This window comes from Conger conger, chromosome 12 (assembly GCF_963514075.1).
Source record: "Conger conger chromosome 12, fConCon1.1, whole genome shotgun sequence".
Classification (NCBI taxonomy): Eukaryota; Metazoa; Chordata; class Actinopteri; order Anguilliformes; family Congridae; genus Conger; species Conger conger.
Genome location: NC_083771.1, coordinates 15,752,435 through 15,823,700, shown reverse-complemented (window position 1 = coordinate 15,823,700; position 71,266 = coordinate 15,752,435). Strand labels below are relative to the sequence as shown.

The 71,266-nt window shown below is 44.1% G+C and overlaps 3 protein-coding genes across 6 annotated transcripts; 2 read left to right on the top strand and 1 right to left on the bottom strand.

Moving 5' to 3' along the window:
- Positions 1 to 13,870: 13,870 nt before the first annotated feature.
- Positions 13,871 to 37,767, top strand: LOC133141814 (trichohyalin-like). 2 transcript variants are annotated; one of them, XM_061262577.1, is made up of 7 exons: positions 13,871 to 14,378; positions 22,557 to 22,993; positions 26,130 to 27,261; positions 27,414 to 28,787; positions 32,321 to 33,463; positions 35,188 to 35,302; positions 35,845 to 37,767. In XM_061262577.1, the coding sequence occupies exons 1-7, from the start codon at positions 14,029 to 14,031 to the stop codon at positions 36,055 to 36,057; spliced, it is 4,764 nt and encodes a 1,587-aa protein (XP_061118561.1). In that variant the 5' UTR covers positions 13,871 to 14,028; the 3' UTR covers positions 36,058 to 37,767. The 2 variants fall into 2 exon arrangements, with proteins under 2 accessions (XP_061118561.1, XP_061118562.1); XM_061262578.1 differs by lacking the exon at positions 32,321 to 33,463 and having other exon boundaries at positions 35,845 to 37,448.
- Positions 37,768 to 41,455: 3,688 nt separating this feature from the next.
- brf2 (BRF2 RNA polymerase III transcription initiation factor subunit) lies at positions 41,456 to 46,852 on the top strand. Of its 3 annotated transcripts, none has more exons than XM_061263315.1 (7): positions 41,456 to 41,743; positions 42,037 to 42,231; positions 42,588 to 42,647; positions 43,002 to 43,323; positions 45,185 to 45,606; positions 45,730 to 45,763; positions 45,974 to 46,850. In XM_061263315.1, the coding sequence occupies exons 2-7, from the start codon at positions 42,078 to 42,080 to the stop codon at positions 46,407 to 46,409; spliced, it is 1,428 nt and encodes a 475-aa protein (XP_061119299.1). In that variant the 5' UTR covers positions 41,456 to 41,743; positions 42,037 to 42,077; the 3' UTR covers positions 46,410 to 46,850. The 3 variants fall into 3 exon arrangements, with proteins under 3 accessions (XP_061119299.1, XP_061119298.1, XP_061119297.1); XM_061263314.1 differs by having other exon boundaries at positions 45,697 to 45,730; XM_061263313.1 differs by having other exon boundaries at positions 45,185 to 45,763; positions 45,974 to 46,852.
- Positions 46,853 to 50,236: 3,384 nt separating this feature from the next.
- Positions 50,237 to 69,139, bottom strand: LOC133141937 (annexin A4-like). The gene is made up of 13 exons (XM_061262769.1): positions 69,004 to 69,139; positions 66,770 to 66,820; positions 64,764 to 64,851; positions 63,478 to 63,572; positions 58,958 to 59,071; positions 58,694 to 58,784; positions 57,138 to 57,217; positions 55,988 to 56,044; positions 55,751 to 55,844; positions 54,426 to 54,521; positions 54,178 to 54,236; positions 53,406 to 53,528; positions 50,237 to 50,466 (listed from the first exon to the last, which is right to left on the bottom strand). The coding sequence occupies exons 2-13, from the start codon at positions 66,776 to 66,778 to the stop codon at positions 50,410 to 50,412; spliced, it is 963 nt and encodes a 320-aa protein (XP_061118753.1). The 5' UTR covers positions 66,779 to 66,820; positions 69,004 to 69,139; the 3' UTR covers positions 50,237 to 50,409.
- Between the last annotated feature and the right edge of the window lie 2,127 nt (positions 69,140 to 71,266).

Genomic DNA, 71,266 nt, shown 5'->3' with positions numbered 1-71,266 from the left:
CAGCACTCACGTGTGTCAGTGACACACTTCTGCAGCTGTTTTCAGTCCTTTGACGCACATAACACACCCAAGAGCGTGACACCGTAAAACAAGTAAGGCTCCTGCAACTACAAAACCGTAAGTGATTAAAATACACTTTTTTTATTAACAGAGCAACCATAAATAAGTTGCATTAACTTATATTGTGCTGTTCAGCTAACAAGGCTAACAAGACTAATAAATCCAGTAAAATATTTGTAGTTTTGCGAACTACATTTTCTCGCTCTATTCCAATACAAAAACAAAATTACCAAGTTTATTTAACTAAGAATTGTATACTGGTCCAGTGTACAAAACATAAAGGTGTTGGGGTGAAAAATAAACTAGACATGACAAAAATACTATGAATAATAGTAAATTATGATAAAAAGATGATCATAAAAAGCCATAATGAAAGAAATGCATAGCAGTCACAACACAGCACACAGGTTGAAAAGGGTAGGAATTTTTCTCAACATACCTGAGGCAGTTTTGTATATTTCCTTTATTTTGTCCATCCCTGTATCTAACCCTAACCCTAACCCTGTATGTTCTTAGGGGTAATTCAACACTCATTGCCTTTTATATACTAAAGAATCTAACTGTAAGCTGTAAAATGAATGACAGAAGTGGTATTTCAACATTACATTTTTGTCATGGGGCCGCACAGTGATGCAGTGAATAGATTGGTACCGTGTCCGAATCCCAGCCTATCACAGCACCCCGCGACCCCCAATACAAGATGGATGAAATTTCACCTTGCCATGATTGTTTTTACCCAACGATTAGCTACTATTCTTTTTTATGTATGCAAGTCACCAAGAAATTGATTCTCTCGATTATGGGATCAATAGGTTCCGTGGTTGCCTAGCAACAAGCATGTAAAATTGCCCTGCAGACCCAGTTGAGATGCAGACTTGAAATTTCTGTAAAGTGAAAGTGACAGTAACACAAATAACCACACAATCCAACAGTGGTATGCAGAAGAACATCTCTTAACACACAACGCATCATAACTCTAAGTGGATGGGCTACAGCAGTAGAATTCTAATAAATACCTAATAAAATGCTTACTGAGTGTATATACACACCACGGCACATGCAGACAATAACCTAAATTAACTAAACGCACAGAATCTTAATCTAATAATTAAGAGAAATGATGAACTCTAACGAGACAGGGAGACATGAGTGAAAAGCTAGAGGCCAGGGGCTGGAAAGGCCCAGGTGAACCCTTACACTTGCATGCATTCCATAACCTGTCGATGCTGTGTATGGCCAAAACATTCAATTTTCATCTCTTCTGACCATAGCACTCTCTTCCAATCATAATTCCAATGATGTTTGGCAAACTCAAAATGCTTGGTTTTTCAGTAAGGGCTGACTTTGTGCAACCCTAGCAAAGAGTTGGAGGTATGGAGGTGCCATTTTCTGGGGTTTTTTTACTCTGTGACCCCAAGACAATGTACAATTCTTAAACTGTGATCCATGGGGATAATATACACTTGCATCCTCTTCCTGGCAAGTTTGCAACTGTTCCATATGTTTTACACATTTTTATTATTTTGGTATGTTTAACTGTTTATTTATTTTTTCTACTCATTACCCAACTTGTGATGGTCAGTTACCATCTTTTTATTCTGAATTGACAGTTCTTTGGCTCTTCCCATGCTGACAGACCGGGTTGACAAAGGGATTTTGCATGTTACCTATTTTGTGTAACAGGAAGTGATGGAATGACAGAATGTAGCTTCTTTAGACTAAATTAAAGTAAATCTGAATTGCCAATTTCACTTTGTTTGATTTTATCTAGAATAATTGATAAGGGTGCCAATAGTTTAAATTTACATTTAAATTGAATTAATAAAGAAAATTCTATGTCAATGTCAGTAGCACTGCTCTTGGTTTTCTGATCCAGTTATGGTTATGGCTATTTAGTGAAGTAACACAGGGTAAGTACCATTGCTGAATCACAGTGCCCCCCACAGTGCCCAGCCATTATGCATTTAACTGCAGGCAGGAGAGACATAGAAGGAGATCTGGAAGGTGTTGGGTGTTGCCTCTCACTGATGGACAGCCGCTCATTGCACAATGTCACTCAGTCATTTTCTGCCTCCCTCTAGCTGCTGATCCCTGGGATTGAGGCAGTTGGAGTCAGGCGATGTCATTAACGTTGAACTTGATTGGACTGCCTCCTTGGGGCTTCAGACTGTCTGGAGGGAGGGACTTTAGAAAGGCCATAAGCGTTTCCAAGGTAACGGAATTCTGAATTCCCTCACTGTCAACCATATCTGTGGTTCGCACCTACAGTGGCTTCAGAAAGTATTCAGACCCCTTCACTTTTTGCTCACTTTATTGTATGGTAGATTTACTTTTAAATAGGTTAAATTGCCATTTTGGCCCATCAATCTTCACTCAATGACCCACAATGACAAAATGGGTCTTTATTTTATTTTTGCAAATTTATTAAAAATCAAAAAAACAAATCTCTCATTTACATAAGTATTCAGACCCTTAATTCAGTACTTTGTAGAAGCCCTTTTTGGAAGCAATTGCAGCTTCAAGTCTTCTTGGGTAAGTCTCAAGCTTTGCACACATGGATTGGGGCAGTTTATCCCATTCTTCTTGAAAGATCCTCTTATGCTCCATCAGATTGGATGAGAAGTGTCTGAACTGCCATATTCAGGTCTCTCCACAGATGTTCTATGGGGTTTAAGTCTGGGCTTTGGCTGGGCCACTCAAGGACAGTCAAGGAGACTAGTACCAAAGTCACTCCAGTTTTGGCTGTATGCTTCAGGTCATTGTTGTGCTGAAAGGTGAACCGTCACCCCATTCTGAGGTTGTGTGCATGCTGGAGCAGGTTTTCTTCAAGGACCTCTCCGTATTTGGCTGCATTCATCCTTCCCTCAATTCTGACCAGTCTCCCTGTCCCTGCTGCTGAGAAGCACCCCTATAGCATGATACTGCTACTGCCATGCTTTTGCTCACCTCCCTGACGAAGGTCCTTCTTGCCCGGTTACTCAGTTTGGCCAGACGGCCAACTCTAGGAAGAGTCCCGGTGGTTCCAAACTTCCATTCCACAATTACTGAGGCCACTGTGCTCCTGGGAACAGTCAAAGCTTTAGAAATGGTTTTATACCCTTTCCCTGATCTATGCCACCTCAATTCTATTGCACAGGTCTACAGAGAGTTCATGGGACTTCATGGCCTTTTTGTCCTGACATGCTGTGTGAATTGTGGGATACACAGGTGTGTGCCTTTCCTAACTATATCCAATCAAATCCATATGCCGCAGGTGGATGCCAATCAAGCTCTAGACACATCTAAAGGATAATTAAAGCAAACCACAATTTTGAGTGCCTCAGCAAAGGGTCTGAATACTAATGTAGATGACAGATTTCAAATTTACCGGGGCCCCCTTCTAGAGCCTGACCCAGGAGGGGAGCTTGTAGGCGAGCGTCTGGTGGCCGGGCCTTATCCCATGGGGCCCGGCCGGGCAGAGCCCGAATTGGTAACGTGGGGTCGCCGCCCTGTGGGCTCACCACCTGCAGGGGTCGGCATTGGAGTCAGGTGCTTTGCCCAACGGGCAGTGGGCGAAGGCGGGGATCCGGGCATGCTGATCCTCGGCGTCGCAGACTGGTTCTGGGGATGTGAAACGTCACCTCTCTGGTGGGGAAGGAACCGGAGCTAGTGCGGAACGAGAGGGTCGCCTCTCTGCGACTACGTGTCGCTGGGGGGAAAGCTCTGACTGTCGTTTGTGCTTATGCACCAAACGGCAGTTCAGAGTATCCGCCCTTCTTGGAGTCATTGGGCAGCATCCTGGAAAGGGTCGCTTGGCGACTTCAACGCTCACGTGGGCAACGACGGAGAAACCTGGAAGGGGGTGATTGGGAGGAATGGCCTGCCTGATCTTAACCTGAGCGGTGTCTTGTTATTGGACTTCTGTGCTGGTCATGGATTGTCCATAACAAACACCATGTTCGAGCATAGGGTAGCTCATAAGTGTACCAGAGCACCTTAGGCCAAAGATCGGTGATCGACTTTGTGGTCGTATCATCAGACCTGTAGCCGTATGTCTTGGACACTCGGGTGAAGAGAGGAGCAGAGCTGTCAACTGATCACCACCTGGTGGTGAGTTGGATCAAGTGGCCGGGGAGGCTGCTGGACAGACCTGGTAAACCCAAACGTGCAGTGAGGGTGAACTGGGAACGTCTGGCGGAGGCCCCCGTCTGCGTGGTCTTCAACTCCCACCTCCAGAGGAACTTCTCACGCATCCCGGGGGAGACTGGGGACATGGAGTCCGAGTGGGCCATGTTCAAAGCCTCCATTGCAGAGGCGGCAAGCAGGAGCTGTGGCCAGAAGGTCATCAGTGCCTGTCGGGGCAGCATCCCAAGAACCCGCTGGTGGACACCAGCGGTGAGGGAGGCTGTCAAACTGAAGAAGGAGGCCTTTCGGGCTTGGCTGGCCCGGGGGTCCCCTGAATCAGCAGACAGGTACCGGGTGACCAGAAGGGCTGCGGCTTCAGCAGTTGCTGCAGCAAAAACCGGGTTATGGGAGGAGTTTGGGGAGGCTATGGAGAAGGACCTTTGGTTGGCCTCGAGGAAGTTCTGGCAAACCATCCGGTGAGCAGGGCTTGTCTCAGGCTGTTTTCAGCAGGGGAGGAGAACTGCTGACCCGGACTGATGATGTTGTCGGGCGGTGGAAAGAGCACTTTGAGGAGCTCCTGAACCTGAACAACACGTCCTCTGTGGAAGAGGCAGAGCCCGAAGACTCGGGGGAATCTGCACCTATATCCCTGGCAGAAGTTGCTGAGGTAGTCAAAAAGCTCCGCAGCAGCAAGTTGCCAGGTGTAGATGAGATTCTCCCTGAGATGCTGAAGGCTCTGGACACTGTTGGGCTGCCTTCGCTGACACGCCTCTTCAGTGTCACATGGAGGTCAGTGACAGTACCTGCAGAGTGGCAGACCATTTTCAAGAAGGGGGACCAGAGGGCATGCTCCAATTATCGGGGTATCACACTCCTCAGCCTCCCCAGGAAAGTTTACTCTAGGGTGCTGGAAAGGATGCTCTGACTGACGGTCGAACCTCGGATTCAGGAGGAGCAATGTGGCTTCCGTCCTGGTCGTGGAACAGTGGACCAGCTCTTTACCTTGGCGGGGTTGCTGGCGGGGTCATAGGGGTTTGCCCATCCAGTCCACATGTGCTTTGTGGACTTGGAGAAGGCTTTCGACCGTGTCCCCCAGAGAACCCTGTGGGGGGTACTGCAGGAGTATGAGGTACCGGGGCCGTTGTTACGAGCCATCCAGTCCCTGTATAACAGAAGTGAGAGCTGTGTCCGCATCCTAGGCACAAAGTCAAGCACGTTTCCAGTGGGTGTGGGACTCCGCCAAGGTTGCCCCTTGTCACCGGTCCTGTTTGTGATATTCATGGACAGGATCTGAAGGCGCAGCCGAGGTGAGGAGAGTGTCCAGTTTGGTGACTGGCGTCTGCTGGCTTCATCGGATCGTGACCTTCAGCACACACTGGAGCAGTAATGCAGACGTTGCACCGGACCGGCGTGGTGAAGAGGGAGCTGAGCCGGAAGGCAAAGCTCTCGATTTACCGGTCGATCTATGTCCCAACCCTCACCTATGGTCACGAGCTTTGGGTAGTGACCGAAAGAACGAGATCGCATATACAAGCGGCCAAAATGAGCTTCCTCCGTAGGGTGGCTGGGCTCAGCCTTAGAGAGCTCAGACATCCGGAGGGAGTTCGGAGTAGAGCCGCTGCTCCTTCGCGTCGAAAGGAGCCAATTGAGGTGGTTCGGGCATCTGATCAGGATGCCTCCTGGGCACGTCCAACTGGGCGGAGACCCCGAGGTAGACCCAGAACCTGCTGGAGCGATTATATATCTCTCCTGGCCTGGGAATGCCTCGGGATCCCCCAGGAGGAGCTGGAATGCGTTGCTGGGGAGAGAAACACCTGGAATACCCAGCTTAGCCTACTGCCACCGGGACCCGACTCCGGATAAGCAGATAAAGATGGATGGATGGGTGGATGGAGATTTCAAATTTGCTAAACTTTCTAAAAACATGTTTTCACTCTGTCACTATAGGTTATTGTGTGTAGATTGGTGGGCAAAATAGCAATATCATCCATTTAAAATGAAATCTATAACACAATAAAGCGCAAAAAAATGAAGGGGTCTGAATACTTTCTGAAGCTACTGTATATACTTATGTCTCTTGGTTGATGTGCTTGAAGTTGTGTGCTTGGGTGTGTGTCTGTGTGTTGAGAGGAAGAGGAGGAAACGCTGTACAGCTCCTGGTCTGGGAACAAGCTGATATCTGCAAGTGCTCCCCCAGGTGGTCGGAGGTGGAAAGGCAGATATGGCTGACCTGCGAGTGGGGGATGTCATCCTCAAGATCAACGGGGAGAGCGCAGTCGCCATGTTGAACATGCAGGCACAGAGCGCGATTAGGAATTCCCAAGGACAGCTACAGCTGCAAGTGGAACGGTGTGTCTGTCCCAATGCTATTGGGTGTGCTGTGTTTGACACAGGAATTTATAGCAACTGCTTGTTAGTGGGTGTCAGCAGTGTGGCTTTGGAAAAGAGAACTCAAAGTCAGAGTGGTCTTATACACTCACTGAGTACTTTATTAGGGATACTTGTACACCTACTTATTAATGTGATTATCTAATCAACCAATCGAGTGGCAGCAGTGCAATGCATAAAATCATGCAGATAAGCGTCAGGAACTCAATTAATTTTCACATCAACCATCAGAATGGGGAAAAAAAAGTTGATATAAGTGACTTTGACCATGGAATGATTGACAGGGTGGTTTGAGTATCTCAAAAACTGGTGATCTCCTGGGATTTTCATGCACACTAGTCTCTAAACAAAGAACATCCAGTGAGCAGCAGTTCTGCAGAAGGAAATGCCTTGTTAATGAGAGAAGTGGAGAATGGTCAGACTGATCAAAGCTGATAGGACGGTGACAGTAACGCAAATAATCACATATTACAATATGGTATGCAGAAGAGCATCTCTAAACACACCACACATCATAACTCTAAATGGATAGGCTACAGCAGCAGAAGACTTAATAAATAAATAAAAAAGTTGAATAAATACGTAATAAAATGCTTACTGAGTCTACATATGAAAAGGGTCTGATGGTTTTCTTTGTTCCACTGTACTGAATTTATCTCTGAAAGCAGTGGACTACGCAGTTAATTCACCTTACATGGTTCTTTGGGTGGAAATTGATTGCGAAGGTGAAACCAAACTTGTAATGAACTTGTAATGAAAGCTTGCATAATTACAGGATACATGACACACTTCACAGCCTATACAGATATGTCTCCCAACATGAATGCTGGAAATACAATGAAGCCCTTGGGGTTGAAAACTATATTTAAAACAGCGGGCTAAAAAAATAATTCTACACAAAATAAAAATCCTGCGACATGATGAGTTGTAGTTGTGCAGTTTGGGGGCATGACCTGAGGGCAGGGTCCACCAAGCTGTCCATCTGATTGGTCCTCCTTCTTTGTCTCCATCTCCCAGCATGCCAGAACAGACCACCTTGTTGACACCTACCACGCGGCTATCTGGCCACTTCCAGGTGACCTTACCATTGTGTTGTACCTGTTAGCCTTTGTACAGAGATTGCAGGTCCCTTGCCATTGAAAGACTCACAGTGGAATGATAATTGGTGGCAAACCAATTTGTGAGATGTCTGTTGACAATTTGCTGCCCCTGCGCTGTAGTGGCCCTTACAGACAGTTCAGGAGGAAAAACAGAAATGCAATGAGCACCTGTTCCCCAGCCGCTCCTCCCCCTGGCCCGTCCCCTCTTCCCCAGAGCCACCCACCAACCGCAAAGGGACGCCAGAGGCATCCACCCCTTCCAGCAAACAGAGGTAACTCATCCAGTCATGTGTCAGAGGTAACTCATCCAGTCGTGTGTGAGATGTAACTCATCCAGTCCTGTGTGAGAGGTAACTCATCCAGTCGTGTGTCAGAGGTAACTCATCCAGTCCTGTGTCAGAGGTAACTCATCCAGTCGTGTGTGAGATGTAACTCATCCAGTCGTGTGTGAGAGGTAACCCATCCAGTCGTGTGTCAGAGGTAACTCATCCAGTCGTGTTTCAGAGGTAACTCATCCAGTCGTGTGTCAGAGGTAACTCATCCAGTCGTGTGTCAGAGGTAAGTCATCCAGTCGTGTGTCAGAGGTAACTCATCCAGTCATGTGTCAGAGGTAAGTCATCCAGTCGTGTGTCAGAGGTAACTCATCCAGTCGTGTGTCAGAGGTAACCCATCCAGTCCTGTGTCAGAGGTAACTCATCCAGTCGTGTGTCAGAGGTAACTCATCCAGTCGTGTGTCAGAGGTAACCCATCCAGTCCTGTGTCAGAGGTAACTCATCCAGTCCTGTGTCAGAGGTAACTCATCCAGTCGTGTGTCAGAGGTAACTCATCCAGTCATGCGTCAGAGGTAACTCATCCAGTCGTGTGTCAGAGGTAACTCATCCAGTCGTGTGTCAGAGGTAACTCATCCAGTCATGTGTCCAGCAGCTGGAGTTGGAGGAGGAGCAGCTGGAGTAGGAGGAGGAGCAGGGAGAGTAGGAGGAGGAGCAGGGAGAGTAGGTAGAGGAGCAGCTAGAGTAGGAGGAGGAGCAGCTAGAGTAGGAGGAGGAGCAGGGAGAGTGAAATGAGTGGACTGGAAGAAAGCAGTATGAACAGTGTGTAAGGTGATTGGAATCCAGTGACAGGCCCAACTCGGCTGATTCATCTTCATCTCTCATCTTCGCACTCCTGGCTGGATAGCGCCCAGGTGCAGCCCTGGACCCCTGCACAGACAGCCCTTCCCCGCCCACTGCCCCGCCTTTCTACTGAGGTGAGCAGCTGTCCCCCACCAATGCTCTATGTTCTGGGTAGAGAGAGGCAGTACACCCCCCAGTTGGGTTTAGCCTTGTAAGGTGTGAGATCACTGGAACTCTAGAACAGTTCTAGAACACTGACTTTGAATTTAGAAAAAACCTTCTGACTCTTGAAAGGGTTAATGCAGGGAACCTTGGGTACTGTGGCCCATTTCCAGTTACATGTGATTTGTACTGCATTTAATTTAAAAACAATCTGTTTGATTTCACCAAACACTCCACCATCAAAAAACACTTTTAAATAAGACCTGAATTATTGGGGGGAAAAGGCAAAAGAAATTATATGATATTTCAGCAACAGTGCATTTAATTTGTGGCATTTAAAATAATACATTTTGCAAAAAATACTAAACCATCAACATGTGTGCTACCATTTTTTTAAGGAGACCTCGCCCACAGACCACAGGGGCAGATCCATGACCAGCGGCACCCCCACCCCTCCAGGGTACTTCAACCCCAAACACCCATCATCAGAGAGCCATTTCTGCCCCCTGCACCAACATAAACCCTCCATGTACTTAAACTTAGTCTCCCATACATTAAGTGGCCATCCAATTGAGGAGTTTTAGTTGTATAATATCTATCTACACTTCACACTGTAAAGTAGATATCATGCAACTACATCACTTCAATCTAACGGACACTCTGTTAGTTATGATTCAATCCATAAACTATGTTTGAAAGAAGGGATAATGATTGGAAAAAGATGAAAAAAACAGGAAATTCACCATAGTACTGAGAACATTATCTTGACCTATGCACTGACAAGGCTTCCAACACACAATGCATTTATACCTCCTATGGGTACTATAACTATGGTGGTCTACTACAACCGTGCCTCTGTTAATGTAGGTTCTCCGCTCAGGAAGTACACACCGTAATGCAACAATAATGATGATAATTATGACAATGAACATGACAATTGCTCTCCTCAGATTTCTGCAGATCATACAGGAGTTCAGTAAGAGATCCCAGGTGATCCAGAATAACAGGGAGTTCAGCGCCACACCCCGGCAGTCCAAGAGCTTCCGTTTGCTCCAGGAGGCTATGGAGGCTAAGGAGAGAGGTGAGACTGAGCTGCCTACGGGAGTGACTTACTACCTCCTGCAGTGACAGTGTTCACTACTAGAGGCTGAGCATCGACTGTTTAGTTCAGCACCTCTCAGAACGGCTCCACTGGAGAAGGGCCAGAGGGTATGACTGGATACTGTCCTGTCTTGTTTACTTTGTCCCAGAGGTTGCGGTGAGGTTCAGGGGTCGAAGGTCACTCAGGCATCCCTTTGCCCGCCCCTCGCAGGCTGGGATGCAGAAGGACCATACCTGCGATAGGTGTGGCACCAGGATCCTGTAAGAGAGCAGCACCCTTCAGCTTAGTGTGTGTGTGTGTATCTGTATGTTTCTGCATGCACGTTTCTGTGTGTGTATGTGTGTATGCGTGTATATCTGTGTATGTGTGTGTTTGTGTGTATGAGTGTGTGTGTGTGTGTGTATGTGGGAGTGTGTTTGTGTGCGCGCATGCGTGTGTGCATGTTTGTGTGTACGAGAGTGTGTATGAGAGTATGTGTGTGTATGTATGTGTGTGTGTATATGTGTGTGTGCATTTTTGTGTGTATGTGGGAGTGTGTGTATGTGTTTGTGCATGTTTGTGAGTATGTGGGAGTGTGTGTGTGTACATGTGTGTATGTGAGTGTGCATGTTTGTGTGTATGTGGGAGTGTGTGTGTATATGTGTGTGTATGTGTGTGTGCATGTTTGTGTGTATGTGGGAGTGTGTGTATATGTGTGTGTGTGTGTGTGTGTGCATGTTTGTGTGCATGTTTGTGTGTATGTTGGAGTGTGTATATGTGTGTATGCATGTTTGTGTATATGTGTGTGTATGTGTGTATGCATGTTTGTGTGTATGTGGGAGTGTGTGTGTGTATATATGTGTGTATGAGAGTGTATCTGTGTGTGTGTATATATATGTGTGTGTATGTGTGTGTGTGTGTGTGCATGTTTGTGTGTGTGTGTGTGGGAGTGCATGTTTGTGTATATGTATGTGCATGTGTGTATGCATGTTTGTGTATATGTGGGAGTGTGTGTGTGTGTGTATATGTGTGTATGAGAGTGTATGTGTGTGTGTGTATATATATATATGTGTGTGTGTGTGTGTGTATATATGTGTGTGTATGTGTGTGTGTGTGTCCGTGTGTGTATATATATATATGTGTGTGTGTGTGTGTGTCTGTGTGTGTATATATATATATGTGTGTGTATATGTGTGTGTTTGTGTGTGTGTATGTTTGTGTGTATGTGGGAGTGTGTGTATATATGTGTGTGTGTGTGTGCATGTGTGTGTGTGTGTGTGTGTGGGAGTGCATGTTTGTGTGTGTGTGTGTGGGAGTATTTGGGATGCTGATACTGTCTCTGTACAGCACTCAGGCTGTGCAGCTCACAGGGAGCCGGTTCCGCCATCCCAGCTGCTTCATCTGCACAGACTGTGAGCTGAACCTGCAGCTGCACAGCCACTTCTGGATGGGCGATGACGTCTTCTGCCAGACACATGCCCAGGAAAGAGGCCGGAGACGGGCAAGCACCCACCTGCCTTCCCCCTTCCCTCCCCAATGCTGATCCAACCCCCTACTAACACACCAGCACCAGCACCAGCACCAGTTCTGACCCAACTCCCCATCAAAAAACCAACACCAGCTCTGACTCATGCACCCACCAAAACACCAGCACCCATTGGTGACCCAACCCCTCACCAAATCACCAGCACCAGTTCTGACCCAACTCCCCACCAAATCACCAGCACCAGTTCTGACCCAACTCCTGACCAAAACACCAGCACCAGTTCTAATCCAACTCCCCACCAAATTACCAGCACCAGTTCTGACCCAACTCCCCACCAAAACACCAGCACCAATTCTGACCCAACTCCCCACCAAAACACCAGCACCAGTTCTGACCAAACTCCCCACCAAAACACCAGCACCAGTTCTGACCAAACTCCGCTAATAAGGCTTAGGTTTAATTTAAATGTAGTTTTCCTTCAAGTGGAGGTAGGACTCTTCAGTACTTTGTAAACATGCACTGTGCTTGTTCTTTGTGTTGACTGGATTAAAGTAAAGTATAGTACACCCTGAACCCCTTGAGTATCGCCCCTTTTCTTAACAGAAGCATGAAAATGACATACCCCGATGGAAACGTAATGTCATTAATTAAAATGCTTTTCAGTCCTCACTTCAATAACACGCACGTAGTTGGTTCTTTGATGGACAGAAGTTATAGTTGATTGTGCAAGGAAGGGGAGAACGCCTATACTTAGCAACTGCATTACGGTTACTGGTCAGAGAAGCTTGTACATCAGCTCACAGTGTTCCACAGCACTTATAGAAAATGTAGATAATAGCAATTCTATGTTAAAGTACCTTTGTAGAAGTATGCAACAGCGAAATGGACAACAATTATAATTCCTCCAGAGAAATTCTAAGTAAACAATAGATATTCTACCTACGTTTATCTGAGTTTGCACATTTTTCTAATTAGAAACTATTATGCATTTGGATCGCTGGATCCTTGGACACTGGATCAAATGGACACAGACATTAAGGTATGTGGATTTCAAAAGTGTAGAGAGGGCGAGGTCCCCCCTCAAAATAAGGTACTGTTGTCACTAAAGCCATGGCATCTTAAAGCAGATTACACAGATGGAACCATGAGTTTTAAAGCTTTCAAACAGTATATGCTGTTACCATGGTGATTGAAAATTGCACTGTGAAAAAAAGAATGAATGCAAAACAAACCACACTGGTCCAGCCCTGTGACAATTAAGGGGTGAAAGTAAGGCAAGTAAAAATTAAAGTAAATAATGCTACATGTGTTTTATTTCTTTGTATGTGCCTATATTTCATGAGACAGCATCCATGACAAAGAGCTTCAAAGAAAAGGCTTCTTCCTTGACTCCATGAGACCAAGAGCAGTAAACTGTATTTTGCTGTCCAGTGACGATTAGTGCGATTTGAACATAGACCAGTAGAGGGCACATCTCTGCCATCAATTGGAAATTAGCAGGTACAGGATTAATTTTGTTACACTGCCCAGAAATCAGATGAGAAACACATTTTTAATTAGGGTTGGACTGAAATTGAACTGAATATTATATGCATTAACGTGCCACAGTACACTTTCTTTTTTTTTAAATTAATTTCATTTTGGCTTATTACACAACTGCTCTGTGAACAATAACAAGCCTCATTTCAAAGTAAAGCTAACTGCGTTTCTCTGTTTCATTGGTTTTCAAACTCTGACGCAGGGACCCACAGCCTGTGCTTGTTTTGTCACAGTATCTTGACCAAAACATGTTCAGGATATTACATACAGTAATTTTCTATGTAGTGAATCTAGAATCATGCAATCCCACACACAGCCACAAGGGGGTTACACTGCCATTATGAAGAGTATTGCAGATAACTTTCGCCACTTGTGGTGCACGACGCTCTTTCGACACCTGTTGCGACGGTAAAATAAATGGTTGATTGAATAACGTAACATCATACAATGTAATTATCTGTGCAAACGGTCGCAATGCATGTCTAATGGAATGAGCAAGAACATACAGAGGTGGCACATACAATGTGTGTGAATTGTATGTATTTAGGTAGGCATACATCCACAAACATAAATAATCCAACGTTAATGCAGTTAATGGCTATTCCGTGCAATGCTTACTTGGTGCACGTTCGGTAAATGAGCTATACAGTTTAGTTGAATTAGGCTAATTCAAATACAGCCTGTCAGAGGTATGATATGATACATTCCAGAGTACTGGGGAAAGTTGGTTTAAGTTTGCCAGCACGTAGCAACAGACTGCCTCCCTGCCCAAAGCCTCCCTCTTCCTGCTCACTGGCCCGGGGGAGGTGTCGGGTATTGTGAAATGCTTCTAATGTAACTGGGTGCGTCACATCAACCAGAGCTTCGCAAAACGCCCTTGCGGGTCATTTTAAGAACGCGCGAGTTGTGAGGGTTACATTCTGGTGCGTAGTCCGATTCTCCCCCTTTTCCTTTTCCTTTTGCCAAAGACGCATACCCCCCTCTCCACAGGTACCAATGTCTCTGGTTGACCAGAGTCAGCAGTGGTACCCCACGAGCGTGAAGGTAACGGTGTTCCAGGCGAAAAACCTGAGGATTAAGGGCAAACATGGCACCAACGACGCGTATGCCATCATGCAGGTGGCCAAGGAGAAGGTCTCCACCTCCGTGGCAGAGAAGTCCGTTTCACCCGTGTGGAAGGAGGAGGCCAGCTTCGACCTGCCGCTTTTCCACCACGGTAACGAAGAGCGCTGCACCCTGCGCGTTTCTGTAATGCACCGGGCCCTAGTGGGCATGGACAAGCAGCTGGGACAAGTTGCCGTCAACCTGCTGGATCTCAACGAGAACCAAAACCGCAACAAGACCGAGTGAGTGTTCTCACCGATAAGTATAATAATAAGTAGTTGCGTTTAGAATATAAAGTAGGCTATATTGTTGTATGCTATTAACGATATTCATAAGCGACAAAATATTTGTCTTATTTTCTTTCATCCATATTTATTATATATCTATTTATTTATTTATAATATATAATATATAATATATTTATATACCCTTCCCATTTCTGGCACATTGACCCCTTATTTTTGACTCAAGGCGGGTGTAATTAATGAATAGGGCGTTTTGGCTGCTGCGAAATCCTGAAATATGGAGTAATCCAGTTTGACAGATTTGTTGCTCAGAAATTTAGGGCAATCCATTCAGCTGATCTTGTGAGTTTGAGTTGCAAAGAACTCTCTCCAGACGGAACCATTGCGGAAGTGCAGGGGCAACATACACCGCCCCTTCCCCACCCGGTCTTGGGTGGGTCCTGATGTGTGTATGCTGGTTTTCGTTCTGACCACAATCGCAATTTTTCTAAATGAAGGAGATTATTTAGGTCTGAAATTGCTATCCATGCCGTGAAGAATAAAAGTCCCACGTTCGTATTGTGCTTTATTGCAAACGTTTACATTAAATGAGATAACATATATTTTTATAGTTTATGTAATGTGGTCAATGCAGTTGCTTATTTTTTCTTTCATATTTTTTCCCGTCAACTTATTGACTCAATTCAGGTTTGACTAACTGTCATTTTCTCAGTACTTGAATATTTGAACCTGTTTATTTACCTCACCTTAATTTATGCAGTTCAGTTACTCTCTTTAATTGTTTGAAATATGGCACAATATGAACATGGGACCTGTACTCTTCATGGCATGCATAGCTATTTCTGACATTTCTTTCTTACTGTTCTGTGGCTGCAACACTTGCCTTTCAAATGTTGCCAAAATTGTCATTGTAAAGTCCGAGTCTAACATGAGTAGGATATGTCCGCAATGATCTAGACTTAATTAAATGGGGCTGTGATGAAACCTGTGATGAAATCTTAACCGGTCAAATGCGACCAGTGTAACTGTCATAACAGGTAGGACTGTTCAGTCTCTCATCTAAGGTTGGATTGAAACCGTAGTTCAGGATGTGATTGATTGAGAAAAAAAATCATGCTCGGCAGTAACTGGGGTCCTCTGAGCCTTTTCGATAGTTTCAACGTGCTCTGGCAAGTGTCATTTTTCTGAAGGCTCTTTAATAAAACTGAAACGCAAAAATTTTAACTCAGTTCATGCATGGGTGAAGAGTAACAATTTTCTGCAAACAGTTTTGCGATCCCTGTTGTGGATAAAAAGTCTTTATTGCTTGCTGCTTGTATTGCTGCTTTATTGCTTGCCGGCAAAAGTTGAATGTTAAACGATACACGTTTCAGTGGAAGTTTCATTGGAAATTCTTTGTGCCCATAAAGGGATGTTAACGATGAGTTTTTTTAATGATTGAGTATTTTTTTAGTTTTGAGAGAGCCCGTTTGTGATCTGTTATTGATTGACACCAGTATTTTAGTCAAAGAACAACCATTAATCCCAACGTTGTGAGTTTCTTTCATATTACTTGTCAGCAGAAGTGGCTATAGTCCTCCCGGCAGCTTTCCAAGATCTTTTGCCTCATAGCGCTCATTTCACACTGTTTTAAATGAATTAGGCCTAGCCATACTTCCCTGAAGAATTTCATCTTTATCCATTTCTTATGCAGTGTGCTTTTATCCAAAGCACTTTACAATTGATACCTCTCATTCAGCTAGTCGCACGCACACTCACAAATGCAAGGCACCATCCAGCTCGTTGGGAGTAATTGGGGGTTGGGTGTCTTGCTCAGGGACACTTTGTCACACCCAGGGCGGGGGATCGAACCAGCAACCGTCCTACTGCCAACAGACCACTCTTACCCCCTGTTTTTTATTAATGTTAGCTGTAAGACATTATTATTATTATTATAAATATTATTATTGAAGCCTCCCATAAGTAGAGATACTGTATATTTATTATATTAATGATGTTGCTTTGTGGTCTGTGGCTGTCGCTCACACATCTCAGGGTAACACATTTATGTTCTTAAATTCTCGCTCCGGATAAATGTCTGTTAAATGAATGTGATGTGGATTTATATGGGTGTGTGCAGGTATGCGTGTTGTGTGTTTTATTCAGGAGTAAGTTGAACCTCCTTTGAAAAAGAATATGTCAGTGTCCTGTAAACAGATCCATCTCTGAGGGCTGAAAGCAACTTGGTGTCGATTTTGGATTGGTTTTGTTACCAAGCGGTCTCAGTTAGGCCGTGTTACAAGTTTCTGCTGACTGTGTTAGTCTGTGCATCACTTCTGTGTTCTGAGTGGTATAAACCTCTGAGTGATCCTGTTTATACGCTGTGAGTGGTGTAATCATTCTCTCTATTAGGGCTAAGTAACATTGCAGTGTGCTATAAAGGCTACTTAACATTGCAGTGTGATATACAGGCTAAGTAACATTGTGCCCTGCAGGTTGCAGAGGTAGGATAGTTTCATTGGTGGGAGTCTTGCCTCTTTTATTGTATTATTTTGCAATGTACTGTTTTAGTAAATTTCCACCTATATTAATGAATGTATAGAAAAATAAGTAAAACTGCTTGGCATGTGCTAAGCTAATACATGGCTTAATGACACACAATGCCACATCTCCTCATTCCGAGCACCAGTGTCATTCCATTGGTCTCTTTCTGTTGTCTTGAAGGCAGACAGTCTCTCACCATAATGATAATGACTTTCTGGCCCCCTCCCTGTTCTTTGTTGGTGCTGTCACTTTAATTGGTGCGGAAAGGTCACCTGGCAACTCAAGGTGTTCACTTTTCAGAGTCCATGTTATGGTTTATTTGTCAGATGCTTGCTGGCTTATTCATTAAAAGCTATGATTGTCTTGTTAGATGAAGAGTGCATATTAGTACTCAACTGGATGTGGTGACCTCCATGGGGTGATACAATTATTGTGGCCTGATAAAGGCCAGGTTGGGGCGGTTAAGCACTAAGGGTTAAGGGCAACCTGTAGCGTAGTGGTTAAGGTACATCACTGGGACATGCAAGGTCAGTGGTTCAACCTTGTGGGGATAGCCACAATAAAATCCACACAGCCGTTGGGCCCTTGAGCAAGGCCCTTTACCCTGCATTACTCCAGGGAAGGATTGTCTCCTGCTTAGTCTAATCAACTGTATGTCGCTCTGGATAAGGGCATCTGCCAAATGCCATTCATGTAATAATGGAGTCTTGGGTTAAGATACGCCTAAGGACATGTCTATACTGTCAGTTTATTATTATTTTTTCTAATCTTGAGCTGCCCAGAGTTTAATAATAGAGCTCTTGTGCTCCGTGGATGCAAATGAGACCTTTTTTGTGCTTTGATATCATAACATTAGCAGGTTGAGGGGCGCTTATTTTTCTGATACACACACACAAGCAGGGACACAGATATACAGTGGCGCACACATATGCATAAAATTCTGTACGCGGGCACACAGCTGCTGGTGCTGATAAGATAAGGTTGTCCTTCACAGGGCTTTGTTTATCTGCAGCTCTGGGTTATTTCCAGGATACAGGAAGTCAGCTGCTGTCAGAGAGAGTTTAAATAATTACCACGTGTGCCAATTCATCATTATTTAAACTTTTCTAACTCAGGCCTTTTTTTGTCTTTGGGTTCACAAGTCAAAACAAGAGCTGCTGAAATCATCCCTGAAAGGTCTCATTCACTCATACACTGGTGTAGCCAAGGACGGCACCCAGGCCCACAAAATCAGTACAGTTGCACAAGTCTTTTTTCCCCAACTAAACTCTGCCATGGCCATGCCCCATAGTGAATAAGCCTTCGGAGTTTAATGTAATGCAGAGCTAAATTCATGGTTTCAAAGATTCATAAGAAGGATGGCAAGCTAACAGAACTTGAAAGATTGAATTTGAAAGGCCGGAAAGGTGCCATTTTTAGTGTCCGGTGATTGAGCTCTCTTGCTGGCTAGCAAGATAAATATATTGCTAGCTAGCTAATGAGTTAGAGTGCTAGCTAGTGAGTGAGATAAAGATAGCTACGCAGGCATGCACACACACACACAGGTAGCTATTGGCTACTTCAGCAGCACTAGGTCCTCATTCAGTACAGCAGTGAATTGCTGACCTACTTCCAGCAAACACTTGAGACGTCAGTGTGGAGGGAGAGGCCTTTGTGTCGAGGCAAAAGGCTGCACTTTTCTCTGCTCTTGGGGTGACAATACAAGAGGGGATGCTTGGTGGCTCTGGTTGTTCTTTGACTAAAATATTGGTGTCAATCAATAACAGATCACAAACGGGCTCTCTCAAAACTAAAACTCTGGTATGTGGCAGTGTGGCACAGCAGCCAGATCTGAATTTGTGATTGGGCGGTTGCAAGTTCAAACATCAGCAGGGCCACTGAGTGTGTGATTCAAAAACTGGGAAAGCAAGTTATTCATGTGCTAAGCATTGTAAAAAAAACTCATAGTTTTTTATATCTGCGATTAACATGACAAGATGTCGTGTTCATTTAATTGCAGCTTTGAGTGTACCTGGATAATGTTGTTCCCTCTCCCTCATTATGTGTCCTCACAATGGGCTTTCTCTGTGGAACCACCAGTGCAGCTGTAGCTTGGCATGCCAGGGCATGTGGCATCTGGTGGGCAGTATTGGGGCATCTGGTGGGCAGTATTGGGGCAGCCTAGTGGCTAAGGTACATGACTGGGCCCCGGGAGGTTGGTGGCTCAAGCCCCGTGTAGCCATGATAAGAAGGTCAGCACAGCAGTCCCTTCAGATAAAAGTATAGGCTAAATAACACATTAATTCTCATATTTATTGGTGCATGTTCCGTTTTTTAAAATAACCTATGCATGTTTGTGTCTAGACAGGATACTCTATTCATATCAGTTTCAAACATCAAGATAAATGCAGATCAAATAGCATATGAATAGGCTGTGGGATACGGTTGTGCTGTTTTCATGTCTGAGGGATAGTGAAGTAAAATATATTAATAAGCCATGTTATTATTTATGATCTGAAGGAAAGTCATTCAATATCATTTTAGTGGATGAACCAGCTCAACAGGAACGATCAGCTGATTTAGAATTAGGGCTTTTTTCCTTGCACGCCTACTGCATTGTTCTTTGAAGGAACACGTACATTCGCTGTTCCCGTGTCCTTATATAATGCAAGCAGAAACTGACAGTACCCTTTTTGTGACCTAAACAAACTTCCTCGTTGTTCAACACTCAACGCATTCTTTCCACCTGCATGGGACCGAAGAGCCAGGATAATAAAATAGATTACAAGGAAGTGGTCAGGTTTATAAAATAGATTACAAGGCAGTTATCAGGTTAATACATTACATTACATTATTGGCATTTGGCAGACGCTCTTATGCAGAGCAACATACAGTTGATTAGATTAAGCAGGAGACAGCCTTGCCCAACGGCTGTGTGGAGGCAGTTATCAGGTTTATAGAATAGTTTACAAGGCAGTTATCAGGTTCATTAAATAGATTGCAAGGAAGTTATCAGGTTAATGAAATAGATTACAAGGCAGTTATCAGGTAAAGAAAATAGATTACAAGGCATCGATCAGGTTAATGGATTAGATTACCAGGCAGTTCACCTTTATAAAGCGTCTCCATCTCACACCCACCCCCAGATCTGGATTTGTGCAGCGCCAGCTTGCTTTTTCCGCCACTGTCCTAGGCCATTTTCCTGAATATTTTTGACAGCTGTTTGATTGTGCTGACCTCAGCGAGAACCGTGTAAGGACCTGGAGCTGACTGAACAAGAACAGGCAGGACAATAGGCGGAATGGGGGGAAATAGTGAAACGGCATGCTGACCGACCTGTGTTTGGCCTGTCGTTGTTCAGAACTCCTTTGTGTGTGCAGTTACATGTGGATGGTATGTTTTTCTGAAGGTGTAGGTATATATGTTTGCATTTGTGTGTATGAGCATGAACATATTTGTGTGTTTGGCTGAGGCATGGTTCCTATGGCACTACTTTATTGCCAGAAGTTAATGCAGTAGCATGCAATAAATTCATTTGAGCGCAGAATTCCTCTTGCTCGTGCATGGATTTGGCCTGCTTTGGCTGCAACATTACTGGCAAAATCCAGCCATTAAGAATTAGCCGGAAATTAAAGCCAAAACTAAGTGCTAGTTTAACCAATCACATCATTACTGATTTCCTTGGTTGGGTAGGTAAGAGGCATAGTACCATCTTGATGCATACCCTGCTTTGGTGGTGTTAGATTTACAGTGCATACAGAGTTTGCATCCCACCAGAAAGACCAAGGCATGTAGGGATTGCTAGCACTGCAGGGCTAGCCGGTGAAGCATCTCATCTTCGCTCCAAGTGCCTGGCTGCACCTCTGCCTGTTGTTTGATTCTGATTGTTGTTTTTTGTACCCTTGCTCTGTTCCCGGACTACCTACCTGTCATTGGACTCTGCCTGTTAATATTATTGCCCACCTGATGTTCCCTGTTGTATATGTTTGATGGAATCTGACCTCTGCCTGAATCCTCCCCTGGAGCAATGCTGGGTTAAGGGCCTTGCTCAAGGGCCCAACGGCTGTGCGGATCTTATTGTGGCTACACTGGGATTCGAGCCACCAACCTTGCCTGTCCCAGTCACTTACCTTAACCACTACGCTACAGGCCAAGTCCAAGTACAAGGCACGTTGGGTTGAGTATCCAGTGTATGCTGTTGGTAACATACCCCGCTGAACTTGGGTATGCTAGAGAACCTGTTTTTGTGCAGTGCAGTGGTGTGCCTGAGCATGCCTCTGCAGGCTGAGGACAGCTGGCGCATTGTTGGCCATACATTAGCACCACCTAGGGGATGCCCAAGGAGAGAGAGATTCAGGAATAGGGAGGGATATGAGCACTGATCAAGCGCAGTGTAGCATGCTAACTAACTAACTAGCTAACAAACCAAGCACGCAAAACTAGCATGCTGGCCAGTCTCACAAATGCCTCACATGATCAATTACTATTCTGAAATGGACATAAGGAGGGGAGAATGGGAGTAAGAGTGATCTGAGAGATCATTTAAAACCTTTTTGTTTTGAGAAAACCTACGACTGAGACTCAGATTGGAGTGGTAAAATTTTGTACCTTGCTTCCTCCATGCAGAACGTGTGTTGACATTTTCAACATTTTCCTTTTAGGCTGACGGATATTAACATGGCTAACTGTTCTTATCTGAGTCATCACATTGGGCCTGCCCAGCATATCAGTAGTAACATCCGCTCATCATTTTAAACATCATTTTGAGCCTGACGGTGCTGATAAGATGGCTGATATTTCATGGATCCCTGCCAGTATATAATGCCAAACCATAGAAATGTGTGACACAACACAGTGTGGTTGTGTCACAACCTTCTGGTCTTTAACCTTCCCAAACACTCTCATGTCACCCCCCTGCTTACTTCCCTCTACTGGCTGCCTGTCCTGGCTCGCATCAAATTCAAAACATTGGTGCTAGCCTTCCATGCAGTTAAGGAGTCAGCCCCAGCTTACCTCCAAAAAATCATCAGACCCTACATGCATGCCAGACCTCTTTGTTCGGCCACCACAGGCCGCTTGGCGCCTCCCCTGTCTGTTCTGGCTCCACGGTGGTGGAACAAACTCCCCATGAAGGTCAGAACAGCAGAATCTCTTGCCATCTTCAAGTGCAGACTGAAGACACACTTCTTCAAGCTGCACCTCTCCCTGTCCCTCCCTACCTCCCTGTAAACCTTTAGATGTTGTCTTTACCTGTGATATTTACTTGTGTATTAGGATGCTTTGTTTGGCTAGGTAAGCGGTTTGTTCATACATTTGCGTGTTGCAGGACTACGATTTCAAATAAATAAATAAATCCGATGATCAAATAGGCCCTGGTCCTTATCTTTGTTGTGCAGGTAGCAGTTGAATTTTACTTCCCTCTCGGGTCTTTCAGCGCACTTATCCCTGGTTATAGGTATGCACTTTGCACTTTGTTGTACGTCACTCTGGATAAGAGCTTCTGCCAAATGCCATTAATGCAATGTAATGTAATGTAATAACAGAAATGTATTAATAACATATTTGTTTATACATCACTATGGTAAGGTAGGAAAAAGCTCCCATATTGATTGCCAGTGCCCACTTTTGACAGTACTAATGCAGATCAATCTCCTCATCTGTCTCGCTTGACAGGTGGTTCAAGCTCCTGGACAAGCATGGAAAAGCGGACAAGGAGAGAGGGGAGGTTCTCCTGGACATCCAGTTCATGAGAAACAACATGACAGCCAGCATGTTTGACCTGTCGGGCCAGGGCAAGTCACGTTCCCGCATGGGGAAGCTGAAAGACAAGATCCGCGGGAAAAAGGCCGGCCTCTCGGACTCCGCTTCGGCCATCGTACCCTCCTCCTCCAGCAGCGCACAGGTGATGACAGACAGCGAGGACGAGGCCGAGGGTGTCGAGGGAGACAAAAAGAAGAAAAAGAAGAACAAGTTAAAGTCACTGTTCGGCCCCAAGTCCAACCTGCAGCGCAACATCTCCCAGTCCATGGTCACTCTGGGGTCCCTCTCTGAGAAGAACTCTGCACTCAGCGGCAGCCGGTCCTCAGGACTCAACGTGGACTCCCCCGAAGGTGAGGCCTGGCCCTGCTATTGGCTAACACTCCTCCACAGCCTGGCCCTCCTATTGGCTCCCACTCCCCAACCGACTGGCCCTGCTATTGGCTCCCACTCCCGCATAAACTGGCCCTGCTATTGGCTCCCACTCCCCCATAAACTGGCCCTGCTATTGGCTCCCACTCCCTCAAAGACTGGCATGCTATTGGCTCCCATTCCCCCAAAGACTGGCCCTGCTATTGGCTCCCACTCCCCCATAAACTGGCCCTCCTATTGGCTCCCACTCCCCAACCGACTGGCCCTGCTATTGGCTCCCACTCCCGCATAAACTGGCCCTGCTATTGGCTCCCACTCCCCCATAAACTGGCCCTGCTATTGGCTCCCACTCCCTCAAAGACTGGCATGCTATTGGCTCCCATTCCCCCAAAGACTGGCCCTGCTATTGGCTCCCACTCCCCCATAAACTGGCCCTGCTATTGGCTCCCACTGATTACTTTATTAGGTTGACCTGTACACCAGCTTGTTAATGCAAATATTTAATCAGCCAATCATGTGGCAGCAACTAAATGCATAAAAGCATGCAGACGTGGTCAAGAGGTTCAGTTGGTCTTCAGGCCAAGTGTCAGAATGGGGAAGAAATGTGATCTAAGTGACTTTGACCATGGAATGATTGTTGGTGCCATACAGGGGTGGTTTGAGCATCTCAGAAACTGCTGCTCTTTTGGGATTTTCACACACAACAGTCTCTAGAGTTTGCAGGGAACATCCAGTGAGCAGCAGTTCTGCAGACAGAAATGCCTTGTTAATGAGGGAGGTCAGAGGAGAATGGCCAGATTGGTCAAAGCTGACTGGAAAGTGACAGTAACACAAATAACCACACATTACAACAGTGGTATGCAGAAGAGCACCTCTGAACACACAACACATCAAACCTCTAAGTGGATAAACGACAGCAGCAGAAGACTAATAAGCCAAAAAAATAAGTCTGAACTGCTGCTTACTGGATGTTTTTCGCACCATTCTCTGCAAATTCCGGAGGCTCTGTTGTGCGTGAGAATCCCAGGAGATCAGAAGTTTCTGAGATACTCAAACCACCGTGTCTGACACCAACAATCATTACACAGACAAAGTCGTTTAGATCACATTATTCCCCATTAAGATGGTTGATGTGAACATTAACTGAAGCTGTTACAGCTGTTGTACAGCTGTTCCTAATAATGTGCTCAGTGAATGTATATTACTTACGTATATCAATGATACATTTGTCATGGACAGCTGTATGGACCAAGGTAAAGACCCCAGCATAAAATTACTATTGTTTCCTTACTGAATCGCGTGGGTGCAGATCTTTTTTTACACATTCAGTGTTTTTTTGTGAGTCTTTAAGGTTCAATCTTTTGAAAGACACTGTCAATTACATCTATTTGTCCCCTTCCCGATTTCCTCTATTATTGCATATTTGGCATATTATGGTTCCAGATCTTTGTACAAAACTTAATATAAGACAAAGGGAACCTGATTAAATGAAAAACACATAAACACATGAACAAATTGCTATTTCTTTTCTATTTATTTTCCTATTTTCTATTTTCTATGTTCTATTTCCTGGTTTTTATTTTCTATTCATTTATATAATGAAGAAAGTTATCAAACATGCAAATCACCCCTGTGAAAAATGGACCCCTTAAAATTGCACCACCTTTCGCAGCAATAATTACAACCAAACATTCCTGTTCCATAAAGATGAGTACAGGCCATTCAGTCCAGCAATGCTCGCCTTTTTTCACCACTAAAGTGTATCTAGCACCATATTAAGCTTGGTCTGGAAACCTCCAGTCTTTCTGAGTCCGCAATATTGTCCTGGCAAGCTATTCCACACAGCGACCACTCTATATGTGAAATATATTGTCTTAATGTCTGTGAGGAATATATCCTTTGCTAATTTCCATTCATGCCCCCTCATTCTGCTAACTGAATTCACCCTGAATAATTGTCTGTAGTGCACTTTGTTTATCCCTTTAATTAATTGAAAAGCCTCAATCAAATCACCCCTAAGTCTCCTTTTACCAAGCTTGAAGAGATTAAGCATCTTAAGTTTATCCTCATAACTTTTATCTTTTATCCATGGAATCAATCTGGTTGGCCTTCTCTGAACCTTTTCCAGCACCTCTTTCTTGTAGAATGGTCCCAGGAACTGCATAAAATACTCTGAAGTGTAGTCTGACATTGGTCTGATATTGTATAAGGTGAATATAACAACCTTTATTAACATCCACTATGTATCCTAGCATCCTGTTGGCCTTTTTTCTTGGTTAGCAGTGGTTTCCACCTTTTTTCCACTCTCCCATCATCTTTTTTATTGTGGAGTCATTGTCAGTGACCTTAGCTGAGGTCTGTAGTTCTTTGGATGTTCTTCTGGGATCTTTTGTGACTTCCAGCAGTGCCCTTGGAGAGATTTTGACAGGCTGGCCACTCCTATGGACATTCACCACTGTCCCAAGTGCTCTCTATTTGGAGATGACTTACTGTGGTTTGGTGGAGTCCCAGAGTCTTAGAAATGGCTTTGGAGTGGCAAGTGAAAGGCTTTTTTAGACTAAAGTCAAAGGCTTTACTTGAACCCAATAGAAAAGGATAGCACAGAAATTGGGTACATCAAGTTGAGCAGTTGGAATAAGACAGGAACCACTGGTGGAAATAAACACCCAACAGGTCAGCCAAGGAAGACAAAAACAGTTCTTGACAGGCAAATATTAAGAGAAGGAAGAAAAACCCCAAAACAACTGGATGCTGTGGCAGGACCTGCAATAAATAATTCATGCTTGAAAATCTACCAATTTGTCTGAATTAAAGCAGTTACAGTGGGCAAAAATTCCCCCGCAGTGATGTGAGAGACTGATATCAAATTATAGTATTATATATTATAAAAGTGTTTGGTTGCTATTGTTGCTGCAAGAGGTGGTACAACCAATTATTATGTTTAATAGCTTTTCCGCAATTTGCATGTTTAACTTTTTTCATTAAATAAATGAAATAGTAATTTTAAAAAAATGTTTTATGTTTGCTCCAGTTCCCTGTCTGATATTACATTTTGTCCAAGGATTTGAAACCATGCAGTGTGCCCTTCCAAGCATTTCTGTCCCTCCTAACATACAGGGAAGAAGAAATTCAAGTTTCTGACTCACAAGCGGACAGGCAGCTCAGACAGCAAGTCATCCCATGACAGCCTCTCTGTCCTGGGCCGCTCCAAGCTAGGAGGGCCTGAGCAAAGCGGGGTGTGCATCAATGGCAGCCATGTATATGTGGAGACGCCTTTAGAAAACTCCACCCTCAGTCTCAACAGCTCTGACCAGGGCTCGGTGGAAGACCTGCAATGGGGACGGGGGAGGAGTGAGTTCCCCAGCCATGAAGAAGAGGAGGAGAGCAGAGAGGAGCAGGAGACGAAGAGGCTGAAGGAAGAACAAGAAAGAAAGAGGGAGGAGCAGGAAAAGAGGGAGGAAGAAGAGAGGAGAAAGAGGGAGGAAGAAGAGGAGACGAGGAAGAGGGAGGAAGAAGAGGAGATGAGGAAGATGGAGGTAGAAGAGATGAGGAAGAGGGAAGAGGAAGAGGAGATGAAGAGGGAGATGAAGAGGAGGGAGGTAGAAGAGATGAGGAAGAGGGAGGAGGAAGAGGAGATGAGGAGGGAGATGAGGAAGAGGGAGGTAGAAGAGATGAGGAAGAGGGAAGAAGAAGAGGAGATGAGGAGGGAGATGAAGAGGAGGGAGGAAGAAGAGATGAGGAAGAGGGAGGAAGAACAGGAGATGAGGAAGAGGGAGGTAGAAGAGATGAGAAAGAGGGAAGAAGAAGAGGAGATGAGGAAGAGGGAGGTAGAAGAGATGAGGAAGAGGGAAGAGGAAGAGGAGATGAGGAAGAGAGAAGAAGAAGAGGTGATGAGGAGGGAGATGAAGAGGAGGGAGGAAGAAGAGATGAGGAAGAGGGAGGAAGAACAGGAGATGGGGAAGAGGGAGGAGATAGAGGAGATGAGGAGGGAAGAAGAAGAGGTGAGGAAGAGGGAACAGGTGCTGGAGAAGAACAGGTTGGAGGAAGCTAGGAAAACAGAACAGTTGAGGAATCAGGAGGAAAAGGAAGCTGAGTTTGAGCTGTTCACCGAAGCCTCCTCCAGACCATTCACCGAAACCTCCTCCAACCCATTCACCGAAACCTCCTCCAACCCGTTTCAGGAGAGCTCCCTTAATGCGTCTGCAAGCCAAGTCATCCGGTCAGCCAGAATTTCTGCTGTCAGACCCAGGTCAGTTCCCCCCGACCACCCACATCCTTCTCTCTCTCTCTCTCTCTCTCTCTCTCTCTCTCTCTCTCACACACACACACACACACACCATTTCATGTTTATTCTTGATGGAGCTCAAAATCAAAAGAAGAAAGGGTGAATGTTTTCCCCAGCCACGATGAAGAAGAGGAGAGCAGAGAGGAGCAGGAGAGGAGGAGGCTGAAGGAAGAACAAGAAAGAAAGAGGGAGGATCAGGAGAGGAGGAAGAGGGAGGAAGAAGAGGAGATGAGGAAGAGAGAGGAAGAAGAGGAGATGAGGAAGAGGGAGGAAGAAGAGGAGATGAGGAAGAGAGAGGAAGAAGAGGAGATGAGGAAGAGGGAGGAGGAAGAAGAGATGAGAAGGGAGATGAAGAGGAGGGAGGTAGAAGAGATGAGGAAGAGGGAGGAAGAAGAGGAGATGAGGAAGAGGGAGGAAGAAGAGGAGATGAGGAAGAGAGAGGAAGAAGAGGAGATGAGGAAGAGGGAGGAGGAAGAAGAGATGAGAAGGGAGATGAAGAGGAGAGAGGTAGAAGAGATGAGGAAGAGGGAGGAAGAAGTGGAGATGAGGAAGAGAGAGGAAGAAGAAGAGATGAGGAAGAGGGAGGAAGAAGAGGAGATGAGGAAGAGAGAGGAAGAAGAGGAGATGAAGAGAAGGGAGGAAGAAGAGGAGATGAGGAAGAGGGAGGAGGAAGAAGAGATGAGAAGGGAGATGAAGAGGAGGGAGGTAGAAGAGATGAGGAAGAGGGAGGAAGAAGAGGAGATGAGGAAGAGGGAGGAAGAAGAGGAGATGAGGGAGATAAAGAGGAGGGATGAAGAAGAGGAGAGGAGGAAGAGGGAAGAGGAAGAGGAGATGAGGAAGAGGGAGGAGGAAGAGGAGATGAGGGAGATGAAGAGGAGGGAGGAAGAAGAGGAGATGAGGAAGAGGGAGGAACAAGAGGAAATGAAGAAGAGGGAGGAGGAAGAGGAGATGAGAAAGAGGGAGGAAGAAGAGGAGATGAGGAAGAGGGAGGTAGAAGAGATGAGGAAGAGGGAGGAAGAAGAAGAGATGAGGAGGGAGATAAAGAGGAGGGATGAAGAAGAGATGAGGAAGAGGGAGGAAGAAGAGGAAATGAGGAAGAGGGAGGAGGAAGAGGAGATGAGAAAGAGGGAGGAAGAAGAGGAGATGAGGAAGAGGGAGGTAGAAGAGATGAGGAAGAGGGAAGAAGAAGAGGAGATGAGGAAGAGGGAGGAGGAAGAGGAGATGAGGAGGGAAGAAGAAGAGGTGAGGAAGAGGGAACAGGTGCTGGAGAAGAACAGGTTGGAGGAAGCTAGGAAAACAGAACAGTTGAGGAATCAGGAGGAAAAGGAAGCTGAGTTTGAGCTGTTCACCAAAGCCTCCTCCAGACCATTCACTGAAGCCTCCTCCAACCCATTCACCGAAACCTCCTCCAACCCATTTGAGGAGAGCTCCCTTAATGCGCCTGCAAGCCAAGTCATCCGGTCAGCCAGAATTTCTGCTGTCAGACCCAGGTCAGTTCCCCCCGACCACCCACATCCTTCTCTCTCTCTCTCTCTCTCTCTCTCTCTCCTCTCACAAATTTTCTCTCTGCTCACACACATTCACACACATACACACACCATTTCATGTTTATTCTTGATGGAGCTAAAAATCTAAAGGAGAAAGGGTGAATGTTTGTGTGGTGAGGGGGGTTAAACCCATGGAGAAAGGGTGAATGTTTGTGTGGTGAGGGGGGTTAAACCCATGGAGAAAGTGTGAATGTTTGTGCTGTTATTCCCATTGGCCTTCCCCCCAGGAGTGGCAGTTATTGAAAGATAGACATAGTCAACACATCGGGTCACTATTGTTGCTAACATCGCTGTGCTCAGACATGGACTAACACCTTCTGACCTGTCAGGGAGGTGCTAGGTGGCACAGCTGTGGTTAACTGGGGTTTGGGTGGCCATTACAAAAGTTGGAATAATGGCATAATGTATTTTGCACAACTACTGTTTGGGAGGAAGAGTGATGAAGTTGATTCCCACAAAGCATGTCACCTAGCACCCATAGTTATTAAATGCTCATCACCCATGTGTTTTCTATTCCTAATTGCTATCTCCATTAACATTGTGTCCATTTATATCCTTGAGTGTTGTAATTTTTTAACAACATTTGTATTGTTTCAAAAGTTACATTCAAAAGTCTGGCATTCAAGATCATTCGAACATCATTTACTTATCAGATAATGAGTAAATAAATTCAAGCAATAAAATAATTTTTTGAGCCTAAGGTTTTATTTTATTTAACGCAAAAGTAGGGGCTTATCCAGTCTTGAATTTCCTGGGCGCCGCCATATTTTCAAGATCACAAAGTATCTTGAGTACTGTTCCTAAGCTTGGCAGGCCCTTGGGCTTGGCCTTTGTCATGTTTCAGTGCACTCGGTGAATAGATCTTCCGGAATGTTACAGGAATGCTTATGTTGCCTTGCACTCAGACTAAAGTTCAAAATATTAAAATGTAAATAGATAGACAAAGGGAGAATGGTGAACATCAAGCAAAGAATCGTTGATCAAATCAAAGTTAAGCAGAATGCACTCTCAGCATTATACACATTACATTACATTAATGGCATTTGGCAGATACTTTTATCCAGAGTGACGTAAAGTTGATTAGAGTAAGCAGGAGACAATCCTCCCCTGGAGCATTGCAGGGTGGCTGTGTGGATCTTATTGTGGCTACACCGGGGTTTGAACCAGCAGCCTTGTGGGTCGCAGTCATGTACCTTGACCACTACGCTACAGGCGGCCCCTACACAATTTCAGACAAAGCAATGCGTACGGTTGTGGGTGTCCTGCGAAAGTATGAACTGACCCTTACTGCAAAGGTGCGTACTGCTGTGGGTGTCCTGTGAATGTATGAACTGACCCCTACCACAAAGGCCAGGAGATGATGCTCTCTGTGCACGGAGGCCAGCCCAGGACAAGCAGGTCATTGCACAGACACATCCGGTGGCGGGTGTGCAGGAGGCTGCGAGTGAGTCAGATGATGGCGATAGTGGCGAGGCAGAGGCTATTCGTCTGGTGTGGAGGGTGCTGATCAGGCAGTTGGCATTCCTTGATGCCATTCAGGAGCACGTCCCCATGAGGCTTAGCAGTGCACCGGGAAACATGATGAGAACATCATGCGTGACAAGGCTGGTCGTCAAGATCACTGGCAGAACGCAGTCAGACCCATCAGGCCGATGGCTCATCTCTCCTGAAAATGGTTGGAGAAACACGCACTTCAACAGGGACGGGCATGACCTCCGCTTTCAGGACCAGTGAAACGGCAGGTCAGGGTCGTGAGTGTGTTTACCGGTATGGCCCCTATCAGACACCCATGGTCAGGCGTGCGGTGAGAAGTGCTCTGTGCTCCGTGCTCCCGCAAAGCCCACTGTTTGCCAGGTGAGTACACTGGATTCAGCTGCCCTCTGAGCTCCACAATATTGATGGTGAATGAACTGTTGCGACACGTGCACGCCCAACGCGATGTGGGAGACACTCTGCACCCACCTGCTCCTTCACTGCGGACCAGCATGTCAGAACAGATCCGTGTTCCTCACCTGCCAGGGGTGCCCCAGTACAGGAAGAACAATGACCGTATCCGTGTTCCTCACCTGCCAGGGACGCCCCAGTACAGGAAGAACAATGCCTGTATCCGTGTCTCGCATTATGCTAAAAATTTTCGGATTTTGAAAAGAATTTGTCACAGGTGGACTCCAATCAAGTTCTAGATATGTATCAAGGATAATTAAGCCAAACAAGACCATTACATTATATTAATGGCATTTGGCAGACGCTCTTATCCAGAGCGATGTACAGTTGATTGGACTAAGCAGGAGACAATCTTCCCCTGGAGCAATGCAGGGTTAAGGGCCTTGCTCAAGGGCCCAACGGCTGTGCGGATCTTATTGTGGCTACACTGGGGATCAAACCACCAACCTTGTGGGTCCCAGTCATGTACCTTAACCGCTACACTACAGACAGACTACAATTTGGTGTGCCACAGCAAAGGGTCAGAATACTTCTATAAGTTAGATTTGAGTTTTTGATTTTTAAAAACTTTTGTCATTCAGGGTTATTGACAATTTAAGAATGGCAATTTTATTTGTGTTACTGTCACCTTCTTGTCAGCTTTGACCAGTCTGGCCATTCTTATCTGACATCGTTCATTAACAAGGCGTTTTTGCCCCCAGAACTGCTGCTCACCGGATGTTTTTTGTTTTCGCACCATTCTCTGCAAACTCTAGAGACTAGTGTGTGTGAAAAATTCCAGGAGATCAGCCTGACTGGCACTAACAATCATTCCATGGTCACTTTAATCACATTTCTTCCCCATTCTGACATTCTGGTCTGAATAACAGCTGGACCTCTTGACCATGTCTGCATGCTTTTATGCATTTAGATGCTGCTGCATGATTAGCTGATTAACTATTTGCATTAACATGCTGGTGTACAGGTGTAGGTGGCATAGATGGTGCAGTGGGTAGCACTGCCGTCTCACAGCAAGGAGGTCCTGGGTTTGAATCCCCGTCGGCCAGGGCCTCTCTGTGCGGAGTTTGCATGTTCTCCCCGTGTCTGTGTGGGTTTCCTCCGGGTACTCCGGTTTCCTCCCACAGTCCAAAGACATGCAGGTTAGGCTGGAGAGTCTAAATTGCCCGTAGGTATGAGTGTGTGAGTGAATGGTGTGTGTGCCCTGCGATAGACTGGCGACCTGTCCAGGGTGTATTCCTGCCTTTCGCCCAATGTATGCTGGGATAGGCTCCAGCCCCCCTGCGACCCTGTTCAGGATAAGCGGGTTAGGATAATGAATGAATAAATGAATGTACAGGTGTACCTAATAAAGTGCTCAGTGAGTGTGTTGTGACATCACTCGGGGCCAGTGCTGTGACCAGGCATTGATCTGGAGGTTTTTTGTTTTTACTTCGGTCATGTCTGTGAAAACAGGAACCTGTTTCCCAACTGCAGACATAGACTCATTCCGCTCCCTTCCCCTTCCTCACCACTTCCTCTGATTCACCGCTCAGTGAAGGCCCGTCCCAGTCGGCCATCGCCCCCGAGGACCCACGTGTCCCGCAGGACCAGCCCAATGCCCACTGCAGCTCTGAGGAGTCCTCAGCAGGGGGTGCTCTGAGGCCCCTCGCCAGGACCTCCAACGCAGAGAAGAAGCGTCGTGCTCCCCTGCCTCCACCCACTCCTGACCTGCTCTCCCAGAGCCAGCCATGTTCTCCACAGGACGTCCTGCTCTCATCGGCCAGGGTCCAAAAAAAGGGTGCTGCACCACCGAAGCCTCAGCCCGCTCTTCCGATCGTTGACCCCGGTGCTGGAGAAAGGCAGAAGAGCTCAAAGGGGCAGGGTGAGCCATCATACTCAGCTCGTGATGGGCAGCGACAGCTTGACGACAGGCCCGGCGATACCTCGCCGACCAATCGTGGGCAAGGAGGAGTGTACAGACTGGGGAGGGCGGTTGTACCTGAAGAGAACGAAATGATGATGACCCATGAGACTGATTCCAGTACACCAGCGCCAAAGACAGCCTTTGACGATGATGAAGATGGTGATGACGCTCTGAAGGTGAAGAAGAGCACGGCTCTCGCTCACAGTGACCCGTTGTTCTCCTCTGGGGCTCACACTGGGAGTCAGGGCAGCAGAGCTGGGGAGAAGCAGGCAGAGCCCTCCGTATGTGCAGTCCTGCCCCCTGACCCTCCGGCCAGCACCACTCCTGCCCTCAGCCGACGGGACGACCCATTCGAGGAAGGGCAGAGTGCTGTAGAGAAGGAAATGACGACAGGATGTCCAAACACGTCCCCTGCGAGCCCGGCCAGGGTTGAAAGCGGGACTGGGACGGGTGGGAAGGAGGGGCCAAAAAGGAAGAACCGGGCGCCCCTGCCACCTGGAGCACCGTGCGGAGACGGCGCGTCTCAGGACCAGGGCGGTGTGGTGACCCTGCCCCCTGTGCTGTGCACCCCAGTCCCTGCTGAGCCCCAAAGCTCACAGGTTCCTGGGAGAAGGCGCGCCCCGCAGCCTGGGAGCGAAGCGGTTTCTGGGGGGCGGACCCTGCTGCGGGCCTGGGTGTCGCCCTCAGACCGCCAGCCAATCACAGTGCAGAGTAGCACTGAAGGAGATGGAGCCACAGGAAAAGTGGGTGGGCCACCCACGGCTCCATGCAGGTGAGACCAGCCAATCAGTAGTAGAGCTGTACAAATTCTGATCCTGGAGACTTTCACTCCAACCAATGACTTAATCCGTGCACCAAACCTCACTGAAGTAGGTAATCCTACATCCAAACAGATATTTTAAATTTTATTTAAATGGATATTTTAGACCCTGCTTATAATATCCTTCCAGGATCAGAGTTGATAACCCTTAGAAAAGTGGTAGAATGTTCTTATGAATGTAGCCAGAGGTGATAGCAGGCATACAATAAATAATTAACATTGTAGATTGGTTAACTAGAATCCTTCGTGAAATATAATAATAATGTAGTTGATAATAATAATAGATCCTTTGTGATCCTTTTTTTTTTTTTTTTACAATTTTTATTGTGAATACAGGAATACATGAGATACTGACCTCAAACCAGCCTGACTAAGAGCATGAGATACTGACCTCAAACCAGAATAAGAGCATGAGGTACTGACCTCAAACCAGCATAAGAGCATGAAATACTGACCTCAAACCAGCATAAGAGCATGAAATACTGACCTCAAACCAGCATAAGAGCATGAAATACTGACCTCAAACCAGCATAAGAGTATCAGATACTGACCTCAAACCAGCATGAGGATGAGGTACTGACCTCAAACCAGCGTAAGAGCATGAGATACTGACCTCAAACCAGCCTGACTAAGAGCATGAGATACTGACCTCAAACCAGCCTGACTAAGAGCATGAGATACTGACCTCAAACCAGCAGAAGAGCATGAGATACTGACCTCAAACCAGCATAAGGGCATGAGATACTGACCTCAAACCAGCATAAGAGCATGAAATACTGACCTCAAACCAGCATAAGAGCATGAAATACTGACCTCAAACCAGCATAAGACCATGAGATACTGACCTCAAACCAGCATAAGAGCATGAGATACTGACCTCAAACCAGCATAAGCGCATGAGATACTGACCTCAAAACAGCATAAGAGCATGAGATACTGACCTTAAACCAGCCTGACTAAGAGCATGAGATACTGACCTCAAACCAGCCTGAGCATGAGATACTGACCTCAAACCAGCATAAGAGCATGAGATACTGACCTCAAACCAGCCTGAGCATGAGATACTGACCTCAAACCAGCCTGAGCATGAGATACTGACCTCAAACCAGCCTGACTAAGAGCATGAGATACTGACCTCAAACCAGCATAAGGGCATGAGATATTGACCTCAAACCAGCATAAGAGCATGAGATACTGACCTCAAACCAGCATAAGAGCATGAGATACTGACCTCAAACCAGCCTGACTAAGAGCATGAGATACTGACCTCAAACCAGCCTGAGCATGAGATACTGACCTCAAACCAGCATAAGAGCATGAGATACTGACCTCAAACCAGCCTGACTAAGGGCATCAGGTCCTGACTTGAAACCAGGCTAAAGGCACAATGTACTGACCCGAAAGCAGCCTGGTTAATGGAATGGGGTACTGACCTGAAAGCAGCCTGGTTAATGGAATGGGGTACTGACCTGAAACCAGCCTGGTTAATGGAATGGGGTACTGACCTGAAACCAGCCTGGTTAATGGAATGGGGTACTGACCTGAAACCAGCCTGGGAAATACTGCCTTCTAATACTATTCTCTTGATTATTTCCCGTCTCTTTTTCATTTTTCGATGTTCACTTTCCCTCTCTTACCCCCTCATTCCCTTTGCCTTATTTTATTTCCACCCTTAGGCCTCACGCAGTGAAGCCATTGAGTTCCTTGGAGAGCCAGTATCTTGGGGCAGACCTGGGGCAGACCTGGAGCAGCCCTGGGGCAGACCTGGGAGGCACAGAGGGAATGACAAAGGTACCATCTGTAGAGGAATAGCACCCACCATGTTCAAAAATATAATATAACTTAACTCTCTAACCTATTGCCAACATCTCTCCTTAAACCCCCAATAACAGACTCCAAAAGGCAATCAAAAGCCTACAATCAAGACTAGATACTGAAAGCGATCTTATACCTGCACTAAGGAAGCGATTGAATGCACCTGACCTCACCGCTAACAACTTAGAAGCCAACTGTCCAAATATTAACTGAACATTCTAATCCTGATGCAACAGTATGGGTAACTGAAAGCATTTGAGTTCTAGAACACGGAGCTATAATTCTGAAACATATTCCATAAAAACTGCTCATCAAAGGGATAAGTGTACTATTCCTCATCCCCTCCTTTCCTGTACAGGTGCTTTGGACCCCTGGGGCTGCTTGTAAAAAAAAGGTGGTCTTAAGAAAGCAGTCTCAGCATCCTTAAGGAAGTGATGATGCAGTCTCACACCATCCTTAAAGCGATGATGCAGTCTCTCACCAGGAAGTAAATGCCCCACCACATTCTCCCCTCACAGGTGATGGAGTCCATGGAGGGTGAAGACGGCCCCTATTCCCAGCTCACCCGTTCAGAGCTCTCATCCCTGGTGTTGAAGCAGCAGGAGCAGCTCTCTGAGAAGGACAGCAAGATCACTGAGCTGGAGGAGTATATTGACAACCTGCTGGTGCGCATCATCGAGGAACAGCCTAACCTCTTGCAGTCAATAAACACGATCAAAAAGTCTGTCTAGATAAGCATTCTGCCACTGAGAAACAAGAAGCACTGGTAAAATTAAGGGAAGGTTGGATTTCAGTGGGTACAGGCATCAGAGGTGTTGCTGTGCTGGTGTGGGTAGTATAGTGGTAACTTGATCAACAATCACACTAGTTAAAGGCTGGGCCATATATAAAATATATAAATATAAAATGGTTGCTCTCCTTGCGTGCTTCCTTCCTGCTGGTACAGGGTTAGGTTTGAAGTTAAACTATTTTTATATTCGAAAACTCATTGTGGAAATAAAGGTGTTGTAATGATTGATAACTGAATAATTACCAAAGCCCTTTGGATCATGCTGAAATGGTCATAGCAGTTGTGTGTGCCGGTTAGGTTACTGGATCACAGAATGTTAAAAATTGTGGGAAGTAAAATTATGACCAACCTGGATAGCAGTCTGAAACATATGACCATGAATGAGGAATGAGAACCTGAGGTTTTGGGTCACACATAGAATTTATTTTTCCAATGATTCCAATGATTTAACCAATCACCAGCTTACACTGCAAAGAAATTGACACACTATTACTCAATGTCGTATCGTTTTTAGTTCATTTTTTGTATCTACTGTGTACTGTGAGAAAGTCTTGGCACCCTTAATTGTTTTGGTCGTAGATGAAAAAAAAAAGGTTTGTTTTCTGTATTAGTGTGTCAGTACAAAAGAGCAAGTTTACAAGCATTCTTTTTCCAAAGCAATGAATATTAATTTACATTAAATAAAGTATTAAGTAATAGACTCTTTTCAGATAATAACTTGATTGAGGCTGTCTGGGATTAACTGGATAGCCAGGAGCAAGCAAGACAGCTAAGGTCTGCAGAAGAACTGTGGCAAGTTCCCAAATATGCTTGGAACAACCTACCAGCTGATTTTCTTATAAAACTGCAGGACAGTGTACCTAAGAGAATTGATGCAGTTTTAAAGGCGAAGGGTGGTCACAACAAATATTAATTTGATGTTGTTTTTAACTGTTCACTGCTCTTTATAGTAATTTCTTATAGATTTACAACTTCATTATTTTTTAAAGGATCTTTCCTTTACAGAATATTTCATGTGCCTAAGACTTTCACAGTACAGTATATGGCACTGCTTAAAGGTATTTTCTGAAATGTGATGTCATTTTTTGTTCGATGAATTTGTTATTTTGTTGATACGCAACATTAAATGATTTTTTGGTGTGTCAAGCAGGGCATGCTGCTGTATTTGGTTGGATGAGCTGTTACATTCCTGTACTTCTACATGATGCCTGACAAATGCATCAATCACTCAATCACTCATTAATACAAAACCTGCCATACTCTGATAGATAAGCAGTGTTATGAATATACGTATTGATATTTTCTGGGAATAAATATCATAATGGTTTCTGATATGAGTTGTATGACTTGCCTGCCTTACAGTTTCACATATAATGTCCACCTTTTGCACAGTGAAGACCATTTTAATCTTTTATCATTTTTCATGTTGCTCAAAAATAGAAAAATAAGCAAAACATTTGGCTTATTCCAGTTGTAAAATGTAGTGCTGTAAAAAAATATTTGTCCCCTTCCTGATTTCCTACAAATATTTTGTCTTTTTTACTCAGACTCTAAGAAAAAAATATATATTAGAAAAGCCTGAGTAAACATTTTATAAATTACTGTTTAATTTCTTTAATGAAAAATGTTATTAAACACCCAAATCACCCCAGTGAAAGAGTCATTGTCCCCTTAATCATAAAAACTGTTTGCACCACCTTTAGCAGCAATAATTGCAATCGAACACTTCCTATAATATTCGTCTTTCACATCGCTGTGGAGGTATTGTAGCCCACTTTTATGCCATGATCAAAGGTAACTGCAGAAGAGTGACAGCCTGAGAAACTGGGAGGGGGAGGGAACGTTAGAGTCAGCAATCAGGAACAACACAGAAAGCAGATACGTAATCCAAGGGCAGGTGAAGGTCAAAACCAGGAAGTCAGTCCAGAAGGCAGAAGGGCGGAAGGAGCTGGGAGGAGGAGAGGAGGCTGAGGGCTGGAGACAGGATAGGACACGAACACAGGAACACAGGATCAGGTAAACAGGAACACAGGAACAGGCAGGAAGCAGGAACTTGGGGAACAGATGCGAGAAATCAGACACGAGCACGAAGGCAAGGAACAAGACAATCTGGCACAGGATAAAGAAACAGGCAGACTTAAATAAAAAAGGTAACAAGACACAATGGGATTCAGGTGAGTCCAATGGAACATGAGGAAACACATATCAGGTGTCAGGGGGCGTGGGTAGGAATACAGGTAAACTGAAAACATGGAATGGAACACAACTACAAAATACATAGAAACAGAAAACAGGAAAATTAACTACAAAACAGGTATGGGATGTGAAAAAAATAAAAATAAACATTGAACAAAACATGGAACAACCAAAAACATGCAAATGGACATAACTTTTTAATCTCTTGACCAATCAGTTGGTTTTGAAATGTTGTATGCTCAATCTCTGACAGGCTCTATGAGTCTATTCATAGAACAAAAAAACTTGGCCGCCATCAGCAGAAATCAGCTGACTGGCTTAGCAATGGCCAATCATCATTAAACTCAGTGAGTACAGTGGTGTGAAAGTGTTTGCCCCCTTCCTGATTTCTAATTTTTTTTTTGCATGTTAGTCACACTTAAATGTTTCAGATCAAACAAATGTAAATATTAGTCAAAGACAACACAAAATGCAGTTTTTAAATGAAGGTTTTTATTTATTAAGGGAGAAAAAAAATCCAAACCTACATGGCCCTGTGTGGAAAAAGTGATTGCCCCCTAAACCTAATAACTGGTTGGGCCACCCTTAGCAGCAACAACTGCAATCAAGCGTTTGCAATAACTTGCAATGAGTCTCTTACAGCACTCTGGAGGAATTTTGGCCCACTCATCTTTGCAGAATTGTTGTAATTCAGCCACATTGGAGGGTTTTCAAGCATGAACCGCCTTTTTAAGGTCATGCCACAGCATCTCAATAGGATTCAGAGTCTTCATTTTGTTTTTCTTCAGCCATTCAGAGGTGGACTTGCTGGTGTGTTTTGGATCATTGTCCTGCTGCAGAACCCAAGTTCGTTTCAGCTTGAGGTCACGAACAGATGGCCAGACATTCTCCTTCAGGATTTTTTGGTAGACAGCAGAATTCATGGTTCCATTTATCACAGCAAGTCTTCCAGGTCCTGAAGCAGCAAAACAGCCCCAGACCATCACACTACCACCACCATATTTTACTGTTGGTATGATGTTCTTTTTCTGAAATGCGGTGTTACTTTTACACCAGATGTAATGGGACACACACCTTCCAAAAAGTTCAACTTTTGTCTCGTCAGACCACGTATTTTCCCAAAAGTCTTGGGGAACATCAAAATGTTTTCTGGCAAAATTGAGACGAGCCTTAATGTTCTTCTTGCTCAGCAGTGGTTTTCGTCTTGGAACTCTGCCATGCAGGCCATTTTTGCCCAGTCTCTTTCTTATGGTGGAGTCATGAACACTGACCTTAACTGAGGCAAGTGAGGCCTGCAGTTCTTTGGATGTTGTTGTGGGGTCTTTTGTGACCTCTTGGATGAGTCGTCGCTGCGCTCTTGGGGTAATTTTGGTCAGCCGGCCACTCCTGGGAAGGTTCACCACTGTTCCATGTTTTCGCCATTTGTGGATAATGGCTCTCACTGTGGTTCGCTGGAGTCCCAAAGCTTCAGAAATGGCTTTATAACCTTTTCCATACTGATAGATCTCAATTAATTTCTTTAGATCTCAGCATGATGTCTAGCTTTTGAGGATCATTTGGTCTACTTCACTTTGTCAGGCAGGTCCTATTTAAGTGATTTCTTAATTGAGAACAGGTGTGGCAGTAATCAGGCCTGGGTGTGGCTAGAGAAATTGAACTCAGGTTTGATAAACCACAGTTAAGTTATGTTTTAACAGGGGGGGCAATCACTTTTTCACACAGGGCCATGTAGGTTTGTATTTTTTTTCTCCCTTAATAAATAAAAACCTTCATTTAAAAACTGCATTTTGTGTTTACTTGTGTTGTCTGACTAATATTTAAATTTGTTTGATGATCTGAAACATTTAAGTGTGACAAACATGCAAAAAAATAAGAAATCAGGAAGGGGGCAAACACTTTTTCACACCACTGTATATTGATCTCTAGACCCCCTACCACTCTAGGGGGCGCTATAGCAAATATATAGGTTTTCAAAGAGTGTATCATTGGCTGTGATTCATGGAAACTTATATGGCATATCATTTGATGTATGTCCTCCAGCTAAACAGATTTGTCACTAGAAGCAACATTGGCAGTCATTATTTTCCACCTATTACTATTTTTGCAAAACCTACTTCCGCAAACTAGTCTCTGTGTTTTAGGCCCATCTTCACCAAATTGGGCTACAAAGAATCTGGGGAGTCTACCGTTCAATAATCAAAAAGGTTTGTAATTTGTGTTATTATCATGCATATCATTATACCCGGATTGCAAAATGTCATGCATGGATGAATTTATTCAACCAAATGTTTCCCAATGATGTATTAATTATCAATAAATTTGTTATGGATGTTACAGTGGGAAATAATTGTTTTTCAATGTGAACACTTGAACGATGGGAAATGATAACTCACATATGAAGTGCCATATGGGCTAGGCTACGGATTCCAGCGTCTACAGAAATGTTCCTGAATTAGCCTATGTGATATGCAAATGAAAATAGTCAAAAACATAAACTTTTACAGTTGAAGGTGTTCAGATCAGACACATTGGGATTCTGGGATTACAGTAAATAGTTTCGCTTGTATAGATTTTTTTTTTTTTTGATCCAGTGTTGTTGGTTACATATTAATTACTGTCTCCAGGCGAACCGTCCACTCTTTTGCTCCACTCATTAACTCCACTCCTCCACATACTTCAGCTGGAGTGGTGTAAAGGAGGGTGGAATGAAAGATAATGGGACGCAGCCCTGGACATTCCTCCACTTCCTTCTGGGAATCTCCCTGGACATGCAAGCAAGCTATTTTAGCACTGTGGGTTCGATCAGTTCATAAACTCCGTCAATTGCAATCACATGTAATTGTGGATTAGCAATATGCAACGTGATTGCACACGTGTGAAGGGAATTGTAAATGTACACTTAACGTTAAATGACAATTTTTAGTTTATTTTAATCATATAAATTACTTAAGTAGTAATTGACACTGTTAAGAAATAATGAATTTATAATAAAGGCTATGTGTATATTTTTACCATTGTATTAGCCAAGCTAAATAATATGAACGTTTTTGACGTGATGGCTAATTGTAGCGTGCGTGACGACTAACGCTTGTAGGTTAGTACGTCTGTGAACGTAAGACCCGGAACCTTTAAAAGGCACTGGATTTGCACACGAGCCACAGGGAAGACGTACAGACGAGGAATTCAAAATTATGAAATGTGTCGTTTTGCAGACGTTTACATTGGCCACTGATAAGCAAAAGCAAACGAAACGGTCATAACATATGAATATGTCTAGCTGCTTGTCATAGATGTATATATAAGTAGATCGAAAAGTATATATATGACAAATTATATAAATATAACGATATCAATGCCGAGCTTGACAGCTGAGCTAACTGAACTGGCTGGCAGGAACACTTCACTTGGGTAATGTAATGTTTCTCGAGCAGGTAAGCATAAATATAAATAACTTACTAGTAACGTTAACGTTCGTGTATGGGTGACTTAAATCAGTCATGAATTTCTGTCCATTGTTTGTTGTGCAGGTTTACAGTTTTTGTTTTCTGAAAAGCATGATACTTTGTATGCTAACTTATCTAACGTTAACATTTTTCGAGATTTTCTGGATGCAGGCAAGCTTGTTGACCGATTTGAACGGGTATTTTCATGATCTGAATTAAGAGAATGTGTGTTTGTGTGTAGTCGCTAATTGTGTGTTTGTGTGTTCGCCAACTAATTCAAGCACAACGTAAACGGGAAGCATTGACAGGACCGGTTGGTATTATGGAGTCTGGGAGGTCCTGTCCAGATTGTGGCTCATCCAACCTGGTGGACGACTCCTTATACTCGCAGTCTCAGCTGGTGTGCGCTGATTGTGGGTCTGTGGTGTCCGAGGGATTGCTTACCACAACTCGAAGCGAGGAAATCCAGGGCACAGGTACGGCGATGTAGGTAGAGGTTAGAGAAAGATTTAGAACCAGAATGTTTCAAATTCTACTGCTTAATGGGCCCTATACATGAGTTGGGTTTATGACCTGATCTGATTCAGTTAACCACAATCTTCATTAGTGGTGTCTGCTACACCAATTCATTGTTATAGTTATGTTTTTAGCATATATATTCTTACTTTAATTTATTAAAGAGTGAGGGATCGTGAATGGAAATTGGCGAAGGATCAATTCTGCACACACGTTCTTCACACAGGGAGTGGACACTAGAATTCGAAGCAGTTTCTTAAATGCAACAGATTTTGTTTTAATCTTCAATTAATGAGTCTTGTACAACTTCTTGCAGATGTCAGGTATCGGGAAAGCACAGCGCTGCATAAGCAGCCCTGCTATAATCAAATTCAAGGTAAGACTGGTCAACAATCTAAACAGAAATTACTACTTTTGCATAATACCCAATGAAACATTCATGGTTACCGAATCTGTACAGCAATAGTTCACTTTCTGTAAAATGTTGTGTATAATGAGAATAAGACCAGTTTCTGTGATTCATGGGCACATCGATAAATGATCACATAAATGATTGGGCTAATTAGAGAGGGTGTTGGATCTTTGTGTGGCAGCTGGCTGGTGCCAGTGGCAGCTCTAGTGGCTGGCTTCGCCCGGCAGCTAGTCTGCCAGGTCCTCCTGCCAGCTGGCTGCTGTCGGTGCATGCTCGTACCTGGTGCATGTTGGGAAATGCAGTTCATTGCACCTGCAGGTCTGAAACGGGTGCGTGCGCTGTGCCGGATCCTGCGGTTCCCCCGGGTTATAGAGGAGACGGCGGAGAGCTTGTTTGGGCAGGCCTACGAGCACCCAAGTTTTCTGAACGTTAGCCTCCAGAAGAAGGAGGTTCTCGCAGGCAGCTGCGTTCTGCTGAGCAGCCGGCAGCACCACTGGCCCATTGCCATGGGGACCATCTACTCGCTGCTGGAGGCGAGTGAGCACACCATGGGCATGGTGTACAATGAACTGGTCAAGATCCTGAACGTGGATGCCCCTCCCAACCACATCAAGGACCTGCTGGAGAGCCACTGCCATCAGTAAGGCTACCGCCATGGTTTTTTGGGCAGACCTCTGGGTAAATTATGGGAACCAGCATGAATGTCAATCATAACACAAGTCTTGAGCAAGTTATTTTTAGAGTGGTTTAGTATTGGTCATTCTGTGAAAACTCAAGGTTTGGATGGTGACCTCTCACAATTTGCCTAACTTTGTGTAAACGTTTCTTTATATATTCAATAGGAAACATCCGAAACATTAGCCTCATTGCATTTGTTGTTCTAGAGTTATTGGCTCCTAAAAAATGGGGGGTGGCAGCCAAAAAGTGGGGGGTGGCAGCCAAAAAGTAACCCACAAATGGTTACGGTGAAAACCTGAAAATGTGTACTCTGACACAACTTTCTGTCTACTTTAAGATTATCACATTTTCATAATATTGCTCAGAAAAAGTTGTACCGCTTAGCAATTTGTTTTCAATATAGGATATCTTACTACAGTGATGATGGCTTCCAAACTTCTAAGACTACTAGATATTTTGCATATTTGTGATGGTTTTAATGCATGAGGCCGGCTCATTATAGGCCCGCGTGTCTCGTCGTGGATTATCCCGTTTATAGGCTACCATAGTTGTGATTCCTTAAACTCGTGAAACAATTGGAATAGTTATTTTCGTTAGATATTTTACCTGTAAAGGTAAAGGTTATTAGCGAGAAAGACCTCATTTCCTTGGCAACATATGAGGGTCAGACTAAATCTGGAAAATAACCACGCCCATCCCGTTATAACGGTAGTTTACCGAAGGGCTATTGACGTTAAAGCGCGAATGAAACAATTAATTAAAAAAACGGACCCCTTAAGCCCTGGGCTGATGAGTTTATTTATTTATTTATTTATTTATTTTTGCATTCGCTCCTTTTTTCAGGGCGCAATTTTCAGTCACTACAGTAACCGGATTTATCGCTTGAAAGCGTTTAATTGCAGTTCTATCTGTATAACCTATTTTAAGGTGCCTTTGCTTTAGCGACAACAGTTCCTTATTTTGTAACATGTTGGTGGTAAAACAAGTGTGGGGGGACCTCGCCTCATCTACATTTTTGAAATCCACATACGACAAGAAATACGGAAATGTCAGTGTCCTTTTCACAACAAGTGTCCAACCGACCAAATACATTCTAATTATGCATTTCTAAAAATGTGCTAACTCCGTTTCACTGTTGTATACTTCTACAAAACTACTTGTACACAGAAATTCTATTATCTACATTTTTTATAGGCTCTCTCAAACATGATGAACCCAAGTACAACCATCTCTGACCAGTATTTGTAATGTAGTTGCAGAGAAAATGTGTTACCCCCATGTGTGTATAAGAAAATTCTGTATAACTTCAGCTCATCAAAGAACCGACTACAGGCATGTTATTGAAGTGATGATTAAAGGAATTCAGCTAATCACCTTACATTTCCGACGGTGGATAATTTGTTAGGCTTGCATAAAACAGCACAGCTTTTTTTTTTACCTGCATAACAAAACTGTAGCATTTTCAATGCACAGTGTGTTGCACTTCGGCAAAAAAAGTTAATGAGATTTTATGCCCAAAAAGGTTAACGTTTTACAATTAAAAAAAAGGATTTTGCGATGCCTACATCTAAATAGAGGACTTCCTTTGGAGAAGTTCCAATGAATATCTCGTCTGAATGAATATTTCTGAGGAAGACAGTGAAAACACTATTGACAACACAATAGGTGGTATTTTCAGTGGAGCCACAGCCACAACACTGGAATCCAAATTTCCCCCATTCAAATTTAATGACTCCAAAAGGACACGGTAACAAAATTATATTTTATTTTGTGCAGGTACAAGCTAACCGTTTACCCCCTCCGTCCACCTTTGTTTTGGTCAGGTACAAGCTGAGCCCCTCGGAAGTTCCTGAGGTGTTCAGTGAGAGCACTGCTCGACTGGTGGAGAGGGCGGCTGAGCTGCTGGAGCTGGCTGCCACCACCTGGCTGGTGACCGGCCGGCACCCCGTGCATGTCCTGGCGGGTGTGGTCTACGTAGCCTGGCTCTCCCTGAACCCCTGCAAGGCGCGGCTGGCGGTCCCGCTGGCCCGGTTCTTCAAGGTGGCCAAGGTGGCGCTGCCGGGCCAGGCAGCGCTCAGGGTGGTGGAGCTGAAGGAGGTGCTGTGCCGGCTGGGGAGGGAGCTGCCCTGGTTGAGGGGCACGCCCGTAGAACCCCGCACCGTCCCCACGCTGACCGCCGACATCCTCAAGCACCGCGTCCTGCTGATGAAGAAGGCCATGCGGAGCTTTGATCACGAGCTGCAGGAGGGGCCCCCAGCCCAGCCCCTCGCCTCCCCGGAGGGGCCCCCAGCCCAGCCCCTCGCCTCCCCGGAGGGGCCCCCAGCCCAGCCCCTCGCCTCCCCGGAGGGGCCCCCAGCCCAGCCCCTCGCCTCCCCGGAGGGGCCCCCAGCCCAGCCCCTCGCCTGCCCGGAGGGGCCCCCAGCCCAGCCCCTCGCCTGCCCGGAGGGGCCCCCAGCCCAGCCCCTCACCTGCCCGGAGGGGCCCCCAGCCCAGCCCCTCGCCTGCCCGGAGGGGCCCCCAGCCCAGCCCCTCACCTGCCCGGAGGGGCCCCCAGCCCAGCCCCTCACCTGCCCGGACCCTGCTGCAGGGGGGCCCCCAGCCCAGCCCCTCGCCTGCCCGGAGGGGCCCCCAGCCCAGCCTCTCGCCTGCCCGGACCCTGTCGCAGGGGGACACGTACAGGAGGAAGGGGAGGAAGTCACTCTCAGGTCAGTCACGCAAATGCAGGCATCTGATTGGCCCAGCACGGAAGCCAGCAGGTCCAGTACCGAGTGCCCACAGGGTCAGCCCTCCCCTTCCAGAGAAGCAAGCCCCACTGAGAGAACGGCGACTTCTGACCCCGTTCCTGAGAACAACTGGGCAAAAAGGCACCTGTTTGTGCCCCCTTGTACCAGGAACCCCCCAAAAAAGAGGCGGGTGGAACAGGTGGGCCCAGAGGTGACGGGCTATGAGGAGATCTCAGACAGCGAGATTGAAGGGTACCTCCGGACGCCACAGGAGATGGATGAGTTTGCAGAGCAGCAGAGGAGACTGATGTCAGCTGATCACTGAGTCCCACCCCCCCTCATTTCTACAGGGTAGTAATGCTTACCTAAGGGAGAAAGACAGCTGGACTGTTCAAATCCTGTCGGGTCCCTGGCTTTTTCTTCAACCATCCATGCAGTAACACCCTGCGTTGTTCCAGGCATAGACCAGCCATTTTTTGTGACCCAGAAACTGGACTGCTCACTTGCTTAGATTTGCTAACAGTTATTGTTAAGTATTGTTATTTATTTCCCGTTTGTACATTGAAGCATGATTTCCCACGAGTGTCCATAAAGAATTTTACTGTATTGATTAAAATATTGATTTTTCTCAGAAATAACGTTAAAAAAATAATGCTTCATCTTATTTTTATAGTCTAAAAAACTAAATTTAAAAAGCAAATGGTTCGCAACGCAGTGCTGTATCTGGCTGTATTTTCAGTTGCCGTTCAAGCACGTTTGCCGATGGCTCGTCCGTGTAATAAATTATAAAGTTGTTTTTTCTTAATACGGTTGTATATATCGCTGTAAGTGTCTTTATTCTGGTCATTGTTGGTGTTCTAGTTGATAATTTACTTAAGTTATTCGAGGTCGCTTTAAATTTATTTCCTGGCTAACGGGAATTCAGTCGCTTAAGAAGGAAATTAGTCCGGATAAAAACGTCCAAATATTAAACTATCTTAAATCACAGACTGACAGAGCAAAACAGTTCGACTTCCAATGGCTATGCTGCGAGTGAACAATGAACTGAGACTCGTATGCATACTTTCGGAAGTAGGCTACAAGTGAACAAACGAGTGAGCCGATGAACGATCGGTTCCCATCGATATGCTGTGAGGATACTCAAGCGAACGTTTGAAAATGTATCGGAAGATACGGAAATATGCTGTGAACCTGGGCGCTTTGAAGTTCGGATCATTCCGTGGTATAAAGTAGGCTATCCTGAACATTGCACGTTCAAACGGTTAGGTTATTCGTAACGCGGGCCATAGTTTATACCAGAGGTATGTCTCGCTAGTTGAATGTCGGTGTACAATTGGGGGAGCCAGAGGGTTATTGATTAGGTTCTTGATTTCAGTGCTCCAGTTGTCAGAAGTTCATACCATAGTAAGTTCAGTACCAGTTCATTTGGGTTGGGTCAGTAGAATTCCTTTTTAAATCCCACCCCGTTTTTAATTGCGACAGAGGAGGGGTGTATAGGCTACATTTAAAAGATACGAATTGCTCACTCTGCAGCCGAGCACAGGAAATGTTGAAACTTTAGCCAAATGAATGCGTCTCCGCATGCCTACCGGGGATGACAATGAACAGCCCGAGGGAGGGACATGAAACAATCGCAGGTTTTCACCAATTTGAATGGGTTTAAGCGAACTTATCTGTTCCAAAATATCAGTCTGGAACAGTTGGATGGCTGGAAACGTTCCTCGAATCCTCAAATGCCACTAGGATATTGCAATATTGCGATTGCAATCTGCCATAATCGTCATTCATTTATACACGATTTAAAAATCGTGAACATTTTCAGGAAAAAAACACTATATACTTGAAGAGCAAGTATAGGTGTAAGTATATAAGTATAAGGTATAAGTCCCACGAGCGCGGTGCAATTTTTACTGTACGAATTTGGAATTATGGGATTGTAAAGTACTCCAAAAGCCTATAGGCTACAATAGATGGCACTATTCAAAAATCTTGAAGATTATTGAAGAACACCATCCCAGATATACAAGACACTGATCATGTGCATTTTTACTGTAGGAATGTGGAATAATGGGTTGGCAAGCACTGCCATATTGGCTATTACTTTCAATGCCTGTCACTATTTAAAAATCCATCACCACATTCCAGGTATACAGTGCCTACAGAAAGTATTCAGACCCCTTCACTTTTTGCACACCTTATTGTGTAGATATAAAATTGCCCATATACACTCAATAATCCATAATTAGAAATTGAGAACATAATTTTTGAAATGTTTGCAAATTCATTAAAAATGAAAAACTGAAATCTCTCATTTGCATAAGTATTCAGACCCTTTTCCGGTGGCACTGCAAATTGTCGCCAGGTGCAACCCATTTGCTTTAATTATCCCTGAGATGTGTCTACGACTTGATTGGAGTCCACCTTTGGCAAATTGAATTGATTGGACAGTTTAGGAAGACACACACCTGTGTATATAAGGTCCCACAATTCGCAGTGCATACCAGGACAAAAACCAAGCCATGAAGTCCAAGGAACTTGCATAGATGAGGGCAAGGGTATAAAACCATTTCTAGCTTTGACTTCCCAGGAGCACAGTGGCCTCAATAAATGTGGAATGGAAGTTTGGAACCACCAGGACTCTTCCTAGAGTTACCGGGCAAGTGGGGCCTTGGTCAGGGAGGTGACCAAGAACCCCACGGTCACTCTAATAGAGCTTTGAAAGTCCTCTGCAGAAATTGGAGAACCTGGCATCTTAGCAGCACTCCATTAAGCAGGCCTTTATGGTAGAGTGGCTAGAGTAGAAAGCATATTCTCTGATCTAATGAGGCAAAAATGTTACTATTTGGGCAGAACTCCAAGCACTATGTCTGAGGAACACCAGACACCGCTCATCACCTGGCTAATACCATCCCTACGGTAAAGCATGGTGGTGCAGCATCATGCAATGGAGGTGCTTCTCAGCGGCAGGGACAGAATTGAGGGAAGGATGAATACAGCCAAATACAGAGAGGTCTTGAAAGAAAACCTGTTCCAGAGTGCACACAACCTCAGACTGGGGTGACCATTCACTTTTCAGCATGACGATGACCCAAAGTATACAGCTAAGACAATACTAGAGTGGCTTCAGGACTAGTCTCCTTGAGTGGTCCAGCCAATGCCCAGACTTAAACCCCATAGAACATCTGTGGAGGGACTTGAAGATGGCAGTTCAGACGCTTCCCATCCAATCTGACGGAGCTTGAGAGGATCTGCCAGGATGGGATAAACTGCCCAAATACATGTGTGCAAAGGTTGTAGACTTACCCAAGAAGACTCGAAAAAGGGCTTTACAAAGTACTGAATTAAGGATCTGAATACTTATGTAAATGAGAGATTGCAGTTTTTGATTTTTAATATGTGCAACAATGAATCAGAAACTATCCACTTGGAAGATAATGAAGATTAAATGAATGAATGAATGAATAAAATATAATTATAGAATAATATTAATTAATTTTATTCTTCACACCATTTGTCATAATGTGGTTTAAGGTAAATAATCACTGAAGATAAAAAGCATCTAATTAAAAAAGATTGTTAAAATTCTATTGTATACCTACTGATACGTATACTTGATGATTTGAGAATATTTTGAATGTGGAACAAAATTATACTATCTTCCAGTTCCACCGTATACAGGCAGCTTACCCTCTCCCAGATATGGGCAACAGCTCCATCTAAAGGTCATACTGGGAACCACATGTATAATAGGCCTGCAACTTGCTACAGCCCTGAGTATTCTCAGTAATGTGTATTTGTCTGAGTGATTCATTAAATTCTGTATACTGGCTCGACCTGAAATATCAAATGATCAAATTTATTTGCTGTGCTGCACATCACTTTGACATTTACTTCTGTATTGCATTGAGTGCTGACTGCTGGATTTGTTTATTCATACGGTGTTTGTAATATCTCATTTCATTCCCTGAAATAAGCACTGTAAATGGGAACTTTTAATGATATCCAGTTTCTTAACACAGTAATTGAGCAACTAATTGTGCTGAAGTCTGACAGCTTCAGGGAATGAAGGAAATTAATTCAAAAACAACCCTATATATTTCGCTGTACAGCAAATAAAACCGCAACAGGTGAAATAAAGCAACAGGCTCCGAATTAGAACAAAACATTTAATTGTTTAAAAGATTTAATCAAAATTACAAATTGTGGAAAAAAAAGCACTTTCAATCCTCTCCATACAAACATAGAGTGCGAACAGAGGTGTTACGGGGAGCTGCGGAGTTGGAACACACTGATGATGTCATAGGTTCAGCGCCATGCTCAGCCCTCTACTCCCCCCCGCAGAGCTCCAGCAGGATTTTGCGGTAGTCGCCAGAGGTGTCGCCCTGGCAACGCAAGAGCAAATTTTCCAGTTAATTCTTACTTCAGTCAACGGTAGTCTGTAGCTCAAGACATAATATTACTGTCCTGTCCCATGCCACAGCTTATCTGTATCAAGCAAATGGCTCTAAAATATTTACATAACATTGAAAGCTCTGGCTATGCCATTGGTAGACCTTAAAGTTCTTGGATCTGCTGGCTCATAATTACTAATTGAAGGGGCAGTTTACCAAAAAATGTAAGTACGGACTGTCGGAACATTGCAAGTATTTCAGACAGCTCTGGATTAGAGCGCTCACATGTGCCACCTGGTGGTGGTTGTGTGAACAAGTAGTTACTGTGGAAACAACGCAAGTTTTCCTTACCGGGAAGATCTCTCGAGGGAGAAGCGGTAAATGAAACACAAACTACTATGTTTCCACTTACCCAGAGCACCATCTATACATCCACACAGTTTAGCCGAGATTTGTTTAGATGCAGTTCACTGTGATATAATAGACCTCTATGGAACACTTTATGGTTATCAATGCGCCAAAAATTGAAATTGGAAAAACAGAAATGTCTCTTTCCAAATATAATGTCAAATATAAATTTTAGTCTAGAACTATTTATTCTACTTCACTCTCCAATCTCCTATCTCCTATCCTCCGCTGCCAGAACCTGCAGGTTCTTCCTCTACAATATACACCGTATCCGTCATCTCCTGACAGAGAAAGCCACCCAGCTCCTTGTCCAGGCGCTCGTCATTTCCCGCCTGGATTACTGCAACTCCCTCCTAGCCGGTCTCCCAGCGTGTGCCATCAAGCCCCTCCAGCTGGTCCAGAATGCTGCAGCCCGCCTGATCCCCAGTCAGCCCAGGTCGGCTCATGTCACCCCGCTTCTCATTGGCCTCCACTGGCTTCCTATTGCCGCACGCATCCGCTTCAAGGCCCTAGTGTTGGCATTTCAGGCTGCTAAGGGGACTGCCCCACCTTACATACAATCCTTAATCACTCCCTACTCCCCAGCTAGACCATTCCGGTCTGCCAGCTCTGATCGCCTTATGGTTCCTTCACTACGAGCACCTGGCGGTCGAGCTGCACGTTCACGCCTGTTTTCCGTTCTGGTTCCTCAGTGGTGGAATGACCTGCCTACCACTGTCAGGACAGCAGAATCCCTCCCCCCCTTTTCGATGCAGACTTAAAACACACCTTTTCAAACTGTACCTTAGTCCTACCCCCTGATCCCCCCCCCTTTCCGATATCCCTATCCCTATCCCTATCCCTAACCCAAAAACAAAAAAAAATTGCACTTATGATGACTATGTTTAGAACAACACTTCATGTGTATTTTACTAGTTTTGGATGTGTTGCTTTAACTTTAACTTGCTTTAACGCTTTGGATTAAAAGCTTCTGCCAAATGACTAAAATGTAAATGTAAAATCCTATCACGTAAAATTATACGCATGCTAAGTGCAGCAAACAGCTAGCTATAACACTGATCCAAAGAAGTGACACTTTGCCCCAGAATACTGGTGTGCTTCAGCAGAAACTTCTACTTGAGCGGACACAGTAGGCCAGTAGAAGAAATTGTTCAATTAAAATGTTATTTTTTAGCTGTTAATATTCAGAAGTAACTGTGACATTATATTTGGAAAGAGACATTACCATTGGCTCGGGCGGTAAGAGCACTCGTCTTGTAGTCGGAGGGTTGCTGGTTTGATCCCACCCTCGGTGTGTCAAGGTGTCTCTGAGCAAGAAACCTAACCCCTGAATGCTCCTGATGAGCTGGTTGGTGCCTTGCACGGCGGCCAATCACTGTTGGTGTGTGAGTGTGTGTATGAATAGGTGAATGAGAAGCATCATGGTGAACTGCATCAAAAAAGAAGTAAAATCAAAAACGTCCCCTTTAAGAAACTTGCTGAAAGTGCTCAGATTTGCTGGCTCATTCTAATGACTGGTTTGGTCATTAGACCTATACTGGTTTGTATAGGAGATCTTCAGTTTAGTTTAAAGTTTAGTAAGCCATACCAACATTGTGAATTATATTTTCTTTTGTTTTTGTAGGGCATTGTACATAAGTGTGCCTCTCTGCAGACCCCCAAAAGGAAACAGATTGTGTTGACCATGTTGACATAGGGTCAGCAAGCCTTGATGAAAAGACAGTGCTCGTCAATACAGGATTATTGCTCCCATCATTGTGCTGCCTCTGTGCAACAGCAGGACCATTATTGTTACCTCTGTCTTTATTTGATGATTTGTTGTTTTTCCTGAAAACCCTGGGTATATAGAGGGGAACGTGGAATGGTTTGAGGAGACTCGCTAATACGATCTCCTGCGCACTATTTGCGTATAGCCATTCATATTACAACTTGTAATTCTTGTAACACATTGTCATTCTATTTCTGCAATGCACATTGTTTAACAAATTGTATTAATTTGAACCTGCATCCTCTTGGCTCGCACCACTGCACACTTAGCAGTTTACAGTCCTAACACACATAGACAACCTAGGATACCTGCACCCCATAGTCACTCGCCTATACACCAGTGCCGTCACAAGATACATACTAAGTGTATCATTGTAGGCTATACATGCCACAGGTACGTCCGCGCCTATACAAATAGATAGCGATCTTATAGAGCCACACTATTGGCGGACATTTGCAGTTCCTTTTGTATTACTGTTAGAGCAGAGGAGCAGTTGAACTTGTCTTTTGGAGTCAGATAAACGAGAACAAAATTCAATTAACCCTGTTCCAGTAGCATTGGTCAGACTACACACGTTTCCTTCACCTATTGGATACTTCTGCCTTTTGGTGTATTTGGGGGGTTTCCTACATTTTAGATAACCAGAAATCAACCAAGTCATTGTATTGCCGCAAACGGCAGCATTGCCGTGGCTCTGATCAGGGCCAGGGCCAGGGGGCAGGCGGCACAGGGCCGGTGCTGAGCAGGGCCTCACCTTGATGAAGGAGTGCAGCGTCTTGCCGTACATCTTGAGAAACTCGGCTTTGATGTCCAGCATGTCAATCTCAGCCCGGGCCACCATGACTCTAATGAGCACAGTGTCCGTGGTGCCAAGACCCTGGAGCAGGAAGGCAAGACCGTGTCAGGTGATGTGCACTCATGAGTACACGTACATACAGGACAGTACATGTGAGAAAATGCATAGGGCATGAATACCAGTAAGATAAGAGAAGCAGAAACATATTTTTTTTCAAATATCATCACAAGCTTGCAGAAAAAACAGGAACCCACCTAACCACGAAGGAGGCGGCCACACTGGATTGACCCCAGAACTTAGAATTGTTTAGCTGTTCTCAATTTACTCTCATTTGTGCAGAGATGTTACCGTGTTGCAGATTTGTACCCACACTCACACACAGTCAGGTGTAGAATTATTGGCACCCATGAGTGTTTTCCTACAATTTGGGATTAGACAACACATTTGCTAAGTGGTATGTATTTATTTTTACCCATTACCAGGTCTCTTCTGAACAGTTCTTTAGAACTCATATTTTGAATAATTTGACAAACACATTTTCTTATTGCAAATTTCAAATTGCGGAATACAGAGGCAAATAAAAAAAACAATGTGTCTTTATCCCAAACATTATGGAGGCCACTGTATACCGACACACAGAGGGAGCTGTTGATTGAATTAATAACTCAATAACTCACGACGAGCAGTGGTATCTTGAACTAACTCCCACAAAAATCACAACTCTGCTTACCTTCATGGATTTATACAGGCGCTCAGCAAAGAAAGCTGGCTTGCTTCTAATGCACTTCACTGTGGGACAGCACACAACTGTGTCATTATACACACACTTCACTGCACTTATTATTGCATACACTTCTATGATCTTGCACAGTACAGTAATAAGTAAAGTGTAAGTAAAAGCTCACAGTAATTAATTGGGAATACATGGAGTAGTAAAATAGTGGAAGCTATTAAATGTAATAAAGTTACTGGCCCCACCTATGGCCAGGAAGGCGTCCTCCAGAGACCCAGACATCTCCCTCTTAATGCTGGCCTCGATGTCCCGGCCGGACAGCTTCTGATACTCCTGGAACACTGGAGAGGGGGGGATGGGAAAAGGGTGGGCAGAGAAGCCGAGAGAAAGAGAGAGGGAGAGGGAGAAAGTGGGAGAGAAGCAGATGGATGTGCATTTGTAATTTCTGACTAGCCCTTTCCATTTTCCGAGCTCAAAAGACAAGATTTGGTGTCATAAGGAGGTAATATGCACCTGGCAGTTCACCGGTCATTTAACATTGTCACAGTTCCCCTATGTACGCAGTGGGAAGGGTGCCACATTCTAAACAAGGATTGCATAAAACTTTCCTCAACAGCTGCAAATTTATATTGGTAATACAAGGTTATTCATATGGATAATGGTCCTGTCAGATCAGCAATCCTATCTGTTATTGAATCTCTTGCTATATATGACATGACACTTGAAAAAGCAAATATAGCAGTCATGCTCTATAATTTTATTCCATTAAATGATTACAGTTCTGTGAGATCAGAACTCCATTAGTCGTATATTTTCAGTAAATTCTTTTATTGATAAGCTTCCAGACTCATTTGTGTGCTGTGGAGACCCTATTGGTCCAAAATTAACTGGATACTCAATCTCAAGTAATCGCTCAATTGATTAGGTGATGGACATTTGGACAACATACTGAAATAATTTGCAGAGCCTTGGATACTGTCGCACCCTGTACTAAGCAGAAAGTATGTCTTAAGAAGATAGCACCTTGGTATAATGAGCATACTTGTGCTCTAAAAGAGGTTGTTGGCATTGAGAGGCCACACCGCTGAACTGAACCATGTTTGCACAGTGACGCAGTGGTTTGGGCTGTTGCCTCACAGGAAATAGGTGGCAGGTTTGAGTCCTGGCTCTTTGTCTGGAGTTTGCATGTTCTCCTCGGGTTTCCTTCCGCAGTTCAAACATGCAAATAATGGGAGAAGCTAAACTGAAGCTAAAATGTAAACCTGTGTCCAAGTTCAACCTGCGATGGACTCGCGCCCTGTAGAGGGCTGTTGGGTTGCCACCTTGAATTGGTCAAGCGGGTACAGGAGCAGGGGGAGGTGCAGTGGGTGTGTAGGGAGGAGCAGGGGGAGGTACACTGGAAGAGGAGTGGGTGTGTAGGGAAGAGCAGGGGGAGGTGCAGTGGAAGAGGAGTGGATTGGGTGTGTAGGGAGGAGCAGGGGGAGGTGCAGTGGGTGTGTAGGGAGGAGCAGGGGGAAGTGCAGTGGAAGGGGAGTGGAGTGGGTGGGTACGGAAGAGCAGGGGGAGGTACCTTGGAGCAGGTGTTCCCGGTTTCTCACACACAGCACGGTGAGGAACTTGACCTCATCTGTCCCCCACCGGGCCTCTCCAGCCTCAAACAGATCCTGTAACGTGCACAGGTGTACTCAGGCCATTGCCTTCTCCCTTCTCCCAGGGAACACTCATCCAAACATTTGGACTACTTGGACCACAGGTGACCTGTCTAGTCACACCCCGTCCTCAACTCTCTGTAGGTCCATATCCTCACCTTGGCATCCTGCACTGCCAGGGCCTGGTCCACTTTATTGCTTTCATCTCGCCCTGCCTGTCAAACACAGCACAGAAGGGACGGGGCACATTCATTATGTGTCCACTTCTATCCTCACACAAACACACACACACACACACACACACACACACCACTGCATGTGTGTCCACTGCCATCCTCACACACACCACTGCATACATGTCTATTTCCATCCTCACACACACCACTGCATACATGAGCATTTTAATTTGCTCACGAAATATAGCTCATATGGCATTAACTGTATCATTTGTGCAAAGCATTAATATGTGCCCACTTCTACTAACGTGCAGAGAGAAGCTGTCTACCAGTGGAAATGTCCACTGAACCCCAGAACTTAGAATTGTTTCTCTTGGTGCATGTGTTGGCTGCTGACTGGAGGGAGATGGGGACTGCCCCACTCCCCCCAGCAACAGAATGTGTATATAAGCTGTAACGAAGTATAAAGCATGGTTCTCTGCTTTGAAAGCGCTGGACCCGATATGCATATTGAATAAAGCTGTTCTCAATTTACTCTCAGTTGTGCAGAGCTTTATTGTGTTGCAGATTTGTACCCAACATAAATTTGGGGGCTCGTCCGGGATCCCAACATCTTTACTTCAACTAATGCTGAATACCAAACCTGAAACTGTGCACGGGGGGAGTCTGGGACTCCTGAGTAAAGACCTCTTCCCGGATCACTTAAGGAGATTTTTGGGATATCAGAGGCCAGGAAAGATATCACTGAGAGACGGGGTGAGTGACGGGATTTTCCCAAAGTTTAAATGATAAATGATGTTCTGCTTTGTGAGAGTTAGAGACAGTGAGTTTTGGTACAGTGAGTCGAGGACTCGAAATTGACATTGTCAATTCCAGCCTCACACACATCACTGCATACATGTCCACTTCCATCCTCACACACCTCTGTACTGCAAATTTTTCTTTAAGTCTTCAATAAGCAGAGATAAAGTTGCGCGTGTAGAGGTGAAAGTGCGTGTGTACTGTGAAAAGCACATCCATGCCAAAAACTGGCTGGGGGTCACAGAGGGTAGGGACCCTTATTCTGGTGCATGTGCAGGCGGGGGCAACAGCGTAGCGGGATCATGGCAGTGTTGAGTACCAACGTTCTCACCGTGAGCAGAGAGACCAGGACCCTCTGGAACATTCCGGAAGTGTCACTGCAGATGTCTTCCTCCAGGTTCCTCTCTTGGTCTGCACAGGACAAAACATTGGAGTCTCACTCGGAAACACATGCCGCTCTTGATCTTTACAGGACTTCAATGGTGCTTCAAGCTTTGTGATTAATACTAATGGCAAGACAATGGTGGACATACAATTTCTGTTCCCATTGTGTGTCACACTGCAGTAAGAGAGACGGTGGTCGGTATATATATATGGGAATTTCATTGTTAAGAATTGTACTAATTAATTATGACAATATTAGTGTATTGAAGGGTTTTTTTTTTCAGTAGCTTCACAAATCAGCTGTTGCTCTTAGTTACATCTCAATCTGTTAAGCAATATGTACACTAATAATTCCAAAGTTGTAGTTGGCTAATAATATTACTAAAACACCACAAAAATGGGACTGTTTTCATGCATAGAATAAAAGTGTACATTATGAAGGATGCATGTTGCACTTTATTGAATTTTAAATGATATTTATAAACTGACTTATTTTCCACTCTGTCTGTGGGCTGGAGCAATGTTTAACCATAATTTCTTTGTTTTGTTGGACACCGTAGTCCTAAAACTGGAAAATAATTTCCACGCCACGTCCTCTAACATTATCTCCATGCCGTTTGCTGTGAAGCTGTGGGACCGCTTCTTTCTTAGTTTTTTTGTTGTTGTTTTCGTGTTGGTGCGTTTTGCTTGTTGGTGCGTCAGCTAATCAGAGAAAATAGTGAATTACAGTCACTGAATTGAGTGAATAGAAGCTACATAGAAGCTATGCCTTAAGCGACCTCCTAAGGGATAGTTCCGGGAACACACTTAGAAAAGTAAACAACTTTAGTAAGGTATACCTTTCGAGTAAAACAAGATACCGTTATGGGGAAACGCGGCCCTGGTCAATAATCAGCCACAGCAATATTTAGTGGAGCAAAAAGATCAGTATGCGGACATGTTTTCTGTTATTGGGTAATATATACTATAATGTAGCCTATATAAAAATGTGTCTGTATGTGGAAATATGGATAAAATATGAAAGGAAATATAAAAAAGAATAATATATATTTCATATTTCATCCATGGTTTCCACATCCATTTCATCCATTGGTAATAAATATACTTTGAAGTGCTACAATCCTGGAACTGAGCCCCCTCCAGGCAGCTGGTGCTGAAGCTGATGAATTCTGCAACCCAAACTCATGCTGTACCCTATGCCTCCCCTCCTTATAAGAGGATGAAAAAACGCAGTCCTGCCATGTGCAATTGGGCAAAGTATATTTAACTGATGACCAGTACTTCAGTACTTCTGATTCAACAATTTTAACATTGTTTTGTTATTGTGTTTTTGTTTTGAGAATGGTCACTCAATTATTTACTGTACTGTACTGTATATAGATATAGTTTAACTGATTTCCATCTCCAACTGGAAATATGCATGGTTGCATTTCTTGCCAATGAAGCTTTTTGAATTTGAATTTGAGAGCCAGAGTGAGAGAGAGGTTCAGAGAGAGAGATTACCTTTGTTATAACAAGCAGTGATGGTTTTGATCTCTGCATTAGTTCTGGAGGCCAGGATGTCAATGAGGCAGGCTTCCTCAGTCCCAGCTCCCTGAAGGGGGGGGGGGGGGGGGGGGGTTAGAGAAACCATGAGGGTGTCACGAGGACTTCCCTTCTCAAAGACCAATCTAATTCATTTAATTGAATTTCCACAAATCCAAATGCAGTACAAAAGAAAGATACACGGGTGTTAATTGAGTCACCGCTCTGCTGGTGACCTCTGACCTTCATGGCGGTCCTCAGTTCGTCGACATCATACTTGGGGGCCAGCTTCAGCAACCCCAACACCACCGACTCAAAATTACCCGTCAGCTCAGACTGCAGGTCATCAGCCAGCTCCTGACAAAGACAGACAGACAGACATCCACAGAGGAGATTAGCTCTGTTTAGCCAGACTCCCATACACCAGGTACACTGCAGTAGGTTTACCCCTCTCCTGACACCAGGTACACTGCTGTAGGTTTAGCTCTCTCCAGACTCCCATACACCAGGTACACTCCTGTAATGCCCACCCAAGCACACTACTAGCTCTCTCGGTCTCCCTGCTGCTCTGGATAAAGCAAAGTGGCTCTGTAAGAGGAGATGGTGCTGAAGGCTCCTCCACACCTAGAACTATAACTGTAATGATAACAATACATTTTAAAGAATCATTCTTACTCAAGTGGATAGTGGAGTCCACACACAACTATCACGGCAACCACAGTGACAAACGATATCATGGGGAACACTTTCAGAAAGATACAGTTGTGTTCACAACATTCCACAATTCCTCTGCATTTCTTGGTTTTGCCTCAGAAACAGCATTTGGCAGTGCAGAAACCCCACAAGTTTTCAATCGGATTAAGGTCCGGGGATTGTGCTGGCCACTCCATAACTTTAATTTTGTTGGTCTGGAACCAAGATGCTGCTCGCTTACTGGTGTGTTTGGGGTCATTGTCTTGTTGAAACACCCATTTCAAGGGCATTTCCTCTTCGGCATAAGGCAACATGACCTCTTCTAGTATTTTGATATAGGCAAACTGAACCATGATCCCTTGTATGCGATAAATAGGCCCGACACCATAGTAAGAGAAACATCCCCATATCATGATGCTTGCACCACCATGCTTCACTGTCTTCAGAGTGTACTGTGGCTTGAATTCAGTGTTTGGTGGTCGTCTGACAAACTGCCTGAGTCCCTGGGACCCAAAAAGAACAATCTTACTTTCATCAGTCCACAAAATGTTTCTCCATTTCTCTTTAGGCCAGTTGATGTCTTCTTTGGCAAATTGTATCCTCTTCAGCACGTGTCTTTTTTTTAACAGTGGGACTTTGTGGGGGCTTCTTGCCGATAGATTAGCTTCACACAGGCACTCTAATGGTCACAGTACTCACCAGTAACTTCAGACTGTCTTTGATCACCCTGGAGCTGATCATTGGCTGAGTCTTTGCCATTCTGGCTATTCTTCGATCCATTCGAATGGTAGTCTTTCGTTTTCTTCCACATCTCTCTGGTTTTGCTTTCCATTTTAAAGCATTGGAGATCATTTTAGCTGAGCAGCCTATTATTTTCTGCACTTCTTTATACGTTTTTCCCTCTCCAATCAACGTTTTAATCAAAGTACGCTGTTCTTTTGAACAATGTCTGGAACGACCCATTTTTCTCAGGTTTTCAGAGAGAAATGCATGCAAACATGTGCTGGCTTCATCCTTAAATAAGGGCCACCTGATTCACACCTTTTTTTTCTCAGAATGAATGACCTCACTAATTGAACTCCACACTGCTATTATTTTGAACACGCCTCTTTCAATTAATTATTCAATTACACAGAGCATGTGTATCATGAATGTTGGGTCTGTTGGTTTTCTATGACTCTACTACTCCTACTGGTAAATTATTTGCCATGTAGTAATATATTTTCTACCAAAAACAGTGATTGATCTGGTAAGTCATGTTGGACTGCTATTATTTTGAACACAACTGTACAATGGACAGCTAATCAAAATCCATCAGAATTTACAGGGTATCACATTCAAAATGGCGGATGACATAGCCGAGAGAGAATTTAGAGAGAGAACGTGTTTATCAGGCACTCAGAACGGGGGATCCAATAGCGAGACCACAACGAAAGTTCTTTAGAAAATAAGGTCCTTATTTTCTCAGGGTAGGTTGGTACAGCGAGGGTCAATAGCAAACAGTTATAGCAGGGATAAGGCAGTTCGTAAGCGATAGTCCAGGCAAAGGGTCAGATCTCCAGCAAACAGAAGTATTGAGGATAATCCAAAGAATAGTCGCGGTCACAGGCAATGGGTCGAAACCAAACAGGCTAATTAAACAGAAACACAATCCAGAAACGAAAGTCAATAAACAGAAACAGGTTGAAAAACTACAGTTCAGAACAAGTCTGCAGGAACAGGCTAAACTCGATGGTCGGGGACGAAACAGGTCAAAACAGGTATCAATCCGAAAACGCTGGAGAGTATGGATTAAACACATAGCAATCTGGCAACTAACTGCACAAACAGAGGGGTTTTTATACACAGGTAATGAGAGGGAATGGGAATCAGGTGGGGAAACAATCAGGAAGTGAAACAAATTAATGAAGTGACAGGGAGACTACGATGTGCACGGAGGTAACAAAAACACGAAAACGCTAACAACACAGGCAGACTACAGAACATGACCTAACAAAACCTAGTGTTCAAAATTTAGTTCATCAGTGTGGATGTTCGCATTGTTAGAATTCTAGTTCTTGGTGTGGACAGGGCTTGTTTCTGGCTTATTCTGGCTGGAACTGGGTGAGAACTGGGTGGGGGCATCCATCTCAGACGTCATTTTGAGTGCAAACGAAAACAAAGCATGAAAGGGAATTATCCAGGGTTTATGTGTGGGAAAACAAAGAGGGGAGGGGGACTTGCACACACTTTCACACACACACATACACACTTCATGTGTGACATCACTCCAGAGGAAGAGGACGGACTAGGCTGGTATATCAAGGGTGTGTGTAAGTTCCAGTCTTCTATATGTTATCTGTTCCACTGCAGTAAAAGTGGCAGGGTGAGGAATTGTGGGGGTTGAGGAATTGTGTGTCCATGTTCAGCCATGGGTGTGAAAGTGGGACTCCTGGCCTGAAGGTTGCAGGCAAAGCTACTGCAGCTTTGAACTGTTGGCTAAAACATAAAACGTCTTCAGTTAACAACCCATGCAGCATTAATGGCTGAGAATTGTGAAATACGAACAGTGTAAAATAAGTAGATACATAATTTCAAGAAGAAAAATACAAAAATTGAGAAGAAAATGGGTTTTGTAGCCAGTTCATGACAGCTAGCAAGTGGACAGCTATAGTCAGTTCTAATTCCAGAGACGCTTTCATAACCACACTGAGATGCAGAGGTCTGTCCAGGGCTGGAGTCAATCCACTCGGGCAGAATGAGTCACAAAAGAGGGCCCACCCACGACTGACTCACACTCAGAACTTCTGCTTCTGATTGGCCAGCAAGGCATCTCCACATTCTGTGGGTCTGTTAACTCCTTTTACATTACATTATTGGCATTTGGCAGACGCCTGGCATTTGGCATTTTATCCAGAGCAATCCAGTTGATTAGACTAAGCAGGAGACAATCCTCCCATGGAGCAATGCAGGCCTTGTTCAAGGGCCCAACGGCTGCACAGATCTTTTTGTGGCTACACCGGGATTAGAACCTCCGACCTTGTGTATCCCAATCATTTACATTAACCACTACGCTACAGGCTGCCCAACTCCTTGAAACAGGCTTCCACTCACCCACTTTGAGAAAAGATAATGAATAGCAAGATGCTCAAGTCCACTGTTTGGAAAACCAATCCAACTGATTATGATTCAAACCAGGACACTACTTCCTCTGGGTAATATTGTAGTTCACAGAAAAGCCAAGTCTCTCTCTTTTATCCCTGGTTTATGTGACTCACGGACAAATAACTATTGACCATTTCAGTCATGCACTACATATTTAGACAGTGTAGTTACAGTGTAGATGCAGTTTTTAAACTAGATCTGACTAGTTCAGCTCATGTTGATGAACGCAAAGAAGGACATTTTGTGAAGGACAATGTGTGTCCTCAGAGTATCTAACTTGGAGAAAGAAATCGATTTTCCAATCGATGTAGTCATTTTGCCACTTTACTGCCCTCTCAGAGAAAATACCTGGCACCACGCCCACACACACTTCGCAGTCATGCTTAATGATTAACTCAAGCATCCATATAAACAGCACTTTCTGTTCAACCTACAAGTTACACACATACACAAAGGCACACAAGTATTCGGCAAATTCAGATCCTCACTGGTTTAAAAAATATATTTTTTGTTTTTCACAAGGTTAGTCTGAAAGATTCAAATGCTTGATATATTACCTTCTATTGTTGTTACTCTGTCTTCAATCTTTTGGTCTAAACATCACCAAAGGCAGTGTTGTTGGTGTGCTGATGGGGGTGGACTTTGACAGCGGTCTATTATCAGAGTATTGCCTCAAAACAGTAGGCAGTGAAAGATTTACACTCTAATCTGCCTCTACCCACGCTCCCTCATATATGCTATTACATTGTAAATTGGACACAGGTATTTATTTCACCATAGTCAAAAACAATGAATAACAGAAACATTTCAAATGTTTTAAATCTGGAAATGTTTTCAAGGTGACGCAAAGCGGGTGACATCAGCAGGTACCTCATAATGGGTATGGGGTGCTTTGTGAGATAGACAGGTCTGTGTAAGAGGCTCACCTTCCCCACACTCTGCTTATAGGCCTGCTTGATCAGCTGTCTCTGGGCGATGGTACGGTGCGCCAAGACCTCGATTATGCCGGACTCGTCGGTGCCTGAAAGAAATACTGCATGACTACACTGTTCCATGCTACTGTTTGACGTCTCTCAGTGTGCCACGGCTGAGGTTTTCTCTTGGCAGTCTGTGCAGTTGTGTCCCATGGTGGAGGGAGGGATGCATGCAGCTAGTGATCTTGCCGCCACGGCTGTGTGCTATACCTCCACGGCTGTGTGATATTCCTCCACAGCTGTGTGATATTCCTCCACAGCTGTGTGATATACTGCCACAGCTGTGTGATATACCGCCATAAGATCATGTGCTGCATGCATCCCTTCAGCATGGGACACAGTATTTTTATAGGAAAAAACCAACTGCACAGACTGCCAAGAGAAAACTCCAGGCCATCAAGGAATGAGGTCAGGCATGTGGAAATTCTGATCCAGAATGCTGATGGAACTGTTTGGGCTAAACATACCTTACAGAATGATCCAGCCTGGTGCGGTCTGTGCTAAGGACAACTACCATAATACCACTGTGGAATAACCATCATACCTTTTCCAGTGTATGTACACATTTAGTCCTGGCTGGAGATAGCATGTGGACAATCTGTCTGTACTGTATGCCAATGGTGTACCCACCTCTTCAGACTGTATCTCGGTTGCCATCCCAACACCAACAGTCCTACCTTTCGTTCCAGCTTAGGTTATGGTCTGGCACCATGTCTCATAAATCAGATGGATGCACTTATGTTCCAATACACTGTACAATGCCCCTACAACACTGCGAGTCACTCTGCATACAAGCACATGCTAAATGACTGTGATGTAATGTAAATACATAATGGTGCCATACACTCTCTCTCTGACACATATGTTGTTTATGTTGATGTTGTTTGTATGCACCCACAAACCACAGCAAATTCCATGTACGTAAAACTACATGGCGAATAAAGAGATTCTGATTCTGATTCTGATACTCTCTCTCCCTGACACATACTCTCTCTCTCTCTCTCTCTCTCTCTCTGACACATACAATCTCTCCCTGACACATACTCTCTCTCTCTCTCTGACACATACAATCTCTCCCTCTTGACACAACCATACACTGCTCCATAAGAGAAAATGTTGCTCACCAAGGCTCTTTTAATTCACTCAATTACAAGTGTACAGATTTACAGGAATCATATAAATCACTTTCTCTCTGTAAGAATGGGATGTAGATGTTCACAGGAAGTGATATCACTCACCCACTCCTTTCATGGCTGCCCTCAGTTTTTGGACATCCTCCTCTGCCTTAAATCCAGCTGCTTCTGTCACAACTCCACGATTGCCCACCTGCAGGGACAAAACAGAACCCTGCCTCTCAGTAAAGAATTACAGCAACAGACACACATGCATGCACACACGCACACAGAGTCAGGTCCAGAATTATTGGCACCCTTGATGAATATATGCACTAAAAATACTTTAAAATAAAAAATTATACTGTTATTGACTGTTTAATTTCAATGTGTAAGGTAGCATGCTTTATTACAGATTCAACTGACCAAAGTCTTCAAACAAAAAATATATTTTCTCCCAAAATAATCTTTCCCAATTATTGACACCACTGATCCTTTGTGCAACAACCCATGACAGCCATGAGTCTTTTCCTATATTTGTGATAAGATTGGAGAACAAGGGAGGGGTTTTTCCATGTAGAACTTTTCAAGATTATTCATATCCTTGGGTTTGCACTTATGGACTGCCCTCTTCAGTTCAGACCATACTTCTTGTATAGGCCATTGCAGCACATGGTGAGCCCAAGATTGAACCATGCAAGCTGTGATCCTTGGGTTCTTTATGGCCTCCCTCACCATCAGTGGGGACGACATGCACCTGTGTCCTCTTCCTGGCAAGTTTGCAACCTTTCCTTGTTTACATTTTCTAATATCCCTCACAGTGCAAACAACTTCTGCATTACTTGTGCATTTAGCTTTCCCCGTGCGGACAAAGGGATTTTGCATGCCTATTACATCATTTTTGCGATCTAGTGAAACAAGAGGTGATGGAATGACATAATATAGTTCCTTTGGACTGAGATCAACTGAATTAACTAACATTTCAAGTATTGCAGCTACCATTATGTCAGTCGTCTACATGAACATGCATGAATTAACTGTTTCCAAATTACCATTGAACATTGAACATCGGGAAAATATAACTCTCATGATATGAGGCAACATCAGTTTCACTGATCTGCTGAAATGTTTCTGAATTGGCTTATGTGAGATCTGAACAAGAACTGGCAGTATACTTACAGTATGCAAGGTGTATACGATATATTGGACACATTGGGATTCTGGGATTACAGTAAATTGTTATGGTTGTATCAGATTTTTACATTGACAGAATGTTGCTAGTTACATATGCCTTTTAATCACTGTCTTGACTGCAGGTTTATGTTTGGCTACTGTAGCCAGTCCTTGAAATTTGCAAGCTATTTTGTAATGTTAAATGGACTACCATGTGTAAGATCTGTGTTTGTCTATGGGAATATTTGTGCAAATATTGATACATGAAGCTACTTTCTTGTTGCCAAAATGTTTACATAAGGCTTCAAGGCCTTGTTATCAGAACAATTTCATTGTGAACTGAACTTTTTTTTTCAATTCAGTTAAAGTTCAAGTTAATTGAAGAAATGCTTTCATAGCAATATGTTTACATATCAATTCATATAATTTCACCCAAACATATATATTAAAGAGCAGTTTATGTTGACAGTATCTAATGTGTTGGTTATAAATATATATTTTTTATTTATCTGATACACAGTGAATATATAACAGAAGGGACTAAAAATAAAATCGAAAATCGAATCCCATTCGCAATATTGGACTGAAAAATTGCAATTTGATTATTTTGTGAGTGTGTGCATGTGTGTGTGTCAATGTGTGTGTTTGAGTGTGAGTGCGTGTGCATATGAGTGTGCGTGTGTGTGTCCTTACCCTTGGAACACAAACTCCCAAATTGAAACCAGTTCTAGAACAGTAAGTATTTTTATTTTGGGTATATAATTTTTGACTTGTGTGGTGATTTGAGAAAGGGATAAAGTAAGAGGTAGCTTCTTTGCACGTAAAAGATGCAATGAGAAACTTCATGGTATCCTTATGTAACATTCTGGTAAGCCTGTCTATGGGGAATGTCTGATTCCATGTCCAAACCAAGACCTGGCACTACAATCATGCACACAGAACATTATCACATGACTTACTGCTGCCATGGTGCCAAAACACTTCACTTTCAGCTCGAGGTGAAAACGTATCTGAAAGCAAAAAAAGAATGAGTGTTTTTGGTGTTCATTCAAAAATAATTTTGGCTATAATTTGGCTATGTTTTTATAGTATTTTACAGTATCATTCCAACTCATTTGACTCATTAGGTATCCTGTAAATCATACCAACAGATGTTCCAGTTGAAGTAAATTAGGCTATGATTTTTCTTTTTTTTACCAGTTGATCCGAATGGCTGGAGAGAGTGAATTTAGCTATTTATTGCTCACTTCTCGGTTCTCCAAGAGATCTGATAAGCATTCTTACCCTATCCTATTATCAAATAATAATAAATAAATAAAATAACATTAGAAATTAATCTTATTTCCTCTCCAATCCCGATATATGTAGCTAATTTTGTCTATTTCACGTTGAATACACAATAGATGCCACTCACATCACATCACTATAATCAAAGACGGTGTCGTGTGGCTCATCTCATTTTGGTGTGAAATAGGTACTGCGCTGGCTGGTAATTGGCCGACAGCAGGCATGGCCTGCGGGGTTTTTCGGTCGTCCCCCTCAGATCATCTTACCACTTGAATCAATGAGCCACTCTCCCTGGGTTCCAATTAGCAAAAAGACAGGCATCAATCTTCGCCCTGGTGTATTTACCGTGTAAAATGCCGTAGGTATCATCGAAATTGTAAGAGACAGGGAATATGAGCTGATGGCTATGCTTCCTGTGGCCCGGCTCTGCTCGTGATAGCGCGCCTTGTCTCGGAAGGGCTATAGCTTACATTTGTAGATATAGCAGGCTATATAGTTGGTACTGAATAAAGTAGGCTACAATAAAAACTATGTCCGTTACAAAATATAAAGGTTACGGTGAAAGTTGTGCAAGTATGGCAGCTTATACGGTTTGCTTCAATGGCCACTATTAGTCTGCGTCTTAAGCCTGGCATGCTCTAAAACTTCACCACAGTTTAATTATATCCATTTGTGCCCTAATAAATATTGAAAGCATAGGCCATCCAAATATAATATACGTAGCTTCATAGCCGATGTAATTTTCAATACAAAATGATTTCCCTTATTTTAACGAATGTCTAATTATTATTCCAGTGTTAGGCTGTTGTTATTATTATTATTATTATTATTATTATTATTATTATTATTATTATACAAAACATAGTCACTGTCTTTGCATAAATTATAGCAAATTCGAGTTATTACGGCTGAAATGTTGTCTATCATTTTACTCTTGTATTGTATGCTAACTGGATTGCTGGACGTGCAAGAGTAGGTTATGGTCCATGTGCTATTCGACTACTCATCCAAATCTGAAGCGCAAGCCTATTTTGACAATTTTATGATTTAAAGAAATGAAGACTTCGGGGCGTAGGCTGAAAAATCGCTCATTAATATCTGTGCCGCTTCTTCATTCCTACAAAGCGCCAAAGTTGCAATTATCATGGACGACCATTTTTGCTGTAGCCTAATCGCATAATTATTCATTTCGTCTTTTGTTCAAAAAATATGTACAATATAATTATTGCCATCAACCCAGTTACTAGACAGTCATGTGACAGCGGAGGAGAAGGACTAGCCTACAGTCGGCTACACCCGATGTGATGAAACTGGGTTCAGATTCAGATCGTTTCTTAAGTGTCCGTATCGTACTGCACAACACTTACTTACCAAACTGGAGAAGTAGGGAACAACCTGACACTGTTTTAATCTACCTCTGGAATATAGTGTAACCGAAGAAAAGGGATATTAAGTTATTCGGCAATCTCGCTAATACAGTTATACTTTACCACGCCCCGCCCCGAACGGTCTTCTGTAGGGGAAACCCATACAGAAATGAATCTGCGATGTAGAGGTTATACATTGCCTTAAAGTCTTCTCGACACTTCCTAGAATGTAAACACGGTGGCAAAACATCACCAATATTTTTTTCTGTCGCTTGGCAATTGTTTCTCTTCCAGAAAAACAGGTCAAAGAACCAACGACTGAGTAGGCTTGTACAGATCTCATCTGAAAGCAAAGCAAAATGGGATAGGCTATTCTATCGTCGAAAATGTCCTTGTAGTACGAAGAGCCTATCCGCGTACACTTTCAGAGACAAAAGTGGATATTTTTCGGGTTGACCGAGAATAGACTATAGCCTACAATGTGTGTAGCCTATGCTTCTAAGCATGAAATATGCTATTCTATTTGAATGACTACTCACCCGACAGTTCTTCTGGTTTAAAAAGAACGGACCTGAATTAAACTGAAAGCAGAAAGTTGTGAGGGTAGGATACGTAAATGCGATCTTCAGGGCGTTTTGAATCGTCAAATTCAGTGGGTGTGGGCAGTCGGCTGGGCGTCTCAAATTTCAGTTCCTGCTAGAACGCAAACCTAGAACGCAAACCGCAAAATTCTATGCAACATCTTAAAAAAAGAAAAGAAAAATGTATTAGACAGTAACCAGATTTTATTTCAATTAATGCTAGCAATCGGCAAGCAATCGGACGACTGAAGCCCAGGGTGGTGTACTACGAGTTTAACATACCCAGGGTTTATTTGCGTAACCTGGTTTCACAAAACCAAACAACCACTATCCAAATGAGAAATCCCTTCTGCCTTAGAGAGAAGAACCCTGCCTTGTACGGCGAGGTCTCTCTGGAGCCAACAAATAAAAACTTGGGAAACCTTTTTGATTTTAGCGGGAAGTTGACATTGTTATTGGTGATTATGGGCAACGAGGAAACAAAGTAGCCTATCTTTCCAGCGACTAGGAAGAAAGACAAAAATCTACTGGCCGTAACTTTATTAGCTGGAGCCATCAGGTGCTTGCCCCCCCCGAAGACATTTTTTAAAGGGGTGGCTGTGAAATTATAATGTCTGCTGAATTTTGAAGGGGAAATACTACGGATTTGCCTACTGATCAGAAAGGCTGGCAGTTTGTCACGCAAACCTGATAACAACGGAAGAGTTTATTATTATTATTATTATTATTATTATTAATTTATTTATTGAATTAATATATACACTACTGTGCAAAAGTTTTAGGCAGGTGTGAAAAAATTCTATAAAATAAGAATGCTTTCAAAAATAGAAATGTTATAGTTTATTTTTATCAATTAGCAAAATGCATGAACAGAAGAAAAATCTAAATCAAATCAGTATTTGGTGTGACCACCCTTTGCCTTCAAAACATCATCAATTCTTCTAGGTATACTTGCACACAGTTTTTGAAGGAACTCGGCAGGTAGGTTGTTCCAAACATCTTGGAGAACTAGCCACAGTTCTTCTGTGGATTTAGGCAGCCTCAAATGCTTCTGTCCCTTCGTGTAATCCCAGACAGACTTGATGATGTTGAGATCAGGGCTCTGTGGGGGCCATACCATTACTTCCAGGACTCTTCCAGGATTCTTTACGCTGAAGATAGTTTTTAATGACATTGGCTGTATGTTTGGGGTCGTTGTCCTGCTGCAGAATACATTTTGGGCCAATCAGATGTCTCCCTGATGGTATTGCATGATCGATAAGTATTTGCCTGTACTTCTCAGCATTGAGGAGACCATTCATTCTGACCAAATCCCCAACTCAATTTGCAGAAATGCAGCCTCATCAGTCCTCATCAGAGAACCTGCTGCCATTTTTCTGTACCTCAGTACCTGTGTTTCCGTAGTTGAGTCGCTTGGCCTTGTTTCCACGCCGGAGGTATGGCTTTCTGGCCGCAATTCTTCCATGAAAACCACTTCTGACCAGACTTATCCGCACAGTAGATGGGTGTACCTGGGTCCCACTGGTTTCTGCCAATTCTGAGCTGATGACACTGCTCGACATCTTCCGATTGTGAAGGGAAGTAAGCATGATGTGTATTTCATCTGCTGCACTAAATTTCCTTGGCCAACCACTGCGTCTACGGTCTTCAATGTTGCCCGTTTCTTTGTGCTTCTTCAACAGAGCTTGGACAGCACATCTGGAAACCCTTGTCTGCCTTGAAATTTCTGCCTGGGAGAGACCTTGCTGATGCAGTATAACTACCTTGTGTCTTGTTGCTGTGCTCAATCTTGCCATAGTGTATGACTTCTGACATTAAACTGTCTTCAACAACCTCACCTTGGAAGCAGAGTTTGGCTGTTCCTCACCCAGTCTTAAACCTCCTACACAGCTGTTTATGTTTCAGTTAATGACTGTGTTTCAACCTACATATTAAATTGATGATCATTAGCTCCTGTGTGGTATAGTTGGTTATTCACACACCTGACTATATGCCTACAAAATACCTGACTTTGTGCAAGTGTACCTAGAAGAATTGATGCTGGTTTGAAGGCAAAGTGTGGTCACACCAAATATTGATTTGATTTAGGTTTTTCCTTCCGTTCATTCACTGTTCATGCATTTTCTGAATTGATAGAAATGTTAATAATAATTATTTAGTTTAACTATTGTTACACTCTTGCGTTGGAGTCGCTGCACTGGCTCCGTGCTGCTCATTGGAC

What these genes read in the sequence shown, in the direction of transcription:
- LOC133141937 (XM_061262769.1), bottom strand. An exon ending in AACTGAGGACCGCCATGAAG is followed by an intron (nt 58,785 to 58,957) that starts GTCAGAGGTCAC and finishes CCCCCCCTTCAG; the next exon opens with GGAGCTGGGACTGAGGAAGC. An exon ending in CGCTGCACTCCTTCATCAAG is followed by an intron (nt 50,467 to 53,405) that starts GTGAGGCCCTGC and finishes TTGCGTTGCCAG; the next exon opens with GGCGACACCTCTGGCGACTA.
- LOC133141814 (XM_061262577.1), top strand. Translation starts at nt 14,029, where the DNA reads ATGTCTCTGGTTGACCAGAGTCAGCAGTGGTACCCCACGAGCGTGAAG. An exon ending in ATTTCTGCTGTCAGACCCAG is followed by an intron (nt 28,788 to 32,320) that starts GTCAGTTCCCCC and finishes TTCACCGCTCAG; the next exon opens with TGAAGGCCCGTCCCAGTCGG. An exon ending in GCACAGAGGGAATGACAAAG is followed by an intron (nt 35,303 to 35,844) that starts GTACCATCTGTA and finishes CTCCCCTCACAG; the next exon opens with GTGATGGAGTCCATGGAGGG.
- brf2 (XM_061263313.1), top strand. Translation starts at nt 42,078, where the DNA reads ATGGAGTCTGGGAGGTCCTGTCCAGATTGTGGCTCATCCAACCTGGTG. An exon ending in CGAGGAAATCCAGGGCACAG is followed by an intron (nt 42,232 to 42,587) that starts GTACGGCGATGT and finishes AACTTCTTGCAG; the next exon opens with ATGTCAGGTATCGGGAAAGC. An exon ending in CTGGAGAGCCACTGCCATCA is followed by an intron (nt 43,324 to 45,184) that starts GTAAGGCTACCG and finishes TGTTTTGGTCAG; the next exon opens with GTACAAGCTGAGCCCCTCGG.